Raw genomic sequence first — 64504 nt, 5'->3', positions numbered from 1 at the left:
CCTCCAGCACACCCCAGGTAAACTGTGCACACCTGGTCTGCCTGCAGCAAGATCCTGAAGGACACAGCCGAGTCCTTCCAGCAACATTAATTTAAATTTTTGCAAGTACGTTTTTTCAGCAACAGTAATTCATTTTAGGATTACAATATAGAATGAAAAGAAGCTTATTTCAGTGTTTTCAAATTCCCTTGGTGCTGCCCCTGCAGATTCAGTGACTTAAATAAATCAGAATTCTTAGGAGTTCTCAGAAATTTTGAAATTATGGTTATTTTAAATATACTTCTTTTAGGGGGCTTTTTTGAGACAGGGTTTCTCTGTAGCCTTGAAGCCTGTCCTGGAACTAGCTCTCGTAGACTTTGCCTCTACCTCCCAAGTGTTAGAATTAAAGGCGTGCACCACCACCAGTGGGCGGGTAACTTAAAGGCTACTATTGGTAGGAATTCCTACACCAGGAAGGGTTATTTGGTTATAGTGGGCACAGTCTTGAAGCTGGACTGGGAGGCCCTGGAAGCCAGGAATCTGCAGCGAGCAGAACCTCGGGACCCAGTCTTGGCAGAACTTGCAGTGGCACAATCCCGCAGGACAACGCCATCCACTGAGCAGTGAGGTGTGCTCAGGCCTGAGTCTTCCGGATCCTGGGAAAGGGTTTTAGAAGGGGATGATAGACTTCCAGTGGTCTCCAATTCATTGATTTGAAAATTACCCATCTCCCCAGCGTCCACGGGGAGTGTCCACTCTCAGGACTCTTCCTCCTCTGTCTCCTCCAGCTCCCTGGTATCCCTGCTACGTGAGAACTGAGAAACCACACTGGTCTCCCAGACTGCCACCCCTTGGTAGTTATGTCTTGATGTCACCCCCTCACGCTCCTCTGACCCCAGACACCTTCGCTTGGCCTGGATTGGGCTCTGGGTTGTCTGTCTCAGATCTAACAACTGTATCACCGTGCCAGGCTCTGCCCACAAGGCTCTGTGCGGTGAACACAGAAGTCACATTGTCCCCCTAGACAGTTGTAGGGGCGTCAAAGGGCCCAGAGTTGTAACTAGGTGGAGCCTCTCTCAGCAATTCTAGGTGGAGGGCAGAAGGATAGCTCTGTGTGGACTGAGATTACACAGTGGAAGCTGTTTTCATCACTTTCCTTTTTGGGGCTTTCTAGACAGTTTCTCCCAGGGCTTTCTAGACGGGTTCTCCCAGGGCTTTCTAGATGGGTTCTCCCAGGGCTTTCTAGACGGGTTCTCCCAGGGCTTTCTAGATGGGTTCTCCCAGGGCTTTCTAGACGATGGGTTCTCCCAGGGCTTTCTAGATGGGTTCTCCCAGGGCTTTCTAGACGATGGGTTCTCCCAGGGCTTTCTAGACGGGTTCTCCCAGGGCTTTCTAGACGATGGGTTCTCCCAGGGCTTTCTAGATGGGTTCTCCCAGGACACTGGCTGTTTGGATAATGGAGTCATCTCTAGAGTCCCAGGACAGAGAGGCATTGGAGGACCGTGGAAAGGGCAAAGCTATAGTTTCCTTCATGTTTAAAATATGTATGGTCTTGAGGCCTCTAAGGGGCAGGCTCCATCTGTGCCTCACCAGGCGTCTTGTAATATGTGCTTCTAGCACCTTCTGAGTGCCCGGATCTAGGAAGGAAGGCCCATTAGTAGTTTTCTTGCTAGTGGGTGAATCATTGAAATATTTTTTTTCCCAAGTTTTCCTATTTGGCTTTGAGATTTCAGACAGGACCAATGCATGGTCTAAACATATTCCATGACAGGTGCCCACAGGCACCTTAGTGTCGCTGGTTAGCCTCCACTTACTATTTGAGTGGTTTCTCAGGGAGCCTTCTAGCTGCTTCTTTCCTGGTCCCACTGGGGAGACACTTTGCACATCATTTCTTGGGTGTCTCATGTGGCAAGTTTCCACCTCTGTCTCAGGAACAGCCTCGAGAACTTTGCCTAGGGAACCTTCTGGGGGCCTGCACAGAGTTCTTCCCAGACATTTTGTCAGATCCTCGAGTGGGTTCCTCCATGGTTGGAATTTCTCTGGCCCCTTTGATGAGACACTCTGTGTATGCTGACTGCCTTCATTTGCCTGTGCTGAGGGACATGAAGTCCTGTGATTAACTTGTGCCTGACCCAGGTCCAGAGATAGCTGGACTTTGTGGGGCCATTGTCCTTGGTGTTGTGTGAATCTCTTTTTTAAGTGTTCTTCCGTCTGCTCCCGGTATTCAGGGCTAAGGAACTCCCCCTGGAGATGGACAGAAGACCCCTGGCCCTGCGAGACCCATCTGTTGGAAGTGTGTTGATGAAATGCTTCCTGTGGTTTTTTAACCATGACTGGTAAATCGCTCATACTTTCTAGGTGCTTCTTCAAAAGGTGGCACTCTAGGAATTCAACAGCAGGTGGGACAATAAGTTGGGTTCTTGAGGGTGTAGGGCAAGAAGGCCCATCGTCCCTAATTGGAGCTGAATCACATGGTAGCTTTGAGAGAGAGGATGGGTCACGGGCCTGGGTTTGGATTCTAGTCTTTGGTGGAGATCTGGACCAGGAAAACTTTGGAGATGAAGGTTGAGATTTGACCGAGTGATGAAGCAAAGGCTGTGGAGAACAGAGCTGTGAAGGGTCCTTTGTCTAAACATGTAATGGGCTGTAAGCAGAAAGCCCATTGAATAAAATAGAGGGCAATCTAGTGGGGACCCTACTATGCTGACAGTAGCCACAAGGGACTCACTGTGGAGAAACGGGAGACCCCAGTAAAGCTGGTTATATGTCTCCTTGAAGTCGTTGCCTAAGACCTTCTGGTGACCTGGAAACTGCTCAGATATGCAGTTTTTGTTCCAGAGAAGGCGTGAGGTGATGGTGGCCGGTTTGCTGCTCCAGGAGTAAAGCATACTGCCCATACAGCCCAAGGAAAGGTCAGATCTTTCTTTTTCTTTCCCCTTCCAAACTTTTAGTTTGACTCTTTTGCTAGTTTGAATTTCCATCATCTCCTGGATATCAGGGTTGATGAAAGAGGGCTCCCCAGCCTCTTTCTGCCTGTATGTGGGGCTTGTCCAGAACGAGGCCTTGTGAATGGTGAGAGAAAGATCCTCTTGCAAGGACTCATCATGTGATGAGGTAGAGTGGCATAAGGTTTTGTCAGCTACCTGGTACCTGAAAGGGCCTGAGATAGGCCTACTTGAGTGGTCAAGGCCTGGGGTGGTTGAGGTAGACCTGCTTAAGTGATCAAGGCCTGGGATGGTTGAGGTAGACCTGCTTAAGTGGTTAAGGGCTGGGGTGGTTAGGGTAGGCCTGCTTAAGTGATCAAGGCCTGGGAAGGTTGAGGTAGACCTGCTTAAGTGGTTAAGGGCTGGGGTGGTTAGGGTAGGCCTGCTTAAGTGATCAAGGCCTGGGATGGTTGAGGTAGACCTGCTTAAGTGGTTAAGGGCTGGGGTGGTTAGGGTAGGCCTGCTTAAGTGATCAAGGCCTGGGATGGTTGAGGTAGACCTGCTTAAGTGGTCAAGGCCTAGGTTGGTTGAGGTAGACCTTCTTTAGTTATCAAGGCCTGGGATGGTTGAGGTAGACCTGTTTAAATGGTCAAGGCCTGAGGTGGTTGAGGTAGGCCTTGAGGTGACTGGCCTGAGAGAAGGCAAACCTGGTAGATATGTGTTCTTTGAGGTTGCCAGTATTTTCCAGTCAAACTGAGGAGCTGCCATGCTGAGATCTGTCATAGGTGGAGGACAAGTCACAGAATCCAGAGGATGAGATGGGCAGCAAGGTGCCCATTGTGGTGGTGGTGAATGGCATCCAGGAGTCAAGGCCAAGAGGCAAGTACAGATGACGTAATCTGTGAGGAATTCAGCAGGACGGGTGACAAGGGTTGAGAATCTCTGGGCAACAGGTGTTTATTACGAGGAGCAAAGGAAGTCTCTAGGGATGAACTGGTGGCCACAGATGCCTCTGTGGGCTGCCTAGGTGGCAGATGGGCTTTGGCAGCTTCTGGTTTGAATGCTTCACCTGAGGCATCTTGTCTTAAGTGCTGCCAAATGCTGATGGTGTTGACAAGTCTCTTTTGCATGCTGTAAGAGACAGGAGATATTGTAGAACTCTAGGACAATTCTGAGGCCATTTCTGAGGCCTCTCAGCCTTAGTGCTTCCCCCTGCTCCCCCAGGAACCTAACAACTACACATGCACGTACTGGAATTTTGGGGACTTTCCATCTCCCTGTGTTCTTGTGGATGTTATCCAAATAGATCTCCGTTCCCAGAATTGGGACAAGATAACCCACAGATGTCCACAGATGTTTTGACTCTCTTCCTGGAAAGGGGGCAAAGTGACCCTCAGATGTTCCCTCTTACCTCGCCTGATCTGGCTCACACCAATTATTGTTAGTAGCCCTTTGAATAAGCCAATCCTAATAGTTGAAAAACAACCTGAGAGTCCCTCCCCCCTTTGTTTCTATGGCTTTTTGCTTTAAAAAAAACTTGTGACAGTCATTCGGGGTCTTTTGGCTTCTTGAATGCTGAAGGACCCTGTTGCAACAGAATTAAGTCCTCTTGCTTTTACATCAACTGCGGTGTGAGAGTGGTCTCTTGGGGGCAACTCCTCCTAGGTAATTGGACTTTAGGGTCCAACAATATGATTGTAACCAGGAGCTCATGGGGCCAGGAGGTGGGACAAGATGAATGGGGAAGGACCCTCACAGCCCATCACAACCACTGTTCCATACTCTGCTTTTTACGAGACCTTGTTATCTTAACCTCAGGACTGTACTCACATCCCACCCATCCAGAGACCCACTATTCCCAGGATAATCTCATGCCCTGGTCATGGGTGATCACATAGCAGGCAACAGGAGTGAGCCAGAGAGAACTGGAGATGGCTCACCTGTACAGAAGTGAATCCAGCACCTCTTCCTCCTTTGGTTTCTCCCTGTTGCCTCTGTAAGCTGGAAATGGAGACTGGGTTATTGGTGGGTATAGGAGGGACCAGGTATCTTACCAGAGACTGAATGAACTGTCCTTCCATAGAAATGAAAGTTAAACAGGAGCTTAGACATCCATGAGCAAGGCCATGTGCCCAAATGCATGGAAAGCAAGACGCATGTTGGGCAGGACAATGCCATGAACCAGAAGCCTCCACTTCTAATGACTTCCATAGGCATCATTATCTCCCTGTGGAGGGCAGGGAAGGACCAGGGCTCTGAGAGAGGAAAGTGTCTCAGAGGCAAACCACCAATTTACCTCCAAAACAGGCAGCATGGCACCACTTCATCACATGACACCATGTCATCACATGGCCCCACGTCATCACAGGGCACCACCTCCTCCCACACCATCCCTCCCAAGCCAGTACCCAGTCCTGGCTGCCCATAGCTTCATTCTGAGCACAGAACCTGGGGAATGTCTTCAATTCTGGGTTCCTTCCCAGGAGCTGCTGCCTTGAAGGTCCTGCAGCTCATTAGTGTAATCATGGGGTAGGGGTGGGGGAAGGCTGAAGTCACCTCACCAGGGAAGGAAGTAGCCTACCTCTCACAGTCCTGACTTTCTTCCTGACTTTGTTGTGCTCCCTCTTCATCACCAGAGAGAGAGAGAGAGAGAGAGAGAGAGAGAGAGAGAGAGAGAGAGAGCGCACCAGCCCCATTCACGTATCTATAATGTGGACAAATATGTGTTCTTTTTCTCTCGGAAAACTCAAATGGGGTGCTGTCTCTGTGAGATCCACCATGAATGTAATTGATCAAAGTTCTGCTGAGGAACCAGAGGCTCAGCTCTGAACTACCAGCAGTGGCTTCCTGATGTCCTGGAGGTCATTGCCCCCTTTCATCTCAGCTGGATCAACCCTATAAGCATGTATGTTAGAGGGGAACACAGAAACCATCGCTCAGAACCTTTCCTTTCTCAGAGGTCCCTAACCAACCCAGGAACACCGCCCCTGACCACTGAGTCACAAGGCCTCTCCCAGGTATGGATGTTCTGAGAGCAGACATTTTGGAATCCACTCTCCCCTCTGCCCTACCTGCCAGTTCTCAAGAGGATGGGGTCCTGTTTCACGCTGAGATCCCCTGTCAGCCCCCTATTTGATTTGGAAAGTGAAGCCTGGAGAGAGAGGAAGCTCTTCTTCATTGGTTTGGGCCTAAGGCATACTTACGATTTTGGTGGTGGTGTTTTCTGCTGGTGGAGGTGAGGGTGAGTCAAGGTGGAGGAGGGGTGATAATAGGCAGAAGAGCCCCAGCCCACACACAAAGGCAAGGATCATGTCCATTGTCCAAGTGGTGGAGCTGGGGGTCAGCCATGAAGGATTAATGCTTTCCAGAAGAGAGAGAAAATTCTCCATCTGAATCACACTGTTATTCTCAGGCTACTGAAGGCTGAGAGTTCTCTCTGGGTGTTGGCAGCTGGGTCAGGTCCACATCACAGAGCTCCTGTCTCCCTGTCACAAAGGGCTCCTTTCGGGGGCCAGCCTCGACAAAATTACCTTTCTTCCAGAGTGGATGCATGTGAATTTAGAAATATAGTAAAGAATATAAAGACACAAATGAAAATAATAAAACCCAGAGACAAATAGGATAGTATTGGGAGGGAATTTCAGTGAGTTCTGAAAATTCATCCATGTTTAATTTCCAACAGCTTAATATACCCCTGACTTCAAAAGGTAGGAGCAGAACAAAAGGACTGCATTAACACACAAATTGAAAGTCAGGGGGTCCATTCCTCGCTCAGGCCCTTGACTCATGCCTTAGACCAAACACTCTGTAGGCAAGTTACTCCTGGGTGGAATCCCAAGTTATTTCCATAAAGGGAACTAGAACTTAGTTGGATCCTTAGACTTTTGTTTTCGGTAGGAACCAACTACTTCCCTATTTCAGGAACATGAGGTCGGGTAACAAGCCACACCTGTTGACAACAGCTTTGAGAGAACAGAACTCTGATTTACAACTAGGTGGGAATCTTTGTTTGAGTTAGAGGTACAATCTCGAATGAACTAAAAAACAAGTCCCGGACTCTCTGACCTTTGGCCTCTTTGGGCCTCCAAAGAGTGTGGGGAAGGGCTCTAGGAAGAGCTGACCAAACAATCACTCCCTGTCCGCCAGGCTTCACATGGGCTCCATCCTCCACAGCCTTTTGTGTCTGTTTCCAATTCCATCTGCACACTCCATCAGAAATAGAGTCCTGTCCATTTTCTTTTCCTCTCCCACCCCTAGAGAGAGGTTTGTCTGTGTTCTGAGACCTCTATGCCACCTCCAGTGACATACCTCCTCCAAAAGGTCCCACCTCATAATCCCTTCCAGAAGTTTTACCAACTGGAGACCAAGCACTCAAATATATGAGCCTATGGGTTTATTCCAACCACGACATTCTATTCTCTGCCCCCCCCCATAGGCTTTTAGCAATGCCATAAAGCAGATTTCACTTCATCAAAGTTCCAAAGTCCCCATAGTCTTTCATAGTCTCATGTCAGGAGCCATTTCAGGCTCCTCCGTTCTCACGTCTCACAGGGCCTTGAGGTGGAAATCTTGAGACAGAAAACTTAAAGTTAACTGAGACATTGTATGCTGACCTTGGAGACTCAAGCTCCAGAGGGCACCTCAGAGTGTCTTCTTTGTTTGCTGCTTATCACTAACAGCAGGTGCTCTAGCCATTGACCTGGCACTGCCCCGCTTTGTTGCCTAGCTACCGAGCCCCTCCTTTCCTTCCCTCCTTTCCCCCTTTCTCAGTTCCCCCCTGCCCAATCTCCTTACTGAGGAGTATATAAGATGTAAAACTTGCTTCAATAAACGGGATGCCTTGACAAGGAATACTGCTTGGCGTCTGTTCCCCCCCCCCCCATGTCTTTCAGATAGTGCCTCTTCAAGACCCTGGAGTAACTTAGGACCTGCTGGGCGGGTCAGTCTCAACACTATTTCAAAATCCAAAATCCTTTCTGAGACTCAAGTCAATCTCTTACTATAACCTAATGTAAAAGTAAAACTCAAATTGCCTGTTTGAACAAACAGTGTCACAGAAAACACATTTCCATTCCTAAAGGGAGCAAAAAGGGTGTTGTGAGGACATGCTGGACCAAAGCAAGACCAAAACCCAGCAGCGCAAACTCCAAACTGCACCTCCGTGTCTGATATGAAAGGGCTCTTCGGCTCTCCAGTCCTCTCAGCCTTGCTGACTGCAGCACACTTCCTTCTCTTCCTCGGCGTCCACTCCTGTTAGCAGCTTTCTTTGGCAGCGATCCATGGCTCTGGCATCTCCAACATCTTGGGGTATCCAAGGATTCTAGGCTTCACCTCCACAGCTTCACGTATTTTCCTCTTTAGGCCTCCATGCAGGGACACCCCTGACATAGGCCTGGTCTCAGCATCTTTCCTTAAGCACAGAGGATTATCTCATTACCCCTTTACTCATATTTCCTTAATGACTCGAACGCCAGAACCACATGGCCAAAGTAGCCAAGTTCTGCTGCCTGCTTAACGTGAAACCTGGAACCTGGACCCTTCTTGAATTGTATTGGCATAGGCTTTGGTTTGTTTTTACACTTTAGGGACAAGTCTTTCCTTAAGGCTTTTTCTTTTTCACAAATTGCAGGATTAGCTGGCTGGGTTCTTGCTCTGAGGGGACTCCTCCCTTTACTCCATTCCTCTTTATCTCTTTCAGCATCAACCAAGGCTCCACTGTTAAATTTCTTGTGCTCTTTTCCCATCAACAGCACATTTGTATTTCCTTTTGCCCTGCTTGCTCTTTTTCCTTGTGGATGTGCATAATAGTGATCACCGATATCCACACAACAGAGTCCCTATCAAACTGTCTTGAAATCTCTGCCTGCTAAAATCTATGAAATTAGTCCAAAGCCTTTCAATTTAGCTTCAGGCAGACTCTTTGGATAAGGACAGAAAACAACCATGATTTTGCAAAATGTTACAAGAACTGTCTCTAACCTGGAAGCTAATATTGTTCCCCTCTGGAATCTCTTGATCTCTATAGTCTGCATTGTTCTCGGCATTGTCTTCCAAGCTCCTACTAGGACTTTATTTAAAGCCTTCTTTATAGCATTCAACCACTTTCCTAGTTCAAAGTCCCAGAGTCTTCCACATTCCTACAAAACCCCAGGCCTGTGGCAGCAGTACCACCCTTCTGGAACCAACTTCTGTCTCAGTCATTTTTCTATTGCTGTGAAGAGACACCATGACCAAGGCAGCGTAGAGAAGAATGAGTTTATTGAGGCTTACAATTTTAGATGGTGGCTCTGTGACCGTCATAGTGGGGAGCAGGGCCGCAGGCAGGCAAGCGTGGTGCTGAATTGGTAGTTGAAAGCTCACACCTGACAGACAAGAGGCAGAGAGGTGTGGCACAGTGGAAACGGCGGGGGCTTTGGAAACTTCCAAGCCCACCCCCAACGACACAGCTCCTCCAACAAGGCTAGACCTTCCTAATACTGTAATTCTTTAATACAGTTCCTCTTGTTGTGGTGACCCACAACCTTATAATTTTTGTTGCTACTTTTTAGCTATAATTTTGCTACTGTTATGAATTCTAATGTAAATATCTGTGTTTTCTGGAAGTCTTAGGCAGCCCCTATTGAAAGGGTTATTTGACCCCCCTTAGAGGGGTCGCAACCCACAGTCTGAGAAACCATTTTTCTGGTCTATTAAGTTGACAGTTAAAACAGTCGGAGGGGAGGCATTCAGGTCAGTTCCGGCTCAGGGCTCTCGGAGTCTTTTTCTGAAGCGCGTGGTATCTTTAGCAATAGGGACTCACCCTCTACCTCTGGGAGGGGGGTGTTGGGGGTAGCTGGGAGCAACAGCAACATGCTATATTTTGGGGGAGTCTCTTAGACACCCCTGGCCAGGAGCTCAAAAGAGTGCTTTTCATGTCTCACATTGGGATTTTTGTTAGCTGGTCTTTGGCTCTTGGAGGGAGCACCACCAGGCCAGATGAGAAAAATTTATTAAAACTGTATGTGTATATTTATACATAGAAATCACATTTATTATATTTTTAGGTAAATTGCTAATATTATGATTCCTTGTGGCTTTTTTCAGACATCTTTCCTCTCTCTTTGTCTCTATCACCCTAAAGAGCCTCCCTTTCCCTATTTCCCCTAGCAGATCACTTGTATCATGCAAGCTTCCTAAGGATGGAGGCATCCAACAGTCCTACCTATGTATAATGCTTATGAATCACATCAACAACCAGCAAGGCATGCATACTTGGGAGGTAATCAACAGCTCTACAATTGGACTTAAGACCCTTCCAACAAGAGGGAAACCTTGCCTGGTCCTGGAAACCTAGCTAGCTACTCACTGCTAGTGAAGTCATGGTTATTGGAGAAGAATCTACAACTACTAACTTACTAAACCAGCAAAACCCTCACAACTATCTGTCTTGTCCTTATACCCACAGACAGGAGTTTCTCTCATCAAAGAAACTTCTTTTTGCAAGAGATGGAGACCATGGAGGAAAATCACAACCAATCAAAACACAAAGTGGTAGAGCTCAGGCCTAGTGGATACATCTACAAGCTATTCCCACAGCTAAGGCTCGAGGAACACTGCAGAAGAGAGGGTAGAATTAGACTGTAGCAGTCACAGAGCCAGGCAGTTGGCTGCGAGATTGTGTCTCCTAGAACGACAGAGGGTAGACTTATAAAGTCTCACCAACATTGACTGCCCACATGAGCAGAACAAGGATGACACCAAGGAACATGCCAAAGCAGATGGGGAAAGCCTGATGGGGTCCAGGGGGGTCTCACAGAGACGAGAACACCTCCAAGTCTAATAAACCAGAAGCAAACTTTATTCCAGAAACCAGATTCCTGGAAAACCAGCAGCAAACTTAAAAAATAAAGCAAAACAAAAACAATCAAACAAAAAACCAAAACAAAACAAAAAAAACCCAAAAAACACTGCTAGGCACAGAAGCTTATCAGCCAGCTGAGACCACAGCCAGAGATGGTGTTTGTTAGGCTGTGGCAAAAGGCCGGTTTCTGAACCCACTTTTTATAGTAGGGGCACCAAGCATTAGGTCTGAACAAAGGAATTTTTATGATCTTGCCCGGATCTGTGGGTCAGTCAATGAAGATCCTAAGAAGGGGAGTGAGTTCTAACGTCAATGGGTAACTAGGCAGCTATCATGAAATATGTTTCAGAGTAGATTACAGCGAAAGTCACTAATTGCAAGAAAACAAGTGTCTTTAGCAATTAGAAAATGGACTGCTGGTAATATCAAAGGGTTAATAAATTATAATAATTTGTTCTTAGGCTGGGAATTTAGAAGATAGCAGAAAGTTTTTCACACTATCTCAAGGTAAAACTCAGACACAGACTGACATACTTTACAGCCTCCATTATCAGAGCTCATTAGTCAACCTTTGTTTATATCTTGTCCAGTGTTCCTCCTGGTACCTCCAGGCAGTGTATACTGGAGCCCCACGTCTCCCCTTTGATGGTGTCAGTTTCCCATAACAGAGACAGTGCCTATCCCAGAGGTCACGTATCTCTGTCTCCTAAAGGTTAACTCAGTTCATATCTGCTGTTTATCAAGGCTGGCCAGGACACTACTCTCAGTTTGCAGAGAGAAGCTCCGGCCTTGTAAATAGAATAGCCAGTTGTAAAATAAAAACTTAAGCATCTAAGAAAATAGCTGGGATTGATTTATCCTTGATCGGCTGAGAAAGCTGCTGACAGTCTGTTTTCATTCTCCTAGACTTATAACTTTATATTTCTTTAATTTTACATTCTTATTTCTGGAATATTCATTTTTATATTCTTATTCTTGAACTCTTCACCCACAAGGCCTCAACCCTACACACGGAACTCTAGACAACTGAAGAAAGCTGTGGGTGGGAGAGATGGTTCTCCCCAGGAGGGGTGATCCTCCCCAGGAGAGGTGGTCCTCCCCAGGAGAGGTGGTCCTCCCCAGGAGAGAGCACACCATCCTGTTGTCCAGTGCCAAATGGTCATCCCCCAAACAGACACACAGGTAGCATTAGACAGGCTGAACTGGTTATATTTAGGAATATAGATGCATATACAATTACACATTTGCATGTGATAACAGTAATAAAAAAAGAGGCATGAATTTGAAGAAGAGTGGGGAGAGGTACCTGGAGGGTTTGGAGGGAGAAAAGGGAAGGGGGAAATATAAATATATTTTAGTAAAAAATGAAAAAAAATGCTTCTATAGGAATGGTAGAGTCTTTGAATGAAATAATGGTTTCCCAAACCAATGTTGATGATAATAAAGTAGGTAATTAAAGGAGAAAATAGAAGAACCAACCAATTAACCAGCACAATAATTTGCCAAACCAGACTTTCACAATGATAAGTCCCATTTGCTTGTTCCATATATTAATTCACTTTTAAATGGTTATTTGGGAGGGGCTTCCAGACACAGAGAAGCTCTGCCCACAAAGCTCTTTCCCCTTGTTGCAATGACTGACTTCCAGAGCTGTGGGCAGAGGCTGCATGCATGGTAGAAGTTGCTTTAGCTCTCCTCCATGTCTTATTTAAAATCTGCTCAATGTGAGCTCTGACCAGATTGATTATAACACACACTCCCAGATCATTATTACATCCTACATTTCCATATAGATTGGAAACCTTTCATTTACTTCAGATGTAAATTTTCTTCAGACAAAAGAGATGGAAAGTGATTAACTCTAGAAGGATGTTTGGATTCAGGCAGGGGTCTCACTGCATGCAGCTGCAGTTACTCTTCCTTGTACAATCCTCTATTCTAAGGCAGGTGCAGCCCTGTGGGACCAAGCCCTTGGCCATACTGTGTGCGGAGAGATGCTTTGCAGTGTGTATTGAGTGTAGAACCCTCAGTTGGTGTCCACCAAGGAGCCGGGTGTTGGTGGAGATGATGTCTCAGATTCTGGTGTAGAAGATTTTTGTACTCATGATGAACATGAGGGTTTGGGGAATATATTTAGGACTGACATTCCTGGACTGTTTGGTAACCACATTTAAGGAGCATCCAGACTTTGGTGCACAGCGGAGGCACCATTTCCAATCCCATCAGCAAAGAAAGGGTTCCCTTTTCTCTACTTTCTCACCAATGTTTGTTATTATCTGTCCTAGATGTAATTGCTTTCCTTGTGGATATGACCTCATTGTGGTAAGCTTATTTTCTTCTTGTTTTTAAAGCTAGCACACCACACATTTATAAAAACATTTAACTATTGAGCCATCCCTCCATCTCCATTAAACTCTTTCTATGCAACACCGGCATATTTTTTTTCTAAATGTTCTCTTTAGTAAATAAAAATCTCTCAATCTAAACTTAATTTTTTTAAAAAATTGAAATGAATAGAATTAACGTTCTTCTGACACTTAATCATTTTCAGAAATCTTGACTTTTTTTTTAAAATCTTGGCTTTCAACTACGATTCCAAGAATTAATTTTGTGTCGACATTAGATTCTTTGAAATCGACTTTTAATGTAATATTCTTAAGAACATTTAACTTGCTTATCTCTCCTTACCCATAAAGAAACACATCATTCTTTACGGCTTGCTTTCATCACAAGGGGCAGCTGGAGCTGCAAGGTGCTGGGGATGGGATGGCCTGGCAGAGAATGCCAGAACCAAGAGCTGAGAAGCAGAGCCTGAAGGACCTCCCAGGAGCTCAGTTATGCCAGGTAGATGTGGGTGCCTGGCTGCACCCATCCTCGGGCACTTATTCTGTGGTCTGTGTAGATCTGGGGGGCAGTGGTGGGGGAGAACACTGTTGAACACAGCAGATCATGAAACTTAGTGGGCAACATAGAGCTGGAAGTCATATCTTTACAAAGGAAACTGTGGGTTTGTTACTAAAAATGAAGCATTAGGAGAGCCATGGTGAGACAGGGTGGCTTGGTTTAAAGAATACAAAGTGTTTTGTCTTTCCGTGAGCACAATCCCAGACTGTTTTGTACATTTATGGGAACACGCTCATTCTAAACCCTTAAGTCAGCCTGGAGACCAGAGAAGGACGAGAGTAGTCTGGATCTTCTGAATGTGGCTGACAGTTGGGGCAGAAGCCAATGATAATGGCACTGGGATTTGTCTCTACTGCATGTACTGGCTTTTGGGGATCCTAGTCTATTTGGATGCTCACCTTCCTAAGCCTGGATGGGGGAGGAGGGAAGGCCTTGGACTTCATGGAGGAGTGAGAGAGTTAAGAGGACAGGAAGCTGTGGCACTTGAGTTAGCTTAGCATGGAGGTTAGCCACATGGTGGACAAGCAGCCTCAGAGCAGGGAGGGGAGTTTTAAAGAAATAAAAACCGAAAGTGTTAGTGAGAGCATGCTTGAAACACAGGCAGAAAGGAGAAAAGGGCAAGTCATACTTCTCTGGGTGAATCAGAAAAGCAAAACCACTTATGAGCTATTGCTTTGTGAGCTACTGTGATAAGGGGAGGGAATTCTGGAAAGGAAAGTGTGATCTCACTAAAAGGATAATTATTCCTCCTGTCTCTTTAGCTTGGCTTACTGAGGATCTGCCTTCCAGAGTGGGAGGCCTGTGGGATGGTCTCTTAGATAGGTATCTGACCTGACAGGGTCCATTCACATCAGAGGTCCTGTTGTCTAGATCTGAAGAAAATAATTTTCTGCCAATGGGCCTTGACTACTTCTGTAACAATACTTATTTTCTGAACATCTTTTTCACCAATTTTTAAATTATTCTCCTTCCTAAGTCTCTGACACAGAGCCAAACCATTGTCTATGGTCCACAAATTAGAACAGAGTTGAACATCTGGTCATTTTTTTTTCAAGCAAAATATGTGGCCATGTGCCTTGCTCAGGGTTCTGACCATGGGAAGATGTCTCTTCACCAGGGAGTTCGTGGTTGTCCCAGAGAGGGGCTCTAATAAATTAGATGTACCCTCTGTGCGGTTTCTGCTCAGTGTGAAGAACCATCAGTGTCACACCCTAACCACTTTCTCAATTCTTTCTAGACTATATGAAGCCAAAGGTACGTGTTGGGGCTAGAAAGGCATTGCTACAGATAGATCTAAGAACCACAGACATTTGAACAATTTTTTCTCGCAAGTCGCTTGTTCCCTCAGGACATGCTCAACAACATATATCACAGCTATTTGATGACAGATTCCATCTATGAATGTCTAATTTTATGGTTTAGTGAGTCACATCAATCTCAACTCATGAAATCTTGCTCGGATCACATGGTAACACTGATGGTAACATGGTAACACATGGTAACTCAGAACACATTGGTGTTCCACTGTCAAGCCTTCAGTTCCCACAAGGGCCAGTAATAAGCCCATAGCTATTTTTCAGAAGAGAAAAGTTGTCTAAAGGTGATCATCATTGAACCTTGCTCCAAATTCTCAAGGGCCTCTCCTGAAATTCGCTCACAGAGTCTGCCAAAGACTCCAAACAGCACTCTTAGGTGCTGCTGAGACCAGAAGTCCAATCAAGTCTGCTGGATTACATGAGTCAAGTAAGAGAACATTCTACAGAGACGCCTGGACCATTGAAAACCCCTATTTTGTTCTGGCTCCACTTAAAGGCAGCGGCTTTAAGGTTCGCTTGCTATACGGGTTTGAGTAACACACTCAAGTGAGGATTGTGCTGCTTTCAAAATCCAAAGAGCTCTGTGTGTCTTAGTCAATGGGCTTCCCACCCAGCCATATGCAAGCAACCCAAAGCAAACCGAGGGAGACTCTTACCGAAAAGAGCCATTAAGGTAGAAGGGATATTTGTTAGAGAAAGTTTACATGACAGACAGGAGGTAAGAAAGTATATTGGGGGGATAGAAAATGACAAAATTAGTTATGTATATACAAAACTATTAAAGAATAAAAATTAAATATGAACAGCTTTCTGTATGTCAAATACAAACTTGAAGAGAAAGAAGTCAAGAAAAAATTCAATTAAAAAGTTTTTTTAAAAATACCCAGGAATTCACCTAACCAAGGTGGTAAAGGATCTCTGTAATGAGAACATTAAGATGACAGAGAAACAGGGATGAAGAAGCCTGAAGATGGAAAGTTGGCCCATGCTCATGGATTGGTATGACGGTGTAATGATTAGTAGAATATCAAAAGTTATGTAGCTAATGGCCTTTTTACTAAAATTTCAGTGTTCTTCAGAACACTACAAAACAGCTTTAAAATTTATAGGAGAACACAAAAGATATGTCTTGCATGCTGACACAGGTATGAATTTCTTTCATGACTGGGCTGTGTTGGGTTATGATAGGGTCACTTGCGTATGACCTACACGCCTGTGACCACAGACCTTGGTCTCTAGGTGGCTTCTACAAGGCCTCAGCTCAGCTAGAACACAGTTCTGATCCGTTCATGAGAAAAGAGTTTCACAGCACAGGTGCCGTGCAGTGGAATAGAAGACGGTCTCTTCTCTCTCACCAAAGACAAACAATTTCCACTTGTCAAACCCGGGTGAATTAAAATCATTAAGTTGAACAAAATTTCAAATAAACTTTCAGGTCATTGTTAAACGAGGGCATTTAAAACCCTGGAGACGAAGCTCAAGCAAAGGTGGAATCCCGACTCTCTACTGAAAAGGGCCACAGACACTATCTCCCAGAACTCAGTTTCCACAGTCAGCTGCACCATCAAACAGAATTATATCTTTTACCTACATAAAAACTTACAGAACCAAAGCCAGAAAGAAAGCAGAATACTACAGTTAAAACCAAGCTTTATTTTTAAGACATTATAGTGTATGCTCTTTTTATTAAAGCAAATTTAAAGATCCTTGTTAGAATCGATGACGTAAAGGACTTCAGAGCATGCAATAAAATATCGGTAAGATTTTCTTAGTGTTCACACAACAGCGTGGACCTTAAAAGTCTTGAGTGTTGGATCCCTCACAGGACAGGCTGGCTAGTATAATGGAGGAGGCCCCCTCGCTGTAGAACGGAGGAGGCCCCCTCGCTGTAGAACGGAGGAGGCCCCCTCGCTGTAGAACGGAGGAGGCCCCCTCGCTGTAGAACGGAGGAGGCCCCCTCGCTGTAGAACGGAGGAGGCCCCCTCGCTGTAGAATGGAGGAGGCCCCTCGCTGTAGAACGGAGGAGGCCCCTCGCTGTAGAATGGAGGAGGCCCCCTCGCTGTAGAACGGAGGAGGCCCCTCGCTGTAGAATGGAGGAGGCCCCCTCGCTGTAGAATGGAGGAGGCCCCCTCGCTGTAGAATGGAGGAGGCCCCCTCGCTGTAGAACGGAGGAGGCCCCCTCGCTGTAGAATGGAGGAGGCCCCTCGCTGTAGAATGGAGGAGGCCCCCTCGCTGTAGAATGGAGGAGGCCCCCTCGCTGTAGAACGGAGGAGGCCCCCTCGCTGTAGAACGGAGGAGGCCCCCTCGCTGTAGAATGGAGGAGGCCCCTCGCTGTAGAACGGAGGAGGCCCCTCGCTGTAGAATGGAGGAGGCCCCCTCGCTGTAGAACGGAGGAGGCCCCTCGCTGTAGAATGGAGGAGGCCCCCTCGCTGTAGAACGGAGGAGGCCCCTCGCTGTAGAATGGAGGAGGCCCCCTCGCTGTAGAATGGAGGAGGCCCCCTCGCTGTAGAACGGAGGAGGCCCCTCGCTGTAGAACGGAGGAGGCCCCTCGCTGTAGAACGGAGGAGGCCCCCTTGCTGTTTCTTCTTTTGGCCTGCTCTAACCTTGTCACCATCATGAAGCGCACATCTTGGGGCAGCATGCTTCTGAGACAATGGTGCAGGAATTTTTTCACTCTGGCTGCCTTTGCATTGCCATCCAAATCCCAACTGCTACTCTGGCTGGAAGAAAAACACGTTGCGTGAACCCCAAAGAGTGCAGCAAAGCGGCTTTGGCACAGTATCTGCCTGGAACTTCTACCTTTCACGTTCACCACCCATGGTCAAACCAAACTAAGAGAACATCTACAGTGAGCAAGGAGAGGCTGTCATCCGTAATCAAACATTAACTCTAGCCACTAATTCAGAGCTGCATACTTAGTCAAACAGGGAACGGGGTGTTTATCCACAGCTGATGTAAGTGAAGACCAGTTCCTTCTTGGCTTCCCAGTTTACCGTGGGCTACACGGCGACACATTTCTGTCCTCTGTCACACGCTCAAGTACAGGAATGGCCATCAAGAGACGCGTGTCGATTACCTCCTGGTCTTCCAATACTGAGTCCGAAGAGCAAGTCATCATTTCCCAGAATTCATCACTAGTCTCCATGGAAAAGCAAACAAAACATTGAAAACCAACAGATAGCAGAAGAGCGTGAAAAGAGAAACCACAGCGTTGACAATTCACACGCCACTCACCAGGTCGCTAAGCTCATTCAGGCCCATGCAGAAGCTGCTCTTGCCCTGTTCATATTCTGTGTTGTGCTCCTCGATTTTCTTCTTATTTTCTTCCCACACCATTCTTCTGTGTCCTTCTTCATCCTGGAAATCAACACAGCAGGTAATATTTCTTTCCTATTAACTCCCACACAAGCTGACCAAAGGAAGTGTAGGGACAGGCAAAGTGGATCCACGGAGAGGGACCTCAGGACACGACATCCTCCGCACCCAGAGGATCAACGAGACTGATCACCTGGAGTTCATAACACCAGTCTTTAGGCAATCCCTTGGCAACGGCTGGTCTCCGTAGCCACATCCATGTCCACGAACTTTTTAGAGGTAAAATCATTCTCTCTGAGATCTCCCTGGACTGCTTCTGTTACTAACCTGGCTGTAAGTTTTCTCATATTTCCTCTTCCACTCCTGCCATTCAGCATCTAAACTGGGATCGGCTGCTGAAGAAGCCAAAGCCATTTCCAAGCAAAGGATAGTTGGGAAAACAACAGGAGTCAGGTATCACAAACCTAGAGAAAGAAGTGTAGGGTTAGCCATAGCAAAGCTATTGACATATTTATTTTTGCAGCGGCAGTCAGTTCGATCTCATGCCCTGTGCACCTTGGCTGGTGTCTGAAATAGTTTCCAAGGTAGAGGCTGAGGCTAGGACTGCTTAGTCCTTGGCTGTCTAGGAGCTGCTTAAATGCAAAGGAGGCCCCCAGGGCACAGGCTCAGCCCCGCCTCCAATCCAATCCCCTCTGGACGGTTGTTCTTCCTACCTGGAGGCCTTGGACCACCACCTGGCATCATGTGCAAGCTCAATTAGTTCATCTGGGTCACAGAGTTAAACATTGTGGCTCAGAGACAAACTAGATCCCAGGCCCAAGCTCTATGTTATAGGATGAGGCTTTTCTGAGAAATCTAAAACTCACAGAATATTCTGTTTGTTACAAAGAAAATCTTCAGGGACATCAAAAATCATGGCAGGATGACACCAATGGGGACAGCTAGTGTCCCACAGTCCTTCCTACCTCAGATTCTGTGTCTGCACGGAGAGCATGTGCTAGTCTAAGAATCGTGAAGGCGCTGCTGACCGCAATCTGAAGAATTAAGGGTAGGTGTCTGTGTCTGCTTTGCCTGAAGCAGCCTCTGACCATAGGAGCATCTTCAGAGAGGATGAAATACCCACCCCAAACCAGAGATGTTAGACACGCTTGTCATTTCTCCTGGCCATCAGTGTCTCAGTCCTGGAACTCTCATCATGACTAAAGATCATCTGAGTTGCCTGAACCAAGGAAGAGATGCCTCATGTCCAAAAGGTGGCCTACAGGGTTGGACTGGACACATGAAACATGCTGTGCGGACGTCCCCATTACGCTGACTAGATAACAGGGCATGATTGCAAAGCAGATGGAGCAAACATCAGAAAAGAGGATACAGTGTGACTGAAAAATACAGAGAATGTAAATTACTGCATGTGAAGAGATCTGGTGTGTTTCTATTTTAATATGTCACAGAAAAAAATAAAAAAAAAGTGGATTCATGCACATTTTCCTCTGAGTTTTCCAGTTTTATTATTCACATCTTAGACAGATAATTGATATTTAAGGATGTTCGTATGTTTATTACAGGCAGAATTGGATGGATATGCCGTATAGAGTGTGTGTGCTTCTTCCTCAGTCAGGGTGGATGCCAGTCTGCACAGCAAATTGAAATATACAGATAATAGGAGCAAAGCTTAGCCCGACATTCTAAACAAAATGAAAGAAATCTCTGCATGTTCGCAGTGTGCTTGGGGTTTGGGAAAGTAGTCATGGTTTAATCTTGGCTTAGTGCTCCGTACTTGTGTTTAAAAGTAACTGCAACATGGCTTCTGGCAGCAGGAGCAAAGGGGCAAAGAAGATGAGATCTGTCCTTTTCACACCAGCGGCTGGTGAGTATTTATGCCTAGCTAAATTAACTTCTACCAGCGCTTTCTGTAGAGCTGATTTGTAGAGAGTGCTTGAATTTGATTTCATCAAGCAATGATTTAAAGTCTAGCTGGGTATAGCTGGCTGTGCTGAAACCTGTGGTCTCCTAGAGTCTGTACATCTGTCTAGATCCTTCTGTGTCTTTGAGTCTCCATCGAGACATTCAGTGTTTTTCCAATGGGCCTGCCTTCACATGCTACTTGGTCTTTTTCCTTTGCATTATTTAATATCTTCCTTTCTTCTGTATGTTTAGTGCTTTGATTTTTTTAAAGATTTTTTTAAAGGATTTATTTATTTATTATGTATACAACATTCCTTCCATGTATGCTTTGCATGCCAGAAGAGAGCACCAGACCTCATTACAGATGGTTGTGAGCCACCATGTGGTTGCTGGGAATTGAACTCAGGACCTCTGGAAGAGCAGTCAGTGCTCTTAACCTCTGAGCCATCTCTCCAGCCCATGCTTTGATTTTTATGTGTCTTGGAGGATTTATTTTCTGGTTCTGTCTTTTTGGTGTTCTATAAGGATCTTGTACCTTGATAGGCACCTCCTTCATTGGGTTATGGGAATTTTCTTGGTTTTTATTGAAAACCTTTTCTCTGCTGTTGACTTGGGTTTCTCCTCCTTCCTCTGTTTCTATTACTCATAGATTTATTTTTTCTTTTTTATAGTTTGTCACATTTTCTGGATGGTTTTGCCTGGATGTATTTAGATTTAACGTTTTCTTTGACTGAGGTGTCCGTTTCTTCTACCTGGTCTTCACTGTTTGAGAGTCTCCCTTCCATGTCTTGTATTCTGTTTTGGGGACTTTTCTGAGTGTTTTGACTTCTTAAAGTTTTCATTTCCTGTTTTAGCGAATTTTGAGTTTTCCTTAGTGATTCTACTTCAACTTTCATGTCTTGCACAACACATTGTTTTTGTTTGTTTGTTTGAATGTTTGTTTTGTATGCATGTGTTTTCACAGACATCAGGGGCCCCTACTGGAGATTACATATGGGTCCTGCTACAGACTCCAGACAGCGATCCTATCTGTCACTGAGGACTCAGGTTCAATCAAGTATGTTGTGAAATAGCTCACGTGACAGAACATTCTACATAGCAGCAAGGACCTGTTGAGTAGCCTTATCTTACCCTGGCCACACTCAAAGGCAGCAGCTTTCAAGTTCCTTAGCTATCTGGGTTAGAATAACACATTCAAGTGAGGAATGCAAAGCTTTCAAAATCTAAATAGACTATTAAGCCCTGTGCAGCTCAGTCAGTAAAACTCCCACCCAGGCATGAGCACAAAGCGTTCAGTTCAGCGAGCTGAACAACCACCTCCACACCCACTTAAACCACGTAGTAAAGATCCTCTTCAACACAAACCTCAAGACAACTAAAAAAATGGTCATAAGACCCTTGAAGATGGAGGATGCTCGTCAGTAGGACTGACCAGAGTGCCACGTCTTAGAGCACCATTTTTCTCAGCACCAGAAGGCAACACGTAAGCTTCCAAATGACGGAAGTCACCTGCCTTGGGCTGGTAGAGACATGGATCTTTCAGGAGAATCTACAATCACAATGTACTAAACCAGCATAATCTGTAGTCACATTTTAAATAATTCTCTTTATATCAACAGATAAGTGCATTTCTTTATCCACTATCAAGAAGACTTCTCTTTGTAAAAAAAAGGAGACCATTATAGAGAACAACAACCAGGCAATGTGCAGAGTTTTGAAGCCCAGCCCAGCTGATACACTTACAAAACAAAGCCCTCTCTTAAGGCTCAGGGACTATTGCAAGAAAGGTAGCAAGAGAGATGCCATTACTGGACACCCCTAGCAAGCCTGCCTTCTAAAGCTCCTACAAACACTTGGTTACTTCTTATTTAGCAAATGCTCTGCTTTCTTGTAACTATCCATGGTGTTTGTGAGCTTCATGGCTGAGACTTAAGATCATGGAAATGAGAGTGGCCCCCTTACAGACTCACATGTCTGTCTGTAACAATGGAGAGGAAGGGTGGGTTTGCTGTTCCAAACTCTGGGAAACTACTCCCTAGGGAAATGTGTGCTCAGTATCAGTGCGCATAGTGATGTATTGAAGATCCCAAAGTGCCCAGCTCTACCCAAGGGGAAACATGAAAATCAGGTGGTATAACTTGTGACAACTGGTTCTATAGGCATGAAGACCCCAAAATTTGGTGAGTCATGGATTCTGAGAGACACTGAGGTGAGGCACCTGCTCTCAGGTCAGAGCCTCTGCAAGCAGTTCTGAAAGGGGCCTCGTGGAACTGTGAAGGTGAAATCTAACTTGCAGTGGAGTTCACAGGATGTGCTGAGTCTAGAACCACAGGATATCCACTAAGGAAAGCTGAACATATCAAGAGCCAGCCCAAGAGAGGCTACAGATCCTGCAGGAACCGTAGCTGAGGCACTCAATTGTCTGTGTCAGCCATGGGCATAAGGGTGGAGCTTTACCTGATGGGTTATTGTCTTGCTTTGGACCTTTCATTCCTTGCTGTGTCCCCATAATTCCATTTTGGGATGGAAATTTAAACTCTGCATTTGTCTGTTGGAAGTCTGTAATGAGCTGTTATTATTTTAATTACACACAAGGCAATCACAGTTAATGGGCTTTCTCAAGTCTAAGAAAAAAACCTGGATTTTGGAGATCTGAACCCTCCTGAAACTATGATGACTTCTGAGGTTGGACTGAATGCAATTGCAGCAAGAGACAGCCGTGTATCCTTCTGCACCGCTGGACTCTGTTGGGGTCTGATAGTGTCACTTGAGCTTACACTACATTCCTTTGACCACAGACTTTATCCTTTAGATGACTTGTACTTGGTCACAGCACAGTTAGAGCAGGTCACTGATACATTTTATAAAATGAAATTTGTGGCAGAGGTCAGGACAGTGGGACAGAAGGTGCCTTCTCTGCTCGGAATTAGCCACTGTGGCCAATTATATTTGGTCAACTACTGCAAATTAACAAGTTGGAATCCCAGAAAATTCCTTGTTGACTTTCAGCTCATTGCTGAAAGTAGACAACTGAACCCCTGGAAGGAGAGCTCCACCAGGGATGGGAAACCGACCCTATGATGAGAGAACCATCCTACTACCAGAACACCATCCCACAGCCAGGTATATTGTCAAGCAGAAGGTTTTAATGATGTACAGTATTACTGAAATAAAACCAGAAAGCAAGCACAATGCTACATGTAAAGTCAAGCTTTAATTTTAAGATATTGTTGTAAAAAACATTTTATTAGCATGACTCTGCCTGGCCATTCCTATCACAATGTTGCTATTAAATGAAGTTAGCATTTTCTTCTGCAGGGCACATGTTGGACAATGTGATGGAGAGATCCCCTCCTGCTCCTCCTTTTGCACGGGTCTGTTCTCCTCAGCATCATCTTGGGCAGCGGGCTCCTGAGGCAACGCAAGAGCAAAGGAGTAAAGATGGCTTCACACCTGGGCTATCTTATTGTTGTCAATCATCCCCTCTCGTTACTCCGACGGGCAGAAGAGCACTTATGACCTCGATTAGAAAGACCACAGCACAGTGACTTTGTCAGAGTGCCTTCATGGTCACCGTGTTTCATGCCCAACTATAGCACCCCAATCAAGAATACCCACACCCCAGTATAAACTCTCTCCACACTCCGTAGAGCAGACCACTCAGTCCAACAGTGAAGCGCCAGCTGTTTCACAGCTGACGTCCGCAAGGGACGGGACACTGTCATACCTCATCTGCCACAGATGTCACTTAGTTGTTCTCTTCTACTGTCTCAGATTTAGACAAATCTTGTGTGAACTTTGGCCTTCCACAGCAACTTGTCCTGAATTCCTCGTTCGTCTCCATGGAAAAGCAAACAAAAATATTGAGAAGCCAGAGACTAATGGTAAAGATCCGAAGTGAAGAGACACAGAGTTAGTGACCCGTTTCTCACTCACCATGTCACTGAATTGGTTGAGGCCCATAGTGTAGCTGGTCTTGCCCTGTTCGTACTCTGCGTTGTGTTTCTCGATAATTTTCTTATTTTCTTCCCACAGTGCTCTTCGGTGTCCTTCTTCATCCTGGAAACAAATACAATAGATGGTATTTTTTCTTATTAACACCCACACAAGCTGACCAAATAGAGTGTAGTCAAGAGGAGCCATGGAGACGACAGCCAGCCGTTGTCCACACTCAGAGAATTAGCCATAGTGCAAGTCTTCAGCAAGTCCTTAGTGGTGGCTGGCCTCTGTGGCCACATTTATGTCTATAGACTCTCAACAGCAGGGGGCATTCTTTCTGAAATCCCTCTGTACAAGGTCCATGTTACCAACCGGGCTGTAGGTTTTGTCAAATTTCTTCTTCCATTCCTCCCATTCAGCATCCAAACTGGGATCACGTGAATGAGCAGCTGAGGCCATTCTCAAGGAGGAAGACAGCACTGATCAGGTGAACAAGGACTTGTCTAATACCAAATGGTCAGCCCTGAAAACATTCACACAAGTAATTATGCATACTGATCAGGCTACATTTAGGAGTATATGTGTATATGCATATAGGCACATAGTTACAATAAATGAAAAAAGAGGCCAGGTTTTAAAATGACTCAGGAAGGGTGTTTCTGAGGGCATGAGGGAGGAAAAGGAGGGAGTAGCAATGATATAATTCCACTGGTATCTTAAAACAACAAAACCAAACAAACAAATAAAAAAACAAAGAGAAAGAAAACCCAGGGAAAGAAGAGAAGTCCCAGGTAACCAGAGCAAAGCTGCGGTAGGTTTCTAGAGCACGAGTCAGCCGGATCCAGGGCCTCTGTACCTTGCTTGTCTCTGTAGTGCTGCAGCTTCTGTTAAAAACGTGGACACCAGGACTGTGGTACGCAGGGCCTCCTAAGAGCTATTTATAAAAGAGTCCAGTGTTGCAAGAGCAGAGCAGCCCGTGGCTCCACCCCTTCCCTTCCAGGAGCCCTCTTTCTGAAGCCTCAGCCTGGTGCTCAGAGCAAGTCCTTAACCTGCTTGACTAGTGACTCACACCAGGAAGGAAGTCACAACTCTGCAGACTAACCAGAACCCACAGCAAATCTGTCTCATAAAGGATGTGGCTTTTCTGCGAATCCTAACACTCAGATATGTCCTGTTTTATAAAATTGAAAGTCTTCAGAAACAACAGAATTGTGGGGAGGAGAACCCACTGGGGACAGTTTGTGTGTGCGCCACAGTCCTGCCTCAGGTTCTGCATCTGTATGGGGAACTGTGACAGCACTTTTGAAACATCAAGCAGTGTGTATCTGCCTGTAATTTCCTTACCTGAAACTCAGCCCCTGACAGATAGGAGCGCCTGCAGAGGGGAAGAAATAACCAGAAGGAAACAGAGATGTTAGAGATACTTTGTTATTCAGCCTGACCATCAGTTTCTCAGCCTAGGGCTCCACAGCTTTAGAAAAAGCATTGAAGTTGCTCAAATCAAAGAAGAGATACCTCATGTGCTCAAAAAGGTGACCTACAGAGTTTGACTGGACACGTGAAACTTTACCATGACTCTGGACACCCGAAACTTGCTGTGTGAGCGTCCCCAGCGGACACAGCTGGCCACATGGTTACAAAGCAGATGTAGCAAAAGCCAGAAAAGTGGTCCTTGGACTTCCCACAGGGCAGGGAACCCTGATTGCTCTTTGGGCTGATGAGGTGGGGGGGACTTGACCGGGGGAGGTGGAGGGAAATGGGAGGCAGTGGCAGGGAGGAGGCAGAAATTTTTAATAAATAACTAAAAAAAAAAGACTACCAAAAAAAGAAAAGAAAAGAGGATACAGTGTGACTGAAAAACACAGAGAATATAAACTGCTGCAGGTGAAGAGATCTGGTTCATTCTTATTTTATATATTACAGGAAAAGGTTAAAACAAAGTAGATTTGTGCCCATTTTCTTTGGGTTTTTTTGAAGTTTTACTGTGCACTTGCCAGACAGATAATTGAAATTTAAGGATTTCGTATGTTGGTTCCAGGCAGAGTTGGTTAGACACAGCCCAAGAGAATGTGTGTGCCTCCCCTCAGTCAGGGTGGATTACCATTGGCCACGTCAGAGGAGCAGCAGATATCAGTCAGGGGATTGGCCCACCAGGAAATGAAACTCTGCTGAGTTAAACTCTGCAAGGCCTTGAAAGCCTTGGCTCGAGAACACCTCTTGCCTTTGGGGGGTGGGGTGGGAGGATGTGTGGAAAGAATGGGAGGAGGGAAGGGAGTAGGAATTTGGATTGCTACTGCTGTGTCTTTGTTTGACGCTGCCATCTTTCTCTGGTGTGTGGCGTGGTGTGGGGAGACCCGCACTGCCTATAACACAGTGTGTTTACCTCATGGAAATATTCTGTTCCCCTGGACATTTTTACCTGTGGATTATTATGAAGACGATTTCCTCCCAAGCTGTACTGTTTAACTGAAGCAATGATTTTATACAATAGTATTATTAATTAAAATAGGATTTCGATGGTTGAGGGTCTTTAATAAATACAGTAAAGAATTATATCAAAGATTAGGTTAATGGAAAAATTAACATAGGTAAAATTAGGATAAAGTTGCCTCTGCCTCTGATTTTGACTCTTATTGCTGCTGGGGGCTGGCCCTAGGCAACCATAGAGGATGGAAGTCTGAGCTGTTATTATGTTAATTTCACACATGGTAATCACAGTTAATGGACTTCCTCAAGTCTAAGAAAAAAACTGGATTTTGGAGATCTCAACTCTCTTGAAACTATGATGACTTCTGAGGTTAGACTGAATGCAATTGCAGTAAGAGACAATCGAGAATCTTCATGCACAAGTGGACACTATTGGTTTCTGATAGGGTCACTAGAAAATACACTACACTCTTGTGACTCTTGAACAGCTAGTACAGGTCACTGTAGTGGTATAGTATTTGTGTTTTAATAAATAAAGCTTGACTGATGATCAGAGTGCAAAACAGACACTCTCATCAGTCACACAGGTCAGGCAGTGGTGGTACACACCTTTAATCCCAGCACTAGAGCAGAATATAAGATAGGAGAAGACAGGTCTCAGCTGGGTCTCAGTCTGAGGGTTTGTGGAGGCAGGATCACCTATTTTAGTCTGAGGTAAGAGCCAGAGGCCGGCTGCTTTGCTTTTCTGATCTTCAGCTTGAACCCCAATATCTGTCTCTGGGTTCTTATTATTCATGCTATAAGTCACTGTTATGTTCATATAAAATGAGGTTCATGACACAGGATCAGGCCAGTGGGGCAGAAGGTGCCTTCTCTGCACTGAATGCTTTCCAATCACCAATTATACTTGTTTTTCTGATCGAAATTAGAAAGTTGGAAGCCCAGAAAATCCCTTGTCAATTTTCAGATCATTGCTGAAAGTGGGCACCTGAAACCGTGGAAACTGAGCTCTACCAGGGATGGGAAACTGACTCTGTAATGAGAGAACTCTCCACTCCTGTTAGCCACCCTAATAGCCAGTTATACCTTCAAGGAAAATGTTTTAATGATGCAAAATTTTATTAAAACAAAACCAGAAAGAAAGCACAATGTTACATTTAAAGTCGACTTTTAATTTTAAGACATTGTGGTTTACATTCTTTTTGTTAAAAAAATAAAAATTCTTGTGAGAATCAATAATATAAAGTAAGTGAGAGCACAGATTAAGGTATTGTAGGGTTTGTGAGTAATCATGTTTTAGATTTTATATCACAGTATCTTAAAAGGTTTCAGAGTTGGAATCCACACAGCCCAGGCTAGCCTCTGTACTGGAGAGGCCCCCTGCTGTTTCTTCTTCTATTTTTCCCTTGTTCAGCCTTGTCACCATCACACGGGTCACTTCTTGAAGCAGAGGGCTCCTGAGGCAATGACACATAGATTGCTTTATTCCGAGGTTAAAATAATGTTGCCATTTCTGCCAGAACCGTTACTCGGGCTGGAAGAAACACACTTGTTGCATTATTTACAAAGAATGCACCAAAGTGGCTTTGTCATTACCTCCCCTGTAACACATTTGTCTGACAAGGGAACCAACCATGTTTAAAACTGAACAATTAGTACAGCTACCCTGAGAAAGAAGAATTGGTTGTCACTTACAACCATGTCAACTGTAGGCACAGTCCAAAGAGCAGAACGCTTAGTCAAACAGTGAACTATGTGCTGTTTGCAGCTGATAGAAGTAAGGACTTCAGCTCCTTGTCCGCTTCCTTGTGGGCACTTGTAGGTAGAAATGTGACAGTCATACCTGATCCTTCTCAGCTGTTACATTGTTGTCCTTTGTCAAATCCTTATATTCATGCTTATCACAATCCAGGTCTTCTTCTGCCCACATTAAGTTTCCACAGCAAACTTTCCTGAATTCTTCATAGGTCTTCATGAAAAAGCAAATAAAACATTGAAAACTAACTGATACTTGAAAGATGTATAGAGAAGAAACATAGAGTTAACAATCCATAGCTCAGTCACCATGTCGCTAAATTCATTCAGGCTTGCATAGATGCCGGTCTGGTCTTGCCCATACTCGGCATTGTGTTCATCAATCTTCTTCTTCTCCTCCTCCCACAAGGTCCTTCTATATTTTTCTTCATCCTGATACATGGAAGAGACAGTGTTTCCTTCAGACAAGTCAAGAGGAGGCACGGAGAGGGGTCTCAGGACACGACAGCCAGTCATCCTCCACAGCCAGAGGATGAGCAAATCGGGCCACTTTGAGTTCATAAGTGAATGTCTTTCGCAAGTCCTTAGTGATGGCTGGCCTCTGTGGCCACATTTATGTCTATAGACGCTTAATAGCAGGGGCCATTCTTCCTGAAATCCCTCTAGACAGTGCCCATGTTACCAACCTGGCAATAGGTTTTTTCATATTTCATTTTCCATTCCTTCCATTCAGCATCCAAACTGGGATCTGGTGATGGAGCAGTTGAGGCCATTCTCAAGAAGAAAGACAGCATTGATCAGGTCTCAAAAACCTAGGGAACAAGGACTTGTCTAATACCAAATGGTCAGCCCTGAAAACATATGCACAAGTAATATTATGCATACTGACTAACTTATAGTTTATATATATATATATATGCATGTAGCAACAATTAATGAAATAGAGGTCAGAATTTAAGGAAGAATTAGAAGTGTTATATCAGGAGAAGTACACGAGAGAGTTTTTAGGGCAGAGAGGGAAGACAACAATGATGTAATTATATTCTCTTAAAAAAACAAAAACCCTCAAAAAAAAGTCTAGAGAAAGAAGAGAAGTTCCAGTTAACCAGAGCAAGCTATGAGGATGTTTTTGGAGCATGATTTGATAGGATCAGGGCCAGTGTACCTTGCTGTCTCTGCTCCCACCTGAAGTGCTGCAGCTTCTGTTCAAAGGTGGAAACCAGGATTGTGATGTGCAGGGTCTCCTAAAGAGCTATTTATAAGGGAGTCTGGTGGTGTAGGAGAAGAGTAGCCTGAGGCTCCACCCTTTCCTTCCAGGAGCAGTGGCTAGCCCTTCCCTGAAGCCTCAGCCTAGCCCACAGAATAGAGATATAAGCTAGCTTGACTAGTGTGTTAAGCATCCCAGCTTAACATAGTTCTGAAGACTAAGCAGACCCCTGACCGAAGCTGTTTCACACAGAATGTAGCTCACCTGACAGTCACAAGACTCATGGTATGTCCTCTGTTTTGTATAATTGAGTACTTCAGAAACAACCGAGTTGTAGGATGAACCCATCGATGACACAGTAGATCCTACAGTCTTACCTCAGATTCTGCGTGTGTATGGAGAGCTTGTGCTAGCCTAAGTACTGTGAAGGCACCGCTGGCAGCACATCTGAAGAATCTAGCAATGCGTACCTGTCTGTGGCTGCCTTGCCTGAAACGTATGACAGACAGGAATGTCTTCAGAGAGGATAAATAACTAACAGGAAAGAGAGGTGTCAGAGATACGTGTCATTCAGCCTGACCATCAACATCTCAACCTACAGCTTTAGAAAAAGTATTAGAGTTCCTCAAACCAAAAACCAGGTGCCCCATGCACCCAGACTTAAATGGCCAACAGGGTTTAATGGATAGGAGGAAATTGCTGTATGGGCTTCACCATTCCTTTGACTAACACAGCTGTGCATTTGACTGCAAAGCAGATATGACAAAATTCAGAAAACAATACAGTGGCTTTGGCTGAGAAATTAGAGAAAATATACATTCCTATAGAATACAGAAAATATACATGTGATCAGAAGCTTTTCTTTCTATTTTGATATATCACATAAAAAGATAAAAGCATAGTTGTATGGCCACATTCTTTTGATGTTCTCTGGAGTTTGAATGAATACTTGTCTGTCTGATAATTGAGATTTGAAGATTTTTGGATGTTTGTTAAAAGCAGAATTGAATGAACAAATGGATACTTTCCTAAAAGATGCATTTGCTCTCCCCAAGTCAAATTGGATGAAAATATAAGCAGAAATTGATATACACAGATAGCCATACAGTTTAATTCCATATTACAATCAAAATTAAAGAAAACTCTGCATGTTTGCAGTGTTCCTGATTTTTGGCTATGTGCTCAAGATGTAAACTATGGTTATTGTTCTCTGCTATCTTCTTATAGCCCTTATGGAACTTTCACCAAAATCAACTATATACTTAGACATAAAGCAAGTCTCAACAAATATGCAAAATTTGAAATAACACCCTCTGTTCTTTCTGGCCACCACAGATTGATGCTAAATATTGAAATCTTACAAATCCATGGAAATGGAACAACTTACTACTGAATAAAAATGGGTCAAGACAGACATCAAAAATATATTAAAACCTTTTCAAATTTAAATAAATATGAATACATAACATGTCCAAAATTATTTACACAATGAAGGTGGTCCTAAGAGGAAAGTTCATGGCACTAAGTACTTACTTAAAAAGATTGATAGATCTTATACTAGTGACTAAATAGTATGCCTGAAAGATTTAGAGCAAAAGGAAGAAATAATTCCCAAAGGTCAAAATATCATCAAAATTATCAACCATTGAAAACAAATTTAAGAAGTTATCAGAAGATGGAAAGATTGCCCCATGCTGATGAGTCAGTAGGATTAATGTATTGAAAATGGTCATCTCTTACTGTACAGGATTGTTTTAGCTGTCTTGGGTTTTTTTGTTCCATATGATGTTCAGCATTGGTCTTTTGAGGCCTGTGAAGAATTGTGCTGGGATTTTGATGGGAATTGCATTGAATCTGTAGATTGCTTTTGGTAAGATTATCATTCTTATTATGTTGACCCAAACTATCCAAGAGTGTGGGAGATATTTCCATTTTCTGATATCTTCTTAAATTTCTTTCTTCCAAGACTTAAAGTTCTTTTCAAACAGGTCTTTCATTTGTTTAGTTAGATTTACCCCAAGATAATTTATATTATTGGTGCCTAACATAAACAGTGATGCTTCTCTAATTTCTTTCTCAGCCCATTTAGCATTTGTATATAGGAGAACTACTGATTTTTTTTGAGTTAGTTATGTATCCTGCCACATTACCGAAGATGTTTATCAACTGTAGATGTTCACTGGTAGAATTTTTGTGGTCTCTTATGTATATTATCATATCATTTGCAAAGAGAAAAGTTTGATGTCTTCAAGGTAAAATAATCCTATATAATAAAGGTACTTTTGGGGAGGCTGGAGAGATGGTTCAGAGGTTAAGAGCATTGCCTGCTCTTCCAAAGATCTTGAGTTCAATTCCCAGCAACCACATGGTGGCTCACAACCATCTGTAATGGGGTCTGGTGCCCTCTTCTGGCCTGCAGGCATACACACAGACAAAATATTGTATACATAATAAATAAATAAATATTAAAAATATAAAGGTACTTCTGGAGGCATCACCATCCCTGACTTCCAGCTCTATAGAGTTACAGTAATAAAAACAGTTTGGTATTAGCATAAAAATAGACATGCGGACCAACGAAATTAAATTGAAGATCCTAATATTAATCCACACACTTATGAACACCTGAATTTTGACAAAAAAGCCAAAAATGTACAATGAAAAAAAGAAAATATCTTTAAAACATAGTGCTGGTATAACTGAATGTCAATATGTAGAAAAATGCAAATAGATAAATGTCTCTTGTCATGCACAAAACTCAAGTCCAAGTGGATCAAAAACTTCAACATAAATCCAGTTACACTGAACTTGATAGAAGAGAAAGTAGGAAATAGCCTTGAATGCATTGGCACAGGAGACCACTTCCGGAATAGAACACCAGTAGCACAGACACTGAGTTTGACAATTATTAGATGAGACCTCCTGAAACTGAGAAGCTTCTCTAATGCAAAGAACATGGTGAATAAGACAAAACAACAGCCTACAGAATGGGAAAATTCATCAACCCAACATCTGACAGAAGACTGATATCCAAAATATATAAAGAACTCAAGAAACTACACATCAAAATACTAAAAAATCCCATTAAAAATGGGGTACAGAATTAAACAGAATTTTCAACAGTAGAATCTCAAATGGGCAAGATACACTTAAAGAATTGTTTGACATCATTAGTTATTAGGGAAATGCAAATTAAAATGACTCCGAGATATCATCTTACACCTATCAGAATGGCTAAGATTAAAAACACTAATTCAGTCTATGTTAGAGAAGATGTGGAGTAAGGGGAACTCTTCACTGCTGGTGGGAGTGCAAACTTGTACAGCCACTTTGGAAATCAGTATGATGATTTCTCAGAAAATTGAAAATCAATTAAGACCCAGCATACACTCTTGAACATGTACCCAAAGGATGCTCAATCAGACCACAAGGACATTTGCTCAGATATGGTCATAGGAACTTTATTTGTAATAGCCAGAACCTGGATAAAACTTAGATCACATCTACTGAAGAATAGACAAAGAAAACGTGATGCATTAACACAATAGAATATTAGTATTACTCAGTGGAAAAAAGCAGTGACATCATGAAATTTGTAGGCAATTGGATAGAACTAGATTTTGAGTGAGGTAACCCAAACCCAAAAAGAAAAACTCACTCACAAGTGAATATTAGATGAAAAACAAAGGATAACCAGGCTACAATCCTCAGTCCCAGAGAAGCTCGGTAACAAGGAGGACCCTAAGGGGATCACATGAATCTCCCTGGGAAGAGAAAATAGATGAGATGTCCCAGATAAACTGGGAGTAGGGGAAGAGGGGGAGGGGTTAGGGGTTGTGAATGAGGGATCAGGATGGTCTAGTTGAGGTCAGGGCAGAAGAGGAGAGTAACAAAACAGATATCTTGATAGAGGAGGCCATAATGGGGCTAGGGAGAAACCTGGTGCTGGGAAATTCCTAGGAACCCACAAGGATGAAGCCAGTGGTGTCTATCTGGTGTAGGTATGGATGTTCACACAGGTTTATGGGAAGAAGTACAGAGCCACCTCAAGGCTGATTTTAGCCTTTCCAGTTGCAGGAGGCCTCAGCTTCTCTCAGACTGAGAGATGAGCAAAGGGTCCTTTATTCTAATACAATTCACACTTGTATCAAGTCAATTCTGATACCAAAGTCTTTGATCGGAGTCCCCCAGAGGGACAAGACCAAATGCAAATTCTCAGCTAAGAATACCACAGTTTTCTGGGGGTTCCTTAAACTAAGCTTTCATAGGCTTTGATCCCCCAGGAAGACTCTCAGATAAGACTTTAAACAGAATATACAGGGGCAGCAGGTAACAATCACAAAAGGCAGATCAAAAGCTAGAAAATAACACTCCAGAGTCAAGTCTGCTGCAGAAATCTGTGGGGGTTCATTCCATACCCCAGCTAAGACTCCTAGCAATAGTGAAGAGTGTGCCTGAACTGATCTTCCACTGTAATCAGATTGGTGACTACACTAATTGTCATCATAGAGCCTTCAACCTGTAACTGATGGAAACAGATTCAGAGATCCATAGCCAAGCACTAGGCAGAACTCCTGGAGTCCAGCTGAAGAGAGGTAGAAGGGATTATATGAGCAAGAGGGAGGGGTTCAAGATCGTGACAGGGGAACCCACAGAGACAGATGGCCCAAGCTAGTGGGAGCTCACAGACTCTGCACAGCTAGGAAGATGGCATGGGATCAACTTAGGCCCTCTGCATCTGGGTGACAGTTGTGTAGCATGGTCTTTTCTAGGACCCTTTGCAGTGGGAGCAGAAACCGTCCCTGACACATGAGCTAGCTCTTTGGAAAATATTAGCTATAGTGGGATGCCTTGCCTAGTCTTGATGCAAGGGGGAGGAGGTTGCGCCTGCCTCAGCTAGATATGCCATGCTTTCTCGATTGGCATGGAAGGCATTATATTTTCTGAATGGAGACGGAGCAGGAGTGGATGGGAGTGGGTAGGAAGGAGGTGGAAGGAGAGAATGAGAGGAGAAGAGGGAGGAGAAACTGTGGTTGGTATGTAAAACAAATAAATTAATTAAAATTTAATTTGCACAAAAATAGAAACCAGGATAGTGCATTTTAAATAAAACTTTATTTTAAAGACATAGCTTTACTTGTTCTTTTTAAAAGTTATATCTAAAAGTCATTCTGAGAATAATTAATATAAAGGAGCTGAGAACATGGGTTAAAGTGTTTGTAAGGTTTTTTATTTTAGTGTGATCATGCCTTGGAGTTCACACCACAGTGTGGCTCTAAAGGGATTTGAGTGTTGGATCCTGTGATGTTGAGTTCCCTTCTGCTCTGCTCCCTTCCCCCACTTCAGACCTTCTTCCCCACCATCAGGCAGCTCACATCTTGGGGCAGGAGGCTCTGAGACAAAGGCACAGTGGTCGCTTCCCTCCTTGGCTACTTTACGTTGCCATCCATGTTACTCTGGCTGGAAGCAAAGCACACATTGCATGAATTAGAAAGACTGCAGCAAGGTGGGTTTGTCACAGTTCCTCCCCGGGAGCACCCGCCCTTCAAGGGCACCAGCCGTGTTTAAAGCTCATGAAGCAGAACATCTACCCTGAGCAGGAGAAGGTTGTCACCCACAAGCAGTTATCACCTCTAGCCACAATCCACAGGGCAGAACACTTAGTCAAATAGTGAGCTGTGTGTTGTTCCACAGCTGACATGAGTGAGGACTCCAGTTCCTTCTTGGCTTCCCAGTGGGAAGTTCAGGGTGATGCTGTGGGACAATGGTCTTGTACTCTAAAGATCTGTCACTTGTATTCGTTTACTAAAATGCTGAGTGGCCAGTAGCCAGGCAGGAAGTATAGGCGGGGTAACCAGAACAGGAGAATTCTCGGAAGATGAAGGGCTCAGTCTACAGTTATCACCCAGACTCAGAGGAAGCAAGATGAGAATGTGTCACTGCTAAAGGTACCAAGCCACATGGTGAACTCAGAAAAGAATTATGTGTTAATGTAAGATGTAAAAGTTAGTTAATAAGAAAGCCTGTGCTTATAGGGCAATCTCTGTGTCTTTGGGAATGAATGGCTGTGGGATCAGGCGGGACAGAAATCTCTGTCACCAGGGTGGGAATGTGACACCATCATACCTGATCCTGGACAGGAATAGCATCACCACTCCCTGACCAATCCTCAAAATCGTCAACTGGCTGTGTTTGGGTTTTTTCTTCGTCTTCAAACATTGTGAATAAAAGTTCATTCTTCTCTTTCTTGAATTCTTCTGGAATCTTCATGGAAAAAGTAAATAAAACATTTTAAACCAACAGACTAACTATAAAAGTGTGAAGTGAAGAAGCACAGAGCTAAGCCGTCTAAGCCACACTCACCAGGCCATCAAAGACATTTCCTTGAGGGTTGACATTGTCATCCTCCAGGCTATTTTCCTTATTGCCCTGTTCAATCTTCTTCATAAACTCCTCCCACATCGCTCTGCTCTGTTTTTCTTCAACCTAGAAATGACGTAAGTGACAGTGTTTCCTTCATATTAAGTCCAAACACAAGCCAACCATATGGGCTTGCTGTGACAGATAAAGAGAAACCAGGAGAGGGATCTCAGGACACTACAGCCAGCCATTCTCCATACCCTGTATTTCAGCAATGGAAGCCACCCTGTGTTCATAGTACACAACTTTAAACAGTTCCTTGGTCATGGTTGACCACTATGACCTCCTTTATTCCTATGTATTCCAAAGAAAAAGAACTAGTTCTGACATCCCTTTGGACAGCTTCCATGTTACCAACCGGCTTCTCATTTATTATCGTCGCCTCTTGATCTTTGACCTCCAGACTGACATCAGGGGATTCAGTAGCTGAGGCCACTGCCAAGCACAGGATGACTAGGAAGACAGCAGGGTTCATGTCTCAAGTGCCTGGAGGAAAAAGGGAGAAATCCCAGTCTATGTATGTCAAAGTTACTAAAGTGTTTCCTTCTTTACTGAGAAATTAAGGCACAAATGGTGGATCGAGATTGTTTGGACTATTCCAAGCATTTATCTAAGCAATATGCAAAAGGCTAATGTTGTGGCTTGTTTAAACAAAACACATGTAGGTCTTCATTAGGCTAAACACATGAGTAGCTGCTCATGGCTGCTCTAGGGATGGAAAGAGTAAGTAATGTGAGCTTCACTTATCAAATAGATGTTTATATATCTCATGATTCCAAAAGTTGTAACTGAGGATATAAGGTAGAATGGACCTAGGATTTGTACAGAGTAAGGTAACTTCAAGAGCTGAGGGACATTGGACATCTTCTTCCAGCTTATTGCATTGCAGGAGTTACCCTATGTCTTGGACCCTCCCTCCTGAATAATAACAATCTAGCCTCTCCTTTCTTGAGAACCTAGGAACGACAACATCTACTTCTTCCTCTGACACACAGTTGTCTCTGTGCCCCCTGAGTCTCTGCCTACTGCCTCACAGAGGAAGGGGTTCACAAGGACATGTCACTGGAAGGCAGAGCCACTAGTATGCATGGAATAAAGAGGAGACCTCTCTTAGCCAGACTTTGCATTCTTCAGTTTACCTTCCCAAGAAGATGCCTGGTTAGGGCCATGCTGCTTGGTGTTCTGTCTGTACAGGCCAGAAGAGACCTGAGGTTTTAAATTGTTTTGATATGGGAAAAGGTAATCTATCTGAAAGGGAAGTGCTAGGCTGCCATTGTACAAGGGACAAATGATACTTCCTGTGACCAGGCTAGACTTGTACTCACAGGGATCCAACACAAAGTGGGATGCCTGCGGGGCCTGGTTGACTCATTCCATCCTTCACTCATCCTCCCCTGCTTCTGACCAAGACTCCTAAGTGTAAGATTTCCTCATTCATGATGGGTCTGCTTCATTCTCCAGGGTGTCTCTCCAGGGCTCTCCCCCAGTTCCCAGTCTACTTTGGCAGAGCCAGGGCTCACCTGAGATGTCCAATGCTGTACTTGTGCACTTCACTGACTCAGCTCCTCAGTGGTTCCTGGGCATCCAGAATGTAGCCCAGCTGCACACCGTCTGTCTTTAAATCCCCAATCTCTGGCCTCAAAGCCCCACCCAACAATCCTAATGTCTTTATGACTGTCTGTGCAGATGACAGCCTTGGGCCCCAAGCTCTATCAGTCCAGATGTTTTCAGAAATTTGATTCCACCCTGTCCTGGAGGATGGAGTGATGTGTTGTCATGGTCAGCTATGGGGGAGATCGCAAAGGCCTCTTGTAGAGGATGCTAAGGAATGAGCCTTGAGTCCTAGGTTCACTTAGCACCCCTCTATTTTGCTTGTGGGTTTTTAAGAAGCATGTGTTTCCAGACAATTTTGAATGGATTTTCAACATAACCATGCTTTTAACTTTGAATAAGAAACACATCCTGGATTTGTATGAGTCAGTATTTTCAATTCTAATGTCTGTTGGTAGGAATACAGACCCTAGGATGCTTCCTTAGTATATGGGTTGAATCCAGACGGGTTTCAGAAAAAACTCTTAGGAGAGGAACTAGAGTGATAACTCTGTAGTTAAGAGTATTTGCTGGTCTTATAGGAGACCCAAGTTCAGCTTCCAGGATCCTCCTGTGGCCCCCAACAATCTTTAACTCTAGTTCCAGGGAATCCAATACTCTCTTCTTCTCCCTTTGAGCACTGGACACACAAATAGTGAAGGCAAAATGCACACACACATAAATCAAAATTAAATAAGAGATTTTAAATAAAGAGAATAATTATAGAAAGGCTGTCTTGAAACAGAGATGGTCAAGGTCAAAGCCTTGGGTGGGACAGGGGATGAAAGGACGGGATGAGGTCTCCTGTGAAGCCTCCACTGGTTGCACATCTTGCCTAGTCTTTTTGAGCAGAGATACTTTGACCTCTGCTGTCTTTAGCAACTGATTCATGATAGAAGAATTATTTGTAAAGGCTGTGTTAATTAATGGAAAGGGGTAAATGAGAAACATGGAAATTTCTTCAGTTTTACTCTCTGGGTTCTGCTGTATGGAAACCTAGTGAGTATCCTGAAATTTAAGTTAAGAACCTCAGTGTTAAAACTTCATGAACTTTAAAGTTAAAATGTAAAAGAGAACTTAAGACAGTTTTAGGTAGAAGAAATCATAAGTATATAACAGTAACCATTAGCTACTGCAACCCAGAACCTAGAAACAGAGGTCTCCAGGAGAGCATGGCCACCAAATCAACTAAGTGGGGCTCTCATGGGTTCAGAGAGACTGAAGCTTGCTGCTTCAGGGCTTACGTGGGTCTGTACCAAGTACTCAGAGTATATATCTGTGAGTTTGGTGTTTTTGTGGGACGCCTATGAGTGGGAGCAGGTATGTCTCTGACTCTTCTGTCTGTTTGGGGACTCTTTTTCTCCTGTCCAACCTCAGTATGAGGACTTTTGTCTTGTCTTACTGTCTCTTGTTTTGTCCTGTTTGGCTGTCATCTCTTGGAGGCCTGCTCTTTTCTGAAGAGGAAATGGAGGGGGAGTGGATCTGGGAGAGATGAGGTAGGGGAAATTGGGGGGAGTAGAGGGAGGGAAACTATGATCAGGATGTACTGCGTGAGAGAAGAATCTTTTTTCAATAAAAAACCCAAGGTTCAGACATGTTCTAAATCATTTTGATTTCCTTACTAATGTAAACATGCATTTGTTATAGAAGTCCTTTCCAGGTAAAACAATCATCTCTCCATTTCCACAATAATATTTCTTAATGAATATTATTTTACTTATTTGGTAAAAATGGGATCATAATACACACATTTTTGCACATATCATAATTTACAGATTTTTCTGAGTGAGATTCATTTGGTGCCAAGAAGCACCATGTAACCTGTCATTCTTTTCATTGAGTGACACATATATTGCATGCAAGCTCCCATTTTAACTATTGTAGTATGGGTCCAGTGGCAGTAGCCCCTTAAAAAGCCATTTGATAACATAAATGGTGGGCCTGCAAGATTACTCTTGCATTATAAACACAGCTTACAGGAAACTCAGTGACCTGAATTTAAGTCACTCTATAGTGGAAGTAGAAACCTGACTCCTGTACATCTTCCTTGACCTCCACACACACGCCCTCCCCCAAATTTAAAATACATAATAAAACACAATTTTTCTTAAATGGAATTAATTAGGTCCCATTATCATGTGTTCAACTTTCTTACTTTTTAAGGATAAATAATATTTATTACATAGTTTTTGGTTTGAATGAGATGGCACCATATTCTTGGACATCTATATATTTGGTCCCCAGTTGGTGACACGGTTTGGGTAGCTGTGGGAGACCTGGCTTTCCTGGGGGGGAAACATGTCACCAAGTGTGGGATGTGAGCATCCAAAGCCTTGCACTTGTTTCTAGTGTGCTCTCTGCTTCTTGTTTGTGTTTCAAGATGTGAGCTCTCGGCCCCTGCTTTAGTTGATGTGTCTGCCCTGCTGCCACTCTTGCTGTGAACCCTAATCCTACGGAATCAGAAGCCCAGAATAAACCATTCTTTCTATAAATTGCCCTGGTCATGGTGTTCCATTACAGCAATACAATAGTAAGTGATACATAGAGACATTATTTTTCCCCTGTACATTATTTCATGAACACGTTTCCCAACCAAGTAGGAAAAGAAGATACAATATCTGTTTCCCTTACACTATCAAGTGTGGAGAAAGACTAAATTTGATCTACAGAATCTGTAATGGAAGGGAAGCATTTACGGATGTAATGAGAAGCCAGAGAAAGGAAGTCATGATTGTTGCTGCAAGTGATTGGGATACCTGTTTATATGGAAAATCTGTTAAATTATACTTGGCTCTTCTTAATTTAGACCTCTAAATCTTGTGCTAAGCCTGCCTATGCAAGTCTTTGTAATCCTCTTTCAGACAACAGTGCTATCAAGTCAGTTTAGCATGAACCTCCATCCTTACTCTATGATAATCAATGCTGTGTGATAAAGAGCCCTTTTCTCCACCAATGCCCCAGGTTATGTCTCCTCACAGGGCCAACAGCAAGATTCCTGTAGGTCTGTTTAGTCAGACCCCTTCACCTTGATGCTTCTTAACAATTTCCCATCTACTGACTCTCAGTCAGCTCCTTGCCATAAAATTTGCATAACCATCTCTACGTGACACCTAGCACTCTCTTGCCTCTCAAGCAGGATTCCATGCAAATGACTCCTATAACCTACTCCTTAGTATAGTTTTCTTAGATATTTTAATAAGTAATTAATTCTTTAATTCCTAGATACGCCTTATTAAGCAATCATAACTTAATTTCTTTCCCACAGTACTTTTTCACCCTCTCCTTTTCCTCTGCCTCACTAGAACAGCAGACACTCGAATTGAAAGAAGAGCATTTAATTAAATGGTTTCCTTTGTAAGAGTTGTAGTGGTCATGGTGTCTCTTCATAGCAATTGGAAACCTAACTAAGACATACAGGTGATGTGGGATTTCCCTCTATATACTGTGAATATGTTTTATTGCCATTGGTTAATAAAGAAGCTTCTTTTGGCCAATGGCTTGATAGAGTAAAACCAGGCAGAAAATCCAAACAGATGTGTAGAGAGAGTATGCAGAGTCAAAGAGACTCCATGTATCCTGCTAGAGGAGACAGACACCGGAGAACCTTACTGGTAAAGCACAGGGTCTGGGCAGCCAGGAAACAAACACACAGCCTCCACCTACAGAGATTGGTGTACCAACGTGGGCTGACTATATCCACATAAAATCTGAGAGAGCTTTAAAAAGGAACTCTAGACACAAAAACACAGAGTTTAGCACAGCTTCTTGGTAGCCTTTTTTTTTTTTTTATTCAGATGGGCACTGATTGCTGATACCAAGCAGGGGCACTATGGCTCCATTAAGAGAGGTCTTCTTGACTCAGCATTGGCAGCAAAGGCTGCATGGATTCTTTAGGGGAGGGCTTCCTGGTTTTTGCTAGTTGCAGGAACAGCTCTATGTGTTTCAGGATGTTGAGTACTTAAATGGGGTCTATGAGTAGTGTGTTACAAATTGCTTAACATTAGACATAGCCCTGCTGTCTGGAGCTGGGGCAATGTTCATGGCTCTCAGAGGCAGTGAACATTCCTTCACCATGTTGGACTGGGTGGAGCCAACAGGCAGGGCCATGGAGTTGGTCCTAGCCAAATCCTTTGAGCATTTAAAAGAAAAGACAATACATTCCTAGTCAAATAATAATTATAGATATGCATGCAGTAAAGACAAATTCAGATGGAGAGGACCTCTAAATGAGTCACAGTGTTGGATAAATGTACATAGGCTTGAGAGAGGAAAAAGAGTATAGAGAGTTACAATATAAAAGAGTACAGATAGTCATAGATTAAAGGAGTAAGCATAATAAAATATAAATATTAAACTTGTAGAAAAAGTAATAGAGTAAGAAAAATAAGCCATGTAAAGATGGAATATGCACAGAGAGTCTATATTATGTATATTATTGTGTTTTATTTAAATTTTTTTGACTGTGAATGAGCTAAGTATAGAGAGACATTTCATTTTATGGGCTGTTAAACTAAACTAACATAAATATTTTAAAGGTATCTTTACTACAAAATTTGGTTCTAAGGATATGTTGCTTTGGAAAAGAGGTTCTGCTTTTTACCACAGAGGATAAAAAGCTGTGGATACCTTACCATCTAATATGGTTTGATAAACAAGACCTGCTGAAACAATGGCCCAGATGGTCTAATATCTATGACAGCTTCAGGACTGCTGGCTGAGATGGACCCACCACACAGGACACCCATGAAAACCTGATTAACAGTGCCCCAAATCAGCAGGAAGTAGTCTAAAGAACAGTGTCCAAATTCTGTAAATGACTGTTTAATGTTTATTTACATTTAAAGGGGGATATGCTATAGAGATGAATTGGTATGGATCTTAGTTTATTGATACAAATTTAATGCCAATTTTTATATGTATATTTCTGCTCTTAATTAAGGTATTGTGATTGTGCAGCTCATTAAAAAATAAAGTGTATACTTAAAAAAACAGGTTAACAGATTATATATGTATATATATATATATGTATATTAGTCAAGCTTGTAGTCAATTAGTTTGATTTTATAGATGTACAGAGATATATTTCAGATGGCTAGGTATTTTTGAAACCTTTCAAAGACTAACAGAATATGGCATTTAAAATGTTTTAAAAATTTAGGACTTTTCATGATGAGACACTCTGCTCCTGGCAGCACCAATCTACCTCAAGAGGATGATGGACATTGAAGAGACTCCTTATGGAGTCTATTTTAGCTATTTCATATTTCTTGCTATTTTAGCAAGAAACTGCTCTTGCCTGGACTGCTTGAGGTTATGCTGTTTGAACTGGATACACAGGGCCCATAGAAAAATGATTGTTGAACTTGCCTAAAGGTGAGACATTCCTTCAGGTTTCCTGCATCATGAAAGAGTCTGCCAGACATTCTGCAGGATACAGAAGAAAGTGACTGACAAACTTCCAGTAGAGGTGAAGCAGTCTTTCAGATTTCCTGCTTCATGGAAAAATCTGCTGGATACTACTGGCCTGTAGGCTGAAGATGGATGCTCCAATGCTACAGAAGAACTTTGGGTGACTGTCCAGGCAGTGAGATGTCTCTGTCAATTCTAGAGTTTTGGAAGTTGCTTACGGTGTACTTCCTGTTAACTTAGGTAATATTATATCCTTATGGGGTCTTTAATGGAGTTGAAGAATATATAGTTATAAATATAGAATTCCTTAGTTGTGATAAAAGATAAAGTAGATATAAATATTGTAATTGTAATTCTTACTTGATAGTTGTCTTGCTATATGTAATTTTACCATGTTAAAATAAAACTGTCTTTTTAAGTTAGACAGAAAAGGGAGGTGATGTGGGATTCCCCTCTGTTTTATGTGAGTATGTTTTATTGCCATTGATTAATAAAGAAGCTGCTTTTGGCCAATGGCTTAATAGAGTAAAGCCAGGCGGAAAATCCAAACAGAGATATATAGAGAAAGTAGACAGAATCAAAGAGATGCCATGTCGCTGCTGGGGACAGACACCGAAGAACCTTACTGGTAAACAACAAGTCTTGTGGCAATACATGGATTAATATAAATGGGTTAATTTAAGATGTAAGAGTTAGTTAATAAAAAGCCTAATCTGATCACTAAGCAGTGTTGTAACTGATATAGTTTATGTGTGATTATTTTTGGTCTGGGCTGCCAGGAAATGAACAAAGAGCTTCCACCTACATAGAAGAAAAAAATATTGTTGACAAATGGAATTTAATTGAAGACCCAGACACAAATTACACACTCATGGACACCTATTTTTTTTATAAAGAGGCTAGAAATACACAATGGTAAAAAGCAACATCTTTAACAAATGGTGCTGGTCAAAGTTGATGGCTACATGTAAAAGGATGCAAATAGGTCTGTATCTACCACCTGCTCAAAATTCACCTGAATTAAAGACATCCACATGAAACCAGATACACGGAACCTGAAAGAAAAGAAAGTAAAGAATAGCCTTGAACTCATTGGCTCGGTAGAAGGTTGCCTGTAGAGATCTATAATAGCATAGGTATTAAGATCAACAATTAGTAAATAGAAACTCACCAACCTGAAAAACTTCTGTAAGACAAAGGACACCATCATTCAGATAAGGCAACAACCTACTAAATGGGAAAAGATGTTTATCAACTCCACATATGATAAGGGACCAGATTTCAAACAACCAAATAACCAAATTAAAAACAGCATACATATCTAAACAGAGAGTTCTCAATAGAGGAAGCTCAGATGGCTGAGAAACATTTGAAAAAATGTTCAATATCCACAACCATCAGGGAAATGCGAATAGAATTTACCTTGAGATTCTATCTTACACCTGTCAGAATGTGTAAGATCAATAATACAAGTGATAGCTCACTTTATTTGTAGAGGATGTGGAATAAGGGGAACATTCTCCATTGGTGATAGGAGTGAAAACTTGTACAGCTATTATAGACATCAATATGACAGCTCCTCAGAAATTTGGGAATTGAAATACTGCTAGTTTCAGCTATATCATTACTCTTGGGCACATACCTAAAGGTTGCTTAATTCCAGAAGAATGGATAAAGAAATAGTGTTATAAATGGCACCATGACATTTACAGGCAAATGGATGGAATTAGAAAAATCATCCTGAGTGAGGTAATTGAGACATGGAAAGATAAATATGGCATTTATTCACTTATATATAAAGTAATTCACTAAACAAATGATAATCAAATTCCAACCTGTACATCCAGAGAGGATAGCTATAGAGTAAGTGACTAGCAGTGACATATGGATCTTCCTGTAAGGGGGAAATAGAATATATTTTATGGATGGACAGAGTCAGGGTTAGTAGAAACAGGAGGAAGAGGTGGAGAGGCAGAGTGGAGATATAACAAAGGGAACACACAGAGAGAGAGATGGAATTAAAGGGCTCTTGAGGTACGGTATTAAAACGTAATAGAGTGGAAATTTCCTAAAATATATGAAGGCAATTTGAATGCACGGGATACAGAGTCCCAGCTGGCCATCTCTCATCACCAAATGGCCTTCCAGTACTGGGACTAGGCTGATTCCTACTGAATTGTTGGCCAGGAGGAGTGCTATGGAAATCCCAAACAACCCAGACTGTTGACGAGACAATGTGCTCTTCTCCACAAACCAACAGCAGTGCCCCGTTGATGAGGACAGCACTAGTACAACTCACTGAACATGGAGACGTCAAGCTGGTGTCCTACATGTTACCTTCACCCTAACTTCCTAGTGTCTTTGTTGAGGGAAGGTCCTCTGCAGACTGCCAAAACAGACACAGAAACACCAACCCAGTCACAAACATTTCAAACATAATCCCTTACTACACTATAAATGCTATCATTGCACCCACAGACTGTGTACTACCACCTCTCAGTCAAGAAGCCTCTCTTTACAGCAAATACTGAACACACTGCGTAGATCAATGGAGACCCGACAGCCCCCAGAGATACATCTGCATCACAGCTCCTGCATTTATGACACAGGGAACATTGTAGAAGAGACAGAAAGTTTGCAAGACCCAGAAAATGAGGAAGTCTGTGTGAAACAGTCTCTACTATAGATGTCTGCATAAACAAGAGTGGAAAATAGCAATATCAATAGGCATATTAATGTAGGAGGGAAATTTTTCACAGGGTCCCGGTAAAAACGAACTACAGGCAACTAATGACTGTTCGGAGAATGAGGAGAACCTCTCTCTGGGATGAGCCCCCTTATTGGTTGTACGACACAGAGTGATCAACTATGAAACCATACATGCACAAACAACAAAACGGGACTCAGCAGGATGTATCAATTTCAATCAAAGATAAAGATGAGACCAACTTGAGAACGAATAGGAGAGATCCAGGGATAGGTAACTGGGAGGAGCCAGTGTGAGGAAGAAGGAGTGGGGAGAAAGTGATTCTGTTTCAATTAAAAACACTTTAAAAAATAGATAGAGCCTAAGCCTCTATTACACACTATAAACAAAGAAGCCGCTTGGCAGATTTTACATTTCAGTGGTGCTTGCTGGACCCGAAACTGGATCTCTCCAAGAAGCAAGGAGCAGGAAAGGCAGAAACAGCAAATCATGAGGAACGTGAAGGCAGGGATTCACAACCTACATACCAAATACGATCTTGACGTGAGATCATCACACAGAGCTCGTGTGGAAATGAAGATGACTCCTTACTTCTGGCCAGCTGACACATTCGTGAAATGAGGTATTTGTTGATGAGTCACAGGAGTCAACGAAAAATCCATGCTCCTTTCTACAACATTCCCAAGATTCTGTGCAAACCCACCGAGAAAACTCTGTGATATTTACTCTAAGATCCCTCACTTATTCCTTAGGTGAGCATTTTGCTCTACAATAAAGCATCACTTAATTAAAAAATGTCTGTTCTTTCACACACACACAGACACACACACACACTCAATTTTGGTGATTTATAACCCTTCATTAATCTTTCTAATTCACTTCTTTGTCTGGCTGAAATCCAAATCCCTCTTATCAATACCTCTTATTAACAAGCTTTAACCAGCAAAGAAAGAAATTTATTTTTTTTTTTTTTGGATTTTTCGAGACAGGGTTTCTCCGTAGCTTTTGGTTCCTGTCCTGGAACTAGCTCTTGTAGACCAGGCTGGCCTCGAACTCACAGAGATCTGCCTGCCTCTGCCTCACGAGTGCTGGGATTAAAGGCGTGCGCCACCACCACCCGGCTAAGAAAGAAAATTTTAATTGATTACATTTCTCTTCTCTCTCTCTTTCCCTCTCTCTCTCTCTCTCTCTCTCTCTCTCTCTCTCTCTCTCTCTCTCTCTCTCTCTCTCTCTCTTTCTCTCTCTCGTGTGTAAAAGTCCAGGTGTGGAAGTCAGAGGAAAACCTCTGGGTATAGTTTCTCTTCTTTTACTACATGGATTCCAGGGATCAATTCAGCTAGTCAGACTATGCAGCAAATGATTTTACCCAGTGAGCAATCCAACCATCCCTATTTATTGATTATTATTGCTTGATCTATTGGGATTAAATATAGCTGCTTGAAGGAGCATGAGTGAAGGCAGCTATTTATTAGAGTACAAACAACTCAGCCCTTGCTTACTCACTAAGAAAATTACCTCTCCAGTACGAGCACCCAGTAATGCTCTAGTCCCTGTAATCAATTCCATTGATCTATGTGCCTGTCTAGGGGCCAGTACCATGCTCCTTTATTACTATGGCTTTGCAGTACAACTTCAAATCAGGGCTGGCAATAGTTCCTGCAGCAATCTTTTCTGCTCTTGATTGCTTTGGTTATCCAGGGCCTTTGGGGCTTCAATATGAACTTAAATGAAGAATGACAATAGAATTTAATTGGTACATCCCGAACCCATGTATTAGTTAGTAGGGTGGTAATTTTCACAGAGCAAATCTCAACAATTCATGAGCATGGGACGTCTTCCCACCTTCCAGTGTCTTCAATTTATTTCTTCAGTATCTCAGAGATTTTTATTTCTTCCTTGACTGTTTGTTTATTTTTGAAGTTACTGTGAATGGGAGGATTAAAGACTCTTTCCCTGATTTCATCTTTAATCTGTTCGCCATTATTATTAAGGAAGAGGCTGGAGAGATGGCTCAGTGGTTAAGAGCATTGCTTGCTCTTCCAAAGGTCCTGAGTTCAATTCCCAGCAACCACATGGTGGCTCACAACCATCTGTAATGGGGTCTGGTGCCCTCTTCTGTCCTGCAGGCATACAGATAGAACATTATATACATAATAAATAAATATTTAAAAAAACCAGTATTATTAAGGAAGATTACTGATTTGAGTGTGTTAGTGATTTTTGAGTGTGTTACTGATTTGAGTGTGTTTACTCGGACCTTTTATGTACAGAAGTACATTTTCTGCAAATACAGAATTATTGACTCCCTTCTTCTTTTGCATCCATTTCATTTTCTTCTCTCGTTGTGTGTGTCAGTTAAGACATCAAGCATCATACTGAGTAGGAGTGGAGACAGTGGAAACCTTTGTCTTGTAATGGGGATGATTCTAGGTTTTCTCATTTTGCCTAGTGTTGGCTATAGGTTTGCTATATATGCCTTTTTAATGTTGAGTGATATTGCCTTCATTCGGTTCTCATCAGATCTTTATCATGAAGGGATGTGGGATTTTGTCAAAGGTCTTTTTTGTATCAATTGAGATGAACATGTGGTTTTAGTCTTTTAATACATTTATGTAATTAACTACATTTATTTAAATTTATTCATTGGTGTGTGTCTTTTTAACCATTCTTGCACACTGGAATGAAGCCAACTTGATCATGATTAATGATCATTTTGATAGATACTTGAATTCGTTGTACAATTATTCTATTGAAAACTTTGCCTGTTTATTAGATATTACTTCTAAACTTGTGTGTGTGTTGTTAATTTTATTATCAGTGTAATTTTGTAATATTGTCTTCATAAAAAGTTTGGACACATTCTTACCTTATATATTTCATGGAATAATTTTATTTGACTGTATTCATATTTACTCTGAGAATTTCATACATACACATAACATACTTTGATCATATTGCCTACATTCTCCCAGTTCAAATATTTCCTGTCACCCACCACATCCTCCCCTCTTCAAGCTTCATGTCTTCTTAAGCCTTGGTGCCCTGCTTGACTTCTCACCCTCAAGTCCTTTACTATTGAGTCTTCCTAGAATCATTTCACAGAACCTGGAAGCACTGAATAGGTGAAAATCTCTGTGCCCTGCTATCTCTGAGGTCACCCTCCCTCCAGCCGTCTCCAATACCAACCCATGAGGAATTGGTGAGGTTCTTGAAATTTTAATTCTGCCCTTTCTGTGGTTAAAATGCATTTGTTGTAACAGTGTGAATCCAGACACAGCAGCTAAATTCTATTTCAATACTCACTAGCTCCCACATTCCAATAAAAGGAAAAATAGGAACAGCAAGCAGGATAGATTTACATCAAATTCTGTCTTCATGTTTACTACAAAACAATGTCTACATGATGACCTAGGCACACAGTAACTCTACTTACACAGCACCCTGTGGTTCCTCGCATAGGACTAAGTTCTCACTCTAGTCTCACATCTCTTCTCATCCCTGATGACAACAGCTCTTCATTGTGCTACCTTACCAATGTAGACACATGGTCCTCAACTCAAAAGCCCACCATCCAACCCCACCCCGATGGAGTTCCCTCCCCTGAGAGAACACAGGCTGTGAGGAGAAAGTGGTCAGAACACAAAGGCAGCACTGGCTTGGGTACCAACCAAACACTAATGTGCAGGGGTCTGTACATCACCATCTACCACTCAGAATGTCCATGACCCCGAGACTGGACCCTGAGGGGGACGGACTCTATGAGATGAGATTTTATCAACAGGAAAAGACACAGCCAGAAGAAAAAGCAGCCCTGTGGTAAGAACACACCTGCTCCCTGAATGAGAACAGCCCAGGTGTTCTTGGACAGAGGTAAGGAGCTGTTGGGGCTTCGGTCAGATCCATCATCTGCCTGTACATTTTCACCTGTGCCTTCTGCTGTTCTTCCTGCTACCACCTTCATCCATCAGTACAGGAAGTGCGTAAATCATTCTTCAGGTTTATGTCCCAAAGTGCACTTCATTTTAGTGCTGAGCCACAGGAATACCCCTCACATTGTAAAAGCCTGAGCTGGCTGACTAGGTGCTGAATAACCCTGCTATATCCCCGATGCCCTAAAGACCTGGTAGGCAAGAGACATTTCACCCTGCAAAAACGAAGAAGCTCTTCATTGACATCAGGAGGTTCTTCTGTTGGATGGGCTTCTGAAGGTGATAGCGGTTCCTACACGACAATTATATATATATATGTTTATACATCCCTATGATTTCTCTATGAGAGTTATATAATATAACTTCTATATGAGAAGCTATAATCTCTTAACTTTGAAAGATTTGGGTTTCCGATCTCCTTGCTATGTGACACTGGATCTTCCCTCACATCACACATGTTCCTAGTCTTGGATGCTTCACCATCTTTAAATAGCAGCCCAGACATCTGCCAATGTGCAAGGCTAACTGGTCTACAAGGATGTTACTGAGCAGGTCTGTGATCTGAGCATCAGGAACCTACTACCAGTAGCATTTCTTGGAGTCAGAACAGTTAGGTGGTGTGGGATTCCCCCCTGTATGCTGTGAATATGCTTTATTACCATTGGCTAATAAAGAAACTGTTTTGGGCCTATGGTAGAGTAGAATATAGCCAGGTGGGAAATCTGACCAGAAATATAGAGAGAGTAGGCAGAGTCAAGGAGACACCATATAGCTGTGGAAGGAGAAAGGTGACCAGGAACCTTACCAGTAAGCCATGAGCCTCACGGTAAAACACAAAATAATAGGAATAGGCTAATTTAAGATATAAGAGTTAGTTAATAAGAAACCTGAGCTAACAGGCCAAGCTTATTAATTGTAATTAATATAGTTTTTGTGTGATTACTTTGAGTCTGGGCAGCCAGCAACGAACAAGAGGTATCCACCTACGGTTACAGAAACTTTACAATCTCACCCTGATAGGATGTGTCAGAGACTGAGAGGAGATTTGCTCTATCAGTCAAAGACAGAATTAGTTCAGGACAAGAAAAATAACCTAAGTATGAGGAGAAGGTCCCACCAGCTTCTGGGAGCCAGCAACTATGGACTTGGTGGCTCTTGAAAGTGAGGTCTTGCTGAAACCCTGGCGGGAAGGATCACTCTGATAAGTGGACTCTATTCTGGAAGGCTTCATATGTATGTATTTTCATTCATATTTTCTTTTAACTAAAAACATTTGTAGCTGTCCTTGCTATGTATGTGCATAAAGATATTCATGTAAGACATGGCATGGTAAGAAGCTGTAAGATTTTCAATTTTATTGTGCAATCACCCATTGATGTCATTGGAGTTTTTTTCAATTTGAGGATGAATAAAGCCTTTTAATATTTTTTAAATTTTATTTATTAAGTATATGGTTTCCGCCTGCATGCATGTCTGCAGGCCAGAAGAGAGCACTAGATCTCATTACAGATGGTTGTGGTCTACCATGTGGTTGCTGGGAATTGAACTCAGGACCTTTGGAAGAGCAGTCAGTGCTCTTAACCACTGAGCCATCTCTCCAGCCCCACCTTTTAATGTTTTTTTTTTAAATAAAAGAGTTTCACAATACAGGTGTAGTGCAGTCAAACAGAATGAAGGGTAGTCTCTTTGCACCGAAGAAAAACAATTTTCACTTGTCAAATTTATGTGAATTAAAATAATTGAATTCCAGAAATTTTCATATAGGCTTTCAGATTATTGCCAATAGAGGGCACCTAAAATCCCAGAAAAAAGATGAATCAAGGATGGAGCTATGCTGACTCCATAATGACAAGACTCACTCACAATTCCTCCAGACCACCATTTCACAGTCAGCTCTGCCTTTCAGCAGAATTATGTGCTAACCACATAAAAATTCACTTCCACAAAAAAGAAAGAAAGCAGAACACTGTATTTTAAATAAAGCTTTATTTTAAAGACAAATTTTTACTTGATCTTTTTAAAAGTTACATCTAAGAATTTTGAGAATCATTAATATAAAGGAGCTGAGAACATGGGTTAAAGTGTTTGTAAGGTTTTTTATTTTAGTGTGATCATGCCTTGGAGTTCACACCACAGTGTGGCTCTAAAGGGATTTGAGTGTTGGATCCTGTGATGTTGAGTTCCCTTCTGCTCTGCTCCCTTCCCCCACTTCAGACCTTCTTCCCCACCATCAGGCAGCTCACATCTTGGGGCAGGAGGCTCTGAGACAAAGGCACAGTGGTCGCTTCCCTCCTTGGCTACTTTACGTTGCCATCCATGTTACTCTGGCTGGAAGCAAAGCACACATTGCATGAATTAGAAAGACTGCAGCAAGGTGGGTTTGTCACAGTTCCTCCCCGGGAGCACCCGCCCTTCAAGGGCACCAGCCGTGTTTAAAGCTCATGAAGCAGAACATCTACCCTGAGCAGGAGAAGGTTGTCACCCACAAGCAGTTATCACCTCTAGCCACAATCCACAGGGCAGAACACTTAGTCAAATAGTGAGCTGTGTGTTGTTCCACAGCTGACATGAGTGAGGACTCCAGTTCCTTCTTGGCTTCCCATGGGCAGTTCAGGGTGTGAATGTGACACCATCATACCTAATCCTGGACATCACCACTCGCTGGCGAATATTCAAATTTAACGGCATCACCAACTGGCTGTGTTTGAGTCTTCTCCTCCCCATCAAACATTGGCAATAAAACTTCATCCATCAATTTTGTGAATTCGCTATCAGTCTTCATGGAAAAAGCAAATAAAACATTGAAAACCAACACATTGTAAAAACGTGAAGGAAGAACACAGAGCTAAGCCACCCAAGCCACACTCACCAGGTCATCAAACACATTCATTTCTAGGCTGATGTCCTCGTTCTCCAGGCCTTTTTTCTTATTATAGACTTCAATCTTCTTCATAAACTGGTCCCATATCTTTCTTCTGTATTCTTCTTCTTTCTAGGGATAATGTAAGTGACATTATTTTCTTCATATTAACTACATACACATGTTGAGCCAGTGGACCTGCTGTGGCAGACAGAGATGAGCCCTGGAGAGGGATCTCAGGAGCCATTCTGCATACCCTGCATTTCAGCAATGCAGGTCCCCTCATGTCCATAGCTATTTTAAGGAGTCCTTTGGTGACAGTTGACCCCATGACCTCTTTTATGTCTGTGTACATCTAAGAAAAGAACTAATACTCCTGAGATCCCTTTGGACAGTTTCCATGTTACCAACCGGCTTCTGATTTGTTATCGTCGCCTCTTGATCTTTGACCTCCAGAGTGACACCAGGGGATTCAGCAGCTGAGGCTACTGCCAAGCACAGGATGACTAGGAAGACAGCAGGATTCATGTCTCAAGTGCCTGGAGGAAAAAGGGAGAAATCCCCAGTCTACGTATTTCAAAGTTACTAAAACGTTTTCTTCTTTACTGAAATCCAATGGTGGATCAAGACTGTTTGAACTCTTCCAAGTATTTATCTAAGCAATATGTAAAAGTATAAAGATGCGATTTGTTGAAGAAAACATATGGAGGTATTTGTTAGATCACCAACTTTAGTAGCTGCTCATGGCTGCAGGCCTGGAAAAAGCAAGATGTATGAGCTTCAGTTATCAGGCAGATGTTCATATACTCCATGATTCCAAAGTTAAAACTGAAACTAAGGACACAAGGCAGAGAAGACCTAGGATTTGTACAGAGTAAGGTAACTTCAATAGCTGAGGGACATTGGACATCTTCTTCCAGCTTATTGCATTGCAGGAGTTACCCTATGTCTTGGACCCTCCCTCCTGAATAATAACAATCTAACCTCTCCTTTCTTGAGAACCTAGGAACGACAACATCTACTTCTTCCTCTGACACACAGTTGTCTCTGTGCTCCCTGAGTCTCTGCCTATTGCCTCACAGAGGAAGGGGTTCACAAGGACATGTCACTGGAAGGCAGAGCCACTAGTATGCGTGGAATAAAGAGGAGACCACTCTTAGCCAGACTTTGCATTCTTCAGTTTACCTTCCCAAGAAGATGCCTGGTTAGGGCCATGCTGCTTGGTGTTCTGTCTGTACAGGCCAGAAGAGACCTGAGGTTTTAACTTGTTTTGATATGGGAAAAGGTAATCTATCTGAAAGGGAAGTGCTAGGCTGCCATTGTACAAGGGACAAATGATACTTCCTGTGACCAGGCTAGACTTGTACTCACAGGGATCCAACACAAAGTGGGATGCCTGCGGGGCCTGGTTGACTCGTTCCATCCTCCACTCATCCTCCCCTGCTTCTCACCAAGACTCCTAAGTGTAAGATTTCCTCATTCATGATGGGTCTGCTTCATTCTCCAGGGTGTCTCTCCAGGGCTCTCCCCCAGTTCCCAGTCTACTTTGGCAGAGCCAGGGCTCACCTGAGATGTCCAATGCTGTACTTGTGCACTTCACTGACTCAGCTCCTCAGTGGTTCCTGGGCATCCAGAATGTAGCCCAGCTGCACACCGTCTGTCTTTAAATCCCCAATCTCTGGCCTCAAAGCCCCACCCAACAATCCGAATATCTTTATGACTGTCTGTGCAGATGACAGCCTTGGGCCCCAGGCTCTATCAGTCCAGATGTTTTCAGAAATTTGATTCCACCCTGTCCTGGAGGATGGAGTGATGTGTTGTTACGGTCAAGTATGGGGGAGATCGCAATGGCTCTTTTGTAAAGGACACTAAAGAATGAGCCTTGACATCAGGATTCACTTAGTAACCTATTCTTGTGCTTTGTGGGTTGTTTAAGGAAAATTGTTTCCAGGTTATTTTGAATGGATTTTCAACATAACCATGGTTTTACCTTTGAATAAGAAACACACCCTGGAGTAGTATGAGTCAGTGTATTCAAGTCTAGTGTCTGTTGGTAGGAATACAGACCCTAGGATGGGTTGAATCCAGGCAGGTCTCACAAAAATAGATAGAAGAGGGGCTAGAGAGACAGCTCTGCCCCTAAGAGCATTGGCGGGTCTTACAAGAGACCAAGGTTCAGCTCCCAGGATCCTCCTGTGGCCCCCAACAATCTTTAACTCTAGTTCCAGGGAATCCAATACTCTCTTCTTCTCCCTTTGAGCACTGGACACACAAATGGTGAAGGGAAAATGCATACACACATAAATCAAAATTAAATAAGAGATTTTAAATAAAGAGAATAGTTAGAGGAAGGCTGTCTTGAAACAGAGAGGAGATGGTCAAGGCCAAAGCCTTGGGTGGGACAGAGGATGAAAAGATGGGATGAGGTCTCCTGTGAAGCCTCCACTGGTTGCTCATCTTGCCTCGTCTCCTTGAGCAGAGAAACTTTGACCTCTCCCATCTTTAGCAACCAATTCATGATATGAGAATCATTTGTTAACAGACTGCATTAATTAGTGAAAAAGGATAAATGAGAAATATGGAAATTTCTCCAATTGCACCCTCTGGATGTGGCCGTATGGAATCCCAGTGTCTTTCTTGAGATTTAAGTTAAGACACTTCTGAGGGCAGAAATGCCTCTGTGAATATGTTTCATTACCATTGTTAAATAAAGAAACTGATTTGACCAATGCTCAGGCAGAATAGAATCAGGTAGGAAGAGATAGAGAGAGGAAGAATGTGGAGTTAGGGAGACCCCATGCAGCTGCCAAAGGAGAAAGATGCCAAATATTACCTATAAACCACAGTCATGCGGTGATACATAGGTTAGTAAAAAATGGGTTAATTTAAGTTTTAATAGCTAGTTAATAATAGCTTGAGCTAATAGGCCAAACAGTTTGCAGTTAATATAATTAATATAAATTTCTGTGTGAGTACTTGGGACTGGGTGACAAGGAAATGAATTTGCTACCTCCATTTACACACTTCATGAACCTCAATGTTAAAACATGAGACAAAGAGAATGTAAGAATGTTTTAGGTAGAAGAAAACACGGGTACTTAGTTACTGCAACCCAGGACTTCAAAACAGATGTCACCAGAAAATGACCCACCGAATCAACCAAGCAGGAGTTACATGGCTCCCAGGGACTGAAGCAGCAAGCACAGGGCCTGCATGGGTTTGTATGGAGTCCTCGGAATATGTGCTATGGTGTTTAGCTTGGTGCTTTTGTGGGACTCCTAGGAGTGGGAGCAGGTGTGTCTCTGACTCTTTTGCCTGTTTTGCGGACTCTTTGGGTTTCCCTGTTCAGCCTCAAAATGAGGATTTTTGCCTTGTCTTGCTGTATCTTGCTTTGTCCTGTTTGGTTGTCATCTCTTGGAGGCTTGCCCTTTTCTGAATTAAAATGGAAGGTGAGTGGCTCTGGGGAGAGATGAGGTAGGGGAAGCTGGGAGGAGTGGAGGAAGGGGAAACTATGATCAGGATGTATTTTATGAGAGATGAATCTATTTCCAATAAATAAACCAAGGTTCAGAAATGTTCCAAATCATGGTTTTCTCAAAAACATAAAACATATATTTGTTATAGAAATCCTTTTTCAGGTAAAATAAGCATCTTGTCATTTCTACAATAATATTTTAATAAATATTTTTTCTTATTTGATCAAAATGGAATCATAATTCACATATTTTTATACATATCATAATTTACAGATTTCTCTGATTGAGATTCATTTGCGTACCACCCAGAAGCACCATGTGACCTTGAGTGACACATATATTGCATGAAAGTTCTAATTTTAACTATTGTTGGTATGTGTCCCAGTGGTACTAGCCCTTTAAAAGACCATTTGTTAAGATAAATAATGGGCCTGAAAGATAAATCATGGAAGGTAAACACTTGGTCCAGAAAGCCCAGTGACCTGAATTTAAGGCACTCAATAGTGGAAGGAGAAAACTGACTTTGGTATGCCTTTTGTTGACCTCTACATACACGCTCTCCCCCGAATTTAAAATACATGAATAAAAAGTAATTTTTCTTAAATTGCATAAATTAGGTCCCAATACCATGTGTCTAACTTCCTTATTTTAGAAGATACATAATATTTATTACATAGTGTAGTGGTTTGAATGAGCTGTCCCCATATTCTTGCACACCTACATATATGATCCACAGGTGGAGACACACTTTGGGTAGATTTCCATGTGGGAGGTCCTTCTGTCTTGGTTAATGAATAAAGAAACTACCTTGGCCTGTTGATAGGACAGAACTTAATGTAGGTGGGCAAGACAGAACTGAATGCTGGGAGAAAGAAGGGTGGAGTCAGGGAAAGAAGTCATGGATCCTCCACCTAAGACAGACGCTGGTTAGAATCTTTGCTGGTAAGCCACTGCCATGTGGTGATAATAGAAATGGGTTAAATTAATATGAGAATTAGCCAATAAGAAGATAGAGCTAAGGGGCCAAGCAGTGATTTAATTAATATTCTTTCTGAGTGATTATTTTGGGTGTAAGCTAGCCAGGCAGCTGGGAAGAACAAGCAGTCTCCCTCTGTACTACAAGATTTAGGATATCTGGCATTACTGGGGGAAATATGTTAGAAGTGTGGACTTTGAGTATCCAAAGCCATGTACTTGCTTTTAGTGAGCTCCCTGTTGTTTGTGTCTCAAGATGTGAGCTCTCAGCTACTGTTCCACTTGTCTGTTATGTCTGCCACATGCTGTCCCCCCTTTTGAGAACCCTAATTCACTGGAATCAGAAACCAAAAAGAGACCATTCTTTCTATAAATTTCCTTGGTCATGGTGTTTCATTACAGCAATAGAATAGTAAGTGATATATAGAGACACCAATATTTTTCCTGTATATTATCTCATAAACATGTTTCTCAACCAAGTAGGGAAAGAAGACACAATATCTGTCTTTCCTACATGACCAAATATGGACAAAATTTCAATTTGACCTACAGAATTTGTAATGTAGAAGAAGCAGTTATGGATGCATAAGCCAGAGAGAATAAGTTATTGTTGTTGCTCTATGGCACTGGGATACCTGTTTATATAGAAAATCTGTAAAATTATTATTGGATCAACTTTATTTAGACCTTTACATTCTGCGCTAAGCTGGTCTATGCAAGTCTTTGTAGTATCCTCTCTAAGCCAAGAGTGCTAGTAAGTCAGTTCTGCAGGAACCTTCAACCTGACTATCTGACAATCTTCTCTAACTGATCAAGAGCCTTTCCTCCAACTGTGCCCCAGGTTTTGTCTCCTCACACAGCCAACAGCAAGATACCTGTAGGTCTGTTTAGTCAGAATCCCCTTCACCTTGATGCTTCTTAACAATATTCCATCTACTGAGTCTCAGTCAGCTCCTAGCTATAAAATTTGCGTAACCATCTCTACGTGACACCTAGCACTCTCTTGCCTCTCATGCAGGACTCCATGCAAATGACTCCTATAACCTACTCCTTAGCACAGTTTTCTTAGATATTTTATAAGTACTTAACTCTTTAATTCCCAGATATGCCTTAATAAGCAATCATGACCTACTTTCTCTTACTCAGAACTTTCCTGCCCTCTCCTTTTCCTGTGCTTCACAGGAACAGCAGACACTCAAATTGAATAAAGAGCATTTTCTTGGTGATACCCAGAATCATTAGTTCCTCAAACTTTAGGATTTGTGGTCTACTTCTGGTGTATCATAATCCAAGAACTGATTTGAAAAAAAAAAGCTAATGATGAATGCTAGAAGGAGGGTGGACAGTGAAGACACTAAAACTCAGCTTCCAGTTTGAGGTGAGCTGGCCCAGTGCTCTGTGCTTGTTCTGTGGAAAGGGAACAAGAGTCTTTTCGGCTAGATAAAGCATCAATGACAGAACAGAGAAATTATTCCAACTAAGTTTAGAGTAGTAAACTATTAAGTTTATTTGGGTTACTTACAGAAACTTAGGTAAAAGACTATTTTGCACAGAATGAGTGACATACCACTGAAAAATCCCACAGCATCCTAGGTGATAACTATTGCAGAATATGCCTTTGCACTGTGTGAAGATGTGTCATTACAACTGGTTTGATAAAGTGCTTAATGGCCGATAGCTAGAAAGGAAGAGATCAGACAGAACTTCTAAGGACAGAGAGGTCTTGGGGAAGAAGAAAGATGGAGTCATCAGCTGGAGGAAGAAGAAGCAATACAGGCAGGAGGAAAGGTAAAATTCATTAGCCACGTGGCAGCATATAGATGAATAGAAATGACTTAATTTAAGTTATGAGATCTAATTAGAAACAAGCCTAAGCATTGGCAGGGCTTTCATAATTAATAAAAAGACTCTATCATTTTTTCTGAGCTGGTGGCCTAAAGAAAAATCTGTCTACAGATAACCTTCCAAAACTGCATCTTTGGGACTTAACCCACAATTTGGGGAATAAGAGATGTTTACAAGATTCAGAAAGTTTCTGAAATGTGCAAGATTTCCAAGCTCCCCCCCTCCCTCAGGGTTCTAAAAGCCACAGTCTGTTCATGTTGCAAGCTTGTTCTATAATGATTGGATATGTGCTGTAAAATAATGCACATGTACACTGTAAAAATTTGTCACTTGAATTGGTTTTAGCAAATCAGGAAGTATAGGCAGGGAACCAAACTAAGGATGATGGGAAGAAAAGCAGAGTGAGTAGACACCAGCCAGCAACCAGACAAGCAAGATGTGTAGAAAATGAGGTAACAAGCCATGAGACACATGACAAAGCATAAATAGAAATATGGGTTAATGTAAGTATAAGAGTTAGTTAGTAATAAGTCTGAGCTATTGGCCTAGCATTTATAAGTAATATTTAAACCTTAGAGATAATTATTTGAAAAGTGTCACTGAGTATTTGGGAACAGGTGGGCAGGGGAGAAACGTTCATTACAGATATCAGTCTTAATTTTAACAAGTCATATTACTACAATTGAGCTACAGGGTTCTTCACAGTGCCTAATGGGTAATTAAAAAATAAGGGTGGGCGTTTCTTTAATAGAAAATGGGAGATGCCAGGAATGGCGAGGCTGTTGGAATTCTTCAGGCTTGCAGTATCCCCAGACACCATCAGATTTTAATGATTTTCTGAGAAGGTAAAATGCTCATTTTAGACCATTGCCAGCAGAAGCCCACTCTTCTCAACCTCTGAGGTAGAAACAATGTTCTAAGGCCTTGAATGGCATTAAATGCTGTAAATAACTCAATTTCAGATTTAATTCTGTTCTGTGAAACTCTTTACTTTCCAACCAATATGCAACATTCAACTTAGTTTTTTTTTGTGTGTGGGGGGGACAGATATTTTTTTATTTAGGGGGAAAACCTACAAATCAGGATTCTCTGCTTTGAACAGTGGATGGAGATGGGATCCAAACAACCTCAGGGAGCAAACAGGAACCAGGTGGGAGGAGAGAAGGGGCAGACTTTTTTTTTTTTAAAGGAATCTCTCTATCTTTCTATCTATCTATTTATATCCTGGTCACAGTTTCCCCTGTCTCCTGTCCTCCCAGCTCCTCCCTCTAACATCCCCTCTACACCCCATTCACTAATCCTCCATTTCTAATCAGAAAAGGGCAGGCTTCCCATGGATATCAACAAAATGTGGCATTTCAATTTGCAGTAAGGTTAAGAACCCATCCCCTCGTATTAAGGCTGGACAAGGTGACCCACGATAAGGAATAGGGTACCAAAAGCCAATAGAAGAACCAGAGACAACCTCTTTTGTCACTGTTAGTCCCACAAGAAGACTGTTGAAATAGGCGGGGCTGAGTCCCCAGCACCCGGCCGCCCACATGGCTAGCTCTAGCTTATGCCCCAAAATAATTACATGGAAAACTGTATTCTTTTAAACACTGCTTGGCCCATTATATCTAGCCTTTTCTTGGCTAACTCTCGCACCTGGACTAGCCCATTTCTTATAATCTGTGTAGCCCACGAGCTGGCTTACCAGGAATGATCTTAACCTGCGTCTGCCTGGAGTGGGAGAATCATGGTGACTCCCTGACTCAGCTTCTTTCTCCCAGCATTCTGTTCTGTTTACTCCACCCACCTATGTTTTAACCTATGAGGGCCAAGCAGTTTCTTTATTGCTTAACCAATGAAATCGACAGATTGATATATGACACTCCCCCATCACTTCCCCTTTTCTGTTTAAATAAAAAAAGGAAGGCTTTAACTTTAACATAGTAAAATTACATATAGCAAAACAGTTATCAAGCAAGAATTATAGTTACAATATTTATATGTATTTTATCTTTTATCATAACTAAGGAAAACTATAACTATCTATTCATTCTTCAACTCGATCAAAGACTCCAGAAGTATATAATATTACCTAACAAACACGAAGTCCAAAACTCTAGAAATAACAGAAACATCTTGCTGCCTGTACCGTCACCCAAAGTTCCTCTGTACCGTTGGGGCATCCATCTTCAGCCTTCAGGCCCATAATATCCAGCAGACATTTCCATGAAGCAGGAAATTTCAAAGAGAGTTCAGTCACTATCTGCTGTGCCATGCAGAATGTCTCGCAGACTCTTTCATGAATCAGGAACCCTGAAAGGCCATCTCACCTTTAGGCAAGTTTAGCAGTCCTCTCTCTGCAGGTTCTTTGTGTCCAGTTTATGCATCAGTCCAGGCAAGAGCAGTTTCTTGCCCAAATAGCTATCAAGCTCCATAAGGATCCTCTTTGATGCCCATCTTCCTCTTGAAGTAGCTGGTGCTGCCAGGAGCAGACGTGTCTCTTTGTCATGAAAAGCCCTAAGTTATTAAAACATTTAAAATGCCATATTCTGCAGTCTTTGAAAGATATGAAGAATGTCTATCTAAATGAAATGTATCTCTATATATCTAGAAAATTTAACTAACATGACTACAAGCTTTACTATTATTGATAATTATCCATTAGCAATCTATATTTCTTAATTATACAGTACATTTTTAAATGAACTACACAATCACAATACCTTATTCAAGATCAGAAATACATATAACAAAATTGACCTTAAAATCCATACCAATGCAAATTATTCATATCTATATCATTTCCCCCTTTAAATGTAAAAGAACATTTATAAACAATATTTTGGGAACATGGGCGCAGTTTTTTCTCTCCAAACTGCTTCCAGCTGAATGGGGGCGCTGTTAATCAGATCATTTAGGGTGTAACCTGTGTGCCAGGTTTATCTCAGTTGGCAGTTGAGTGAAGTAATTTTTTGAGGGTGTTCACATCAACCTTTCAGGAGGGCGTGGTCTATCATACCAAACTGGGATAGAAGAAATCTGTAGAGTCTCATCCTCTGTGAAAACAAAAGAAGACTCTCTCCAAAGCATCATATCCTTAGACCCAAATTCTGATATCCGTTCTGGTTACACTTGGCAGTCCATATAATGAAATGTCTCTCTGTACTTAGCTCCTTCACAGTCAAAAGTTTTAAAGAAAACACAATGTACATAATCCGTACTCTATGTGAATTTTCCATTTTTACGTGGCTTATTTTTCTTTATTTCTTTTAATCTCTTAATTATCTGTATTCTGTCTCTTTAAAGACTTTACCCTTTTTTTAAGACATTAGCTTTATTCTTTATATTCTTTTTCTTCTCTCTCTCAAGCCTATGTACATTCATCCAACAGTGTGGTCTTTTATGTCTGAATCTGTTTTATTGTGAATCTGTAACATTTTTTTACTATCCAGGAGCATTTCTTAAAATATTAAGCAGTTCTTAAAAACTAAGTTGCACCATGTACAGGTAATACTGTACCGCCTGTGTCCTGCCCAATCGAAACCTTAACTGTGCTGTTTTTATGGTAATTACGGTAGTTCCTGCTGACCAGCACAGTTCAGCACGAAGCAGTTGCTCCTGCCTCAGATCTATTTGGTGCCCCTGAGCTGAGCACAGTTCCAGGCACACAGCAAGTCCACATTGGAGTCGCACTCAGCAGTTTAATTCTGAGACTGAGCGTGCAGCACAGAAACTCTTTTCATCCAAGTTACAGCCAAATCTGACACGCAGAGCAGGGCGCAGTCTGAAAACACGTATGGCGGCGGGAATCTGCCGTGCTCGTCCGCCTGCCTAAGCCTGATTCGGCCTTCTGCCCAGGTGCAGGCAGGGAGCACTGAGCCATCGGCATGGTCTCAGAGCACTCTCCTTCCGATCCCAAGTGGGAACACAAACATCCAGTCCCATAAAAGCCATTGAAATGCTTTAAAGCCAGAGTTCACACTGGCAGCACAGCACCAGGAAGCAGCGCTTTAAAATGACACAGCGTTTTTTCTGCTGCTGTTGCCGAATCAGGAAATCTCTCTACAGCATGCCACCAACAAACAGCCAAAAGCTGTGTTAAACTCTGTTTTTTTCTCTGATTAAAATTAAGCTCTCTCAGGTTTTACATGGAGTTCATTACCACGATGGGCACCACTCTGTTGTAATAAGGAGTGGCAGAGCTGTGTCCCCGGCACCCAACCGCCCACATGGCTAGCTCTAGCTTATGCTCCGTGAGGGCCAAGCAGTTTCTTTATTGCTTAACCAATGAAATCAACAGATTGATATATGACACTCCCCCATCAGAATACCAAGTGACACAGCTGTCACATATATGCAGAGTGCCTATGTCCATCCCATGCATACTGCTTGGTTGTTGGTTCAGTCTCTGTGAGCCCCTATGAGCCCAGATTAGTTGATTCTGTGAGTTCTTTTGTGATGGCCTTGACCTCTCTAGCTCCTACAGTCCTTTCTTTCCTTCTTCTACAAGATTCCACCAACTGCACCTAATGTTTGGCTATGTCTGCATCTGTTCCCATCAGTTGCTAATGAAGCAAATGTACCACATTTTCTTATTCATTCCTCTATTGAGTGATATCTAAGTTGTTTTCAGATTCTGCTATTATAAACAAAGCTGATATGAACATAGTTGAACAAGAGTCCTTGAGGTATGATTGGGTATCCTTTGAGTTTACAGTCCAAGAGCTGTATAGCTGAATCTTGTGGTAGATTGATTCCCAGTTTAGAAAGAAGTTTAATCCATGTAGCAGTCACCTTTGCTTACATAAACACACCAATGTTTCTGTTTCTTGTGTTCAAACATCATAATGAATGTCATTATATACATATCTTCATCACAACTGACAAATATTGTTATATATTGGTTTCTTGAACTGGAACAGCTTGCTGAAGAAAATAGATACTCCAAATCTACCATAATTAATTTATGACAAGTGATACCCATTTCCCCAACACATACAAAGAAACTAATTTCAGCAAAGTAGCTGGATAAATCCTAACTTAACTCACAAAAATTAGTAGTCCTCCTATATACAAATGACAACAAGGTTGAGAAAAAAATCAGGGAAATAACACCTTATACAATAACTTCACATAATATAAAATATCTTGGGGGTAACTCTAACCAAGCAAATGAAAGATGTGCACAATAAAAACTTCAAATATTTAAGGACAAAAATTGAAGAAGACAACAGAAGATAGAAAGATCTCCCACGCTCATGGATAAGTAGAACTAACACAGTAAAAATGGGCATCTTAACAAAGGCAATTTACACATTCAAGGCAATTCTCATCAAAATTTCAAAATAATTCCTTACAGACATTGCAAGGACAATTTTCAACTTCATATCCAAAAGCAAAAAACCCAGAATATCTAAAACAGTTCTGAACAATAAGACAACTTCTGGAAGTCTTATAATTTCTTATTTCAGGTTGTACTATAGAGCTATAGAAATATAAACAGCAAGGTATAGTATGGTGGTTTGAAATAAAATGGCCACCAAAGGGAGTGGCACTAACAGGAGGTGTGTGCTTGATGGGGTAGAAGTGATTTTGTTGAAGGAAGAGCATCACTGTGGAGACAGGCATTGAGGTCTCATCCATCCCAAGTGAGACTCTTTCCTCTTGCCTGTGAGCCAAGGTGTAAGAACGCTCAGTTCCTTCTCTAGCACTATGTCTGCCTGCATGCTGCCTTGCTTCCCACCATGACAATAATGAACTAAACCTCTGAACTGTAAATGAGCCACCAAAA

General features: G+C 42.5%; 3 protein-coding genes across 3 annotated transcripts; all 3 read right to left on the bottom strand.

Moving 5' to 3' along the window:
• Positions 1 to 3839: 3839 nt before the first annotated feature.
• On the bottom strand, positions 3840 to 18776 carry LOC142848001 (protein CTLA-2-alpha-like). The gene is made up of 4 exons (XM_075969409.1): positions 18606 to 18776; positions 18198 to 18320; positions 4844 to 4904; positions 3840 to 4034 (listed from the first exon to the last, which is right to left on the bottom strand). The coding sequence occupies exons 1-4, from the start codon at positions 18690 to 18692 to the stop codon at positions 3988 to 3990; spliced, it is 318 nt and encodes a 105-aa protein (XP_075825524.1). The 5' UTR covers positions 18693 to 18776; the 3' UTR covers positions 3840 to 3987.
• Positions 18777 to 23309: 4533 nt separating this feature from the next.
• On the bottom strand, positions 23310 to 25110 carry LOC142848002 (protein CTLA-2-beta-like). Its single transcript, XM_075969410.1, has 5 exons — positions 24979 to 25110; positions 24495 to 24645; positions 24120 to 24242; positions 23911 to 24021; positions 23310 to 23594 (listed from the first exon to the last, which is right to left on the bottom strand). Exons 2-4 carry the CDS (start codon positions 24579 to 24581, stop codon positions 23932 to 23934), a joined length of 300 nt encoding a protein of 99 aa, XP_075825525.1. The 5' UTR covers positions 24582 to 24645; positions 24979 to 25110; the 3' UTR covers positions 23310 to 23594; positions 23911 to 23931.
• A 27094-nt stretch (positions 25111 to 52204) lies between these two features.
• Positions 52205 to 52954, bottom strand: LOC142849025 (trophoblast-specific protein alpha-like). Its single transcript, XM_075971145.1, has 3 exons — positions 52838 to 52954; positions 52436 to 52558; positions 52205 to 52342 (listed from the first exon to the last, which is right to left on the bottom strand). Exons 1-3 carry the CDS (start codon positions 52952 to 52954, stop codon positions 52205 to 52207), a joined length of 378 nt encoding a protein of 125 aa, XP_075827260.1.
• Between the last annotated feature and the right edge of the window lie 11550 nt (positions 52955 to 64504).

Source organism: Microtus pennsylvanicus, chromosome 4 (genome assembly GCF_037038515.1).
Source record: "Microtus pennsylvanicus isolate mMicPen1 chromosome 4, mMicPen1.hap1, whole genome shotgun sequence".
Classification (NCBI taxonomy): Eukaryota; Metazoa; Chordata; class Mammalia; order Rodentia; family Cricetidae; genus Microtus; species Microtus pennsylvanicus.
The sequence above is the reverse complement of the archived record's forward strand: the minus strand, read 5'-3'. Positions and strand labels throughout refer to the sequence as shown.

Excerpts from the sequence above, each read along its gene's own strand:
- LOC142848001 (XM_075969409.1), bottom strand. The coding sequence starts at position 18,692 with ATGGCTTTGGCTTCTTCAGCAGCCGATCCCAGTTTAGATGCTGAATGG. Across the intron at positions 4,905-18,197 it reads TGAATGAGCTTAGCGACCTG|CTTACAGAGGCAACAGGGAG; the intron begins GTGAGTGGCGTG and ends CTCCATTTCCAG. Across the intron at positions 4,035-4,843 it reads CTGGATTCACTTCTGTACAG|CATGCAAAAGAGACTTGTCA; the intron begins GTGAGCCATCTC and ends TGTCTCTTACAG.
- LOC142848002 (XM_075969410.1), bottom strand. The coding sequence starts at position 24,581 with ATGGCCTCAGCTGCTCATTCACGTGATCCCAGTTTGGATGCTGAATGG. Across the intron at positions 24,243-24,494 it reads TTGACAAAACCTACAGCCCG|GATGAAGAAGGACACCGAAG; the intron begins GTTGGTAACATG and ends ATTTGTTTCCAG. Across the intron at positions 24,022-24,119 it reads TCAACCAATTCAGTGACATG|ACGAACGAGGAATTCAGGAC; the intron begins GTGAGTGAGAAA and ends TTTTCCATGGAG.
- LOC142849025 (XM_075971145.1), bottom strand. The coding sequence starts at position 52,954 with ATGAATCCTGCTGTCTTCCTAGTCATCCTGTGCTTGGCAGTAGCCTCA. Across the intron at positions 52,559-52,837 it reads CGATAACAAATCAGAAGCCG|AAAGAAGAAGAATACAGAAG; the intron begins GTTGGTAACATG and ends CATTATCCCTAG. Across the intron at positions 52,343-52,435 it reads TGAATGTGTTTGATGACCTG|ACTGATAGCGAATTCACAAA; the intron begins GTGAGTGTGGCT and ends TTTTCCATGAAG.